A 72089-nucleotide genomic window follows, 5' to 3' on the forward strand; every position below is an offset into this window, starting at 1 on the left:
TACAGCCACTGAAGAAGACGACATAGTTGTAGTAGTAGCATTTGTAATTACCATACACTTAGGATGTAGGAGATCATGTTTCTTCTTGGTATCTTGATGTGTGAAGTTCTGTATTCCTGATTTTCTTTTCATGTTTGAAAATGGTGCAGTCTGATGAACAGGAGGAATGGTGATCCCCACAGTTGAAACACTTGGAAGAGGTTAAACCAAACAACCACAATCCCTACAGACAAGACTGGACTCCAGCATGAAGATGTGTCTAAATTGCATGCATTTATAGCACCAAATGGGAGTAGGGACATATGGCTTGCGATCACTGTGATACACCACCGCCATGTTCTTCTTAGTCAATGAGCAACCATCAAAGATAAAGTTGAAAGCGCCAAAATCCACTGTGTTGTCTTTTGGTTCCCACTGGACACCATGGAAAAATGCACATGTCATCACTCCTAATTAGCAAACAGCTCTTAAATCAGTATCTAAAATGTAATCTAGGTGGAATCCCTGTACCATGTTCAGACTTTTATGTGGGGTTAATACTGACAGAAAAATCCCCAAGCTTATCACAGGGCCTGTGACTGAGAAGATGTAGTTTTAAGCAGAATGGAGCCACTTTTAATTTTTGAAATCACTGCCACTTCCCCAAACCTGTCAAGATGTTCAATGAATAACAAAGGCTTTGTAGTCAAAAATTAATCATCGCCTGTCATAGAACAAACCAAGTTTTAACTGGGGAGTATTTCTTGTCTTGTCTCTGAGCCATAAGTTCCCCCCATGCTGTAATCAGGGAATGGAAAATTTCAGGGCGATACTTCTCTATATCGTATTGTCTTAGCTTCAAGAGAGACTACTGGGGTGATGCAACCACTAGCAGAAAGATGTTTGAGGAACTTCATGTGGGAGTCTTTTGTCATGGTACCACCCATTCACAGTGGGGACTTTGGCCACGGGTGCCACACAGCCACAGACACAGCAACAGTTACCTGGCCAGTAAATCATTGACCAAAACTCCTCTCCTCCCCCTCCCCAATAGAATTGTTAACATGCTGGGTTTTGGGGATAGTACCATTGCAGGAAATAAGGGTGCAAAGAGAGAGAGCTTACTTTTTAAGCCCAATCAAAAGAAGGAAAGGAGGAGGGTCCACAAAATATGCCATATAGGCAGCAGAGGTACTTAATCACAGATTATATGCACCACACTAAAGTGCTTCAGTGGATAAAAAGTGAAACACAATTGACCGCCTGTGCAATGTTTCCTAAAATGGCTGATAACAGCGACGTACATTTGAATGTAAGTGGTCCTACAAAGGGCACTGGGACAGGAAATGGCAAGCTGTCTCAGGTTGTTGACAATGTGTGTTTGTTGGTGATGTGTGTAAAGTGGTCAGGATCACCACAAATGGTGACAGCTAAACAGTAGGAGGGGAGTAATCACCACAAATGGCAATGGCTAAAGTGACAATGCACAATACGCAACCTAGCTAAAATGATCTCCTCATGTGAAGATGGCCGAGAGGAAGTTGGCCAAGCCATTGAGAGAGTTTTAATTTTCTGGAGCTTATTCCTGTGAAGAGAAAATGGGTGCTGAAGTCAAAAGTGACACCATCCACTGACAGATGGCAGCACAGAGAGTATCTGAAGGAATGGAAGTGCTGGCAGGGTAAGGTAGGAGGATGGCAGCCTAGGGAGCAGTTTCATTTCCTGTCAGACTGATGTGGCCAGGAACCCACATGAACATCATGGTGGCTCCCTGAACAGCAAGCAAGTCAAAGCTTTCTTGGACCCATTACACTAAGGGATGGACTGTTTATAGTACACACGGGTTCTGAAGGACACTGAGAGAATCAGACTATATGACACAATTAAAAAGCGTATGTTGCTGCATGTACTGGGTGGCATCATAGAGGGTGCAGAGTTCTGCTGTAAAAAGCATTCACTGTTCTGTAAACTGAATCTGAAAATCGTCAGTGCCAAAGACAAAGGCACATCCAACACCATGGTCATCTTATAACCATCTTAGACATAGAATTTTCATGTACAAAGTAGCATTTGAAGATCAAGAAACTCCCAGTAACAGATCAAACCCATAGAAGAGTCCTTGGGAAGCGAATAAAAATGAAAATGGGCCACTGTATGAAGCCAAGACAGTGAAGGATTCATACCCATTATGAACATGACAGAAAGGCTGAAGTTAATCTGCCATCAAGTGGAACTCCAGGAGGTAACAGAATATGGGCATGTCCCATATTGGTGGTCAAGGGAGTCATTTAAAAAGGAAACATAGGATGATGGCTGAGCATGGAAGAAACATCAGAAACACTTGGTTTAAGAATCATAAAAGAAGGTTGCGTACATGGAAGAGACTTGAAGATACCAGAAGTTTTCAGATTGGTTACGTAATGGTAATACAGAGATTTTGGAACCAGATTTTAAATTGTAAGATGTTTGTAGGGGCAGATATGTCTGACAACAACATATAGGTTATGTACTGTAAATTTAAGCTGCAGAAATGCAGGAAATTAAGGTGATGGGGCCTGGATAAATTGAAAGAACCAGAGGTGGCTGAAAGTTTTAGGGGAAGCATTAGGCAAGAGTTGACTAGAACAGGGGAAAAGAACATAGGAGATGAATGGGTAGCTTTGAAAGTTGAAATAGTCAAGGCAGCAGAGGATCAAGTACGTAAAAAGACCAAACCTAGTAGAAATCCATGGATAACAGAGGAGATACTGAATTGAACTGATGACAGGAAGAAATTTAAAAATGCAGCAAAAGGTGAAAGGGAACACAAATGTTTAATAAGTGAGATTGACAGGAAGTGGAAGTGAAAGATGGTTAAACAGCAAGGGCTACAAGAGAAATGTGAGGATATAGAAGCATATTCCACTGAGGGAAAAATAGATACCACCTACAGGAAAATTAAAGAGGTTTTTGGGGAAAAAAGAAGTAGTTGCATGAATATCAAGAGCTCAGATGGGGAACCAGTCCTAAGCAAAGAAGGGAAAGCTGAAAGGTGGAAGGAATATATAGAGTGTCCATACAAACTGGAAGTTAACATTATAGAAATGGAAGAGGCTGTAAATGGAAATCAGATGGGAGGTACAATACTGTGAGAGGAGTCTGACAGAGGACTAAAAGATCTTAGTCAAAACAAGGCCCCAGGGATAGAAGACATTCCATCAGTACTACTGATAGCCTTGGGAGGGTCAGAAAAGACAAAACTATTCCATCTGGTGAGCAAGACATATGAGATAGGTGATAAATCTTCAGACTTTAAGAAGGATGTAGTAATCGCAATTCCAAAGAGAGCAGATTCTGACACTTGTGAAAATTACCAAACTATCAGTTTAATAAATCATGGTTGCAAAATACTAACTGGAATTATTTACAGAAGAATGGACAAACTGGTAGAAGCCAACCTCAGGGAATATCAGTTTGGATTTCAGAGAAATACAGGTACATGCAAAGTGTTACTGTCTATATGGCTTACTTTACAGGATAATTTAAGGAAAGATAAACCTATGTTTATACCATTTGTAAATTTTGTTGAAACTTTGCTCTGTGTTGACTGGAATTTTCTCTTTGAAATGCTGAACGTAGCAGTGGTAAAATACAGGTAGAAAAAGGCTGTGCAGAAACGAGTTGAGGCACAGGAAAGGGAAGCTGTGGTTTAGAATGTAGTGAGACAAGTTTGTTGCCTGTTCCAGATATTACTCAGTCTTTTACACTGTGTAAACAGTAAAGGAAACCAAAAAAACTTTCAAGTATCAATTAAAGTTTAAGGAGAAGAAATAAAAACACAGATTTAAAGTTTCACTGGCAAACCTCAATCAGAGACAGGAAGAGCAGTTGAACAGAATTGACTGCATCTTGAAAGGAGGATATAAGATGAACATCAACAAAAGCAAGACAGGGATAATGGAATATAGTCTAACTCCTCAGCATCACCTGATTTAATTTGATTCATAGATGAGACCCTTACAATGTTAGATGAAACTTGCTGTGTGAGAAGCAAAATAACTAAGGATGGCTGAAGGAAAGTGGATATAAAACATAGATTGACAATGGCAAGAAAAGCATTTCCGAAGAAGAGAAAATTATTAACACTGAATATAGATTTAAGAGTTACACAAAGTCTTTTTGAAAGTAATTGTCTGCAGTGTACCTATGCACTGAAGTGAATCATTCACAAAGATTTTAGACAAGAAGAGAATATAAGGTTTTGAAAGATTGTGCTGCAGAAGAATGCTGAAGATCAGGTGGATAGATCAAATTAATAATGAAGAGGTACTGGGTAGAATTTTTTGGCATAACCACACTGGAAGAAGGGATTGGATGATAGGATGGGTTCAGAGACATTCAGGGGTAATGAATTTAGTATTACAGGGAACTGTGAGGAGTAAAAGTCATAGAGGGAGATGAATACAGTAAACAAATTCAGAAGGATGTAAATTGCAGTAGTTATTTGGAGATGAAGAGGCTTCCACAGGATAGAGTGGTTTGATGCAGCTGTCCATGCCAGTTTTCACACTAAACACCACAAGAAAAAAAAAGACAGCACAGTGTGTATTGTGCATTTCTCAGAGTTCAGCTTTGGAGCTACGTCAAAGTGCAATACGTCATATCTTAGCACATATTATGCAAAAGTATGAGTGTACAGGTAATTGTCAAGAGCATTGAATTTGATGTGTTTTTTGTTCTAATATCATCTACATAAAGTATTGTTGTGTGTTTGTGAATTCTAAGACATGCTGGAATGTTCATAAAAACTAAGACACTTCAGCAGAGACAGTTCATGTAATTCTTTTAGTATGTGGCATTCAAGCAAATTGCTAAATTTTGTTACCGAGGATGCAAACTCTAGGAACACAATACAAGTGTTGAGAAGCAGTAGTAAATATTTTGAGCTGGCTACATTGCTTGCAATAGGAGGTTTGTGGACTCAAACTATTTTCAGTGCTTAGTTGGGAGATTAGAGCCATATATAGAGTAAGAGAAGAGTTCAGCAAAGAGATTACATTGACCTCCATCTGTCCAATGCCCAGCTTCACACATCCGTCCACATCAAACCCACTAACAAGCAACAGTACCTCCATTATGACAGCTGCCACCCATTCCATATCAAACGGTCCCTTCCCTACAGCTTAGGTCTTTGCAGAAAACGAATCTGCTCCAGTCCTGAATCTCTGAACCATTACACGAATAACCTGAAAACAGCTTTCACATCCCACAACTACCCTCCCAACCTGGTACAGAACCAAATAGCTAGAGCCACTTTCTCATCCCCTCAAACCCAGAACCTCCCACAGAAGAACCACAAAAGTGCCCCACTTGTGGCAGGATACTTTCCGGGACTGGATCAGACTCTGAATGTGGCTCTCCAGCAGGAATAAGACTTCCTCAAATCCTGCCCTGAAGTGATATACATCCTTCATGAAACCCTCCCCACTCCACCAAGAGTATCCTTCCGCTGTCCACCTAACCTTCGTAACCTCTTGGTTCATCCCTATGAAATCCCGAAACCACCTTCCTACCCTCTGGCTCCTACCCTTGTAACCACCCCTGGTGTAAAACCTGTCCCGTGCACTCTCCCACCACCACCTACTCCAGTCCTGTAACCCGGAAGGTGTACATGATCAAAGGCAGAGCCACATGTGAAAGCACCCACGTGATTTACCAATTGACATGCCTACACTGTGAAGCCTTCTATGTGGGAATGACCAGCAACAAACTGTTCATTCACATGAACGGACACAGGCAGACAGTGTTTGTTGGTAATGAGGATCACCCTGTGGCTAAACACGCCTAGGTGCATGGCCAGCACATCTTGGCACAGTGTTACACTGTCCGGGTAATCTGGATACTTCCCACTGACACCAACCTATCAGAACTCCGGAGATGGGAACTTCTCTTCGATATATTCTCTCTTCCCGTTACTCCCCAGGCTTCAACCTCCACTAATTTCAAGTTGCTACCACTCGTACCTCACCTGTCATTCAACAACATCTTTGCCTCTGTACTTCCGCCTCAACTGACATCTCTGCCCAACCTCTTTACATATGTCTGCCTGTGTCTGTATATGTGTGGATGGATGTGTGAGTGTGCGAGTGTATACCTTTCCTTTTTTCCCCCTAAGTTAAGTCTTTCTGCTCCTTGGATTGGAATTACTCCTTACCCTCTCCCTTAAAACCCACATCCTTTTGTCTTTCCCTCTTCTTCCCTTTTTCCTGATGAAGCAACCATGGGTTGCGAAAGCTTGAATATTTGTGTGTGTGTTTGTGTGTTTTTTATTTTATTGTGTCTATCAACATACCAGCGCTTTCTCGTTTGGTAAGTTAAAGACTCTTTGTTTTTTATATATGTACTACACTAGAATACACACAACACTGTAATGTATTCATCTTGTTATTGCATTCCCACAGCTCCACAACTCACATCATTTCACTTTGTAGGTCAGTTCTCACAGTCACCAAGACTCTTTTTTTTTCCTGCACCTCTGAAAATCATAATGTGCAATCTTTGGGCACATCAGCAGTTCATTTTGTACAATGTGAATGTACCATCACTTAAAGTTGCGATGATGTCTCTCTTGCAGTGGTCATTCCCAGCAGGAAAAATGTCCCTTTAAACTCAATTGTACACTGCAAAAAATAAACTTTTGGACTATGGCTACCCATAAAATGCCCAGTATTGTGTAATACCCATCACCAACATCTGGCAATGTTGCTCAAAATTTCTTACTGCAACAGTGAAAGCAAACCATGTTGACCCCAATGGTGCCACATCATTGTCTCCTACTCCATGGATCCTATATTGTGTAGTCTTTGGCATTTACATAAGATGTCTACTCTAGCTACTGTCATGAGCACCTGTCTTCACCAAAAATTTATATTGTGTACCATTTACCATGACCTGCAAGTAGCATTCTACCTCTGCATATGTTTTCATGATACTCTATTTTATTGGGAACACTATATGATGGTTAAGGAGTTTCCTCTGGCATTTGATGCAGAGTTGTCTCAAAGCTGTCTGTTCTGTCTCATTACACAACTCTTGTGCATGATGCTCTACTCTCCATTTGTAATATGGAGTTTGATGGTGTTACTCCCTAACATGGCCCCATGTCCTCACTTATGACATTTCATATCAGAGGAAAATATATTTCAGTTCCTTTGTCATTGAGTGGCAGTATCCATTTCTTCAAGCTGGCCGGCAATCCTAAGCATGGTGACTAAATCTTGGGTTTTCCTAAGTGTCCTCCGTGACATATTTCCTGGAAACCCTCTTAAAAAAACCACACGTCCAGCATCTAGCCTCCTGCAGATTAACATAGGATTCTGTATCAGCCTTCAGTGTTATGTCTGAAAATGCTCCTACAAATTCATTTTATTTCTGTGCTGAACCATTAAGCTGTTCTCTAAAAACCCTTGCACTGTTCTGTCAAAAATCTTGTGCTGTTCTTTTTGCAATGCCATTCATAAAGCCCCTTCACAATCTGTATGAATGTCTGCGCTTTATTCTGGCCTGCATAGGACATGACATAAGGCTTCACATCACCAGTCAACTGCAACTTAGCCATATACAATCATGTCTCATCATGACAATTTGCTATCTTTGCAGCAGATTTGAAGTCACTTACAAATACTGACACATCTTTAGTTGTTGTTGTTGTTGTTGTTGTTGTTGTGGTCTTTAGTCCTGAGGCTCGTTTGATGCAGCTCTCCATGCCACTCTATCCTGTGCAAGCTTCTTCATCTCCCAGTACCTACTGCAGCCTACATCCTTCTGAATCTGCTTAGTGTATTCATCTCTTGGTCTCCCTCTATGATTTTTACCCTTTTAGTTAATTTATCTGAAAGAGGAGGTATAAAATTACCAGAAACAGGGTCTGTAGAAGGGATAGATATAGTCATTGAGGCTTTTACCTCTACCATCTCAGCTTGTCCTCTCAGTTGAGCTTCTTAAAAATATAACCATGCTACTTGCATCTACAAAAATTTAATCCCTTCATGTATCAGTGCTACTCTTGTTTACAACATACATGCACCCTCCATCTAATAATACAGAAAATATGATGAATCACCTCAATTAACATAAAACTAGGTACACAGTAAGATTAAACCTTCTTGTTTGACACTTGCGGAAATTTTATCCATGAAGTGCAGCAGTGTACTGAATCTTGTAGGGCCACAATACAGCATAACTGGCACTGCTGTTGTATATACCCAGATAGATTAAAGTATTGATATCCAACCTATCACAAATAGCATTGCTTACCATTGCTCCAAAATTGCGAAACATCTGCAGACTCCTGCAGCTTCAGCAAAGTCACTTTTAATTTATGGAGAACATCCTCCTGGCTAATTGTGGCTGTAACAGAAAACAAGAGAGGAGAGACTGGAGAGCCTACAGAATTTCTGGAATGTGTCACTGTTGCTGTGTTTGTAGGTAGATGAATATGACAGCTAACAGAGGCCTTCAGCCAGATAAACCTTGCAGCTCAGAAACACAGTGGAGGAGCTTTTGTCAGCAGGTAGGATTATAAGGTCAGGACCAGTTTTCATGTGGTGGATTGTTATTCTTTCTGCAGATGTAAGGTTAGTTTGCATGTTAATTTATTTTTGGAATGATGGTGAGTCAAGGTTCAAGGCTAAGAAATTCTGGAAAGTTAACATGTGGTGATTTGGATGCAGTGGGTGTTGGTCATGGATGGATGGAGGAATAAACTGAATCAGGCATTGTTCAAGATTGGTTGTGGGTTAAATGTGATATGCAGGTGTTAGGCAGCATTCAAGATTGGTTTTGGGTCAAGTCTGACAGGAAGGATTGATAGGGTAACATATATCCACTATAGTGAACAAGAATAGGAGACAAGGTCATTAACAAGTAAAGCTTGATTGAATATGGGATTGGAGCAAACCTGTCTACTAACTGCAATACCCCCACTTTGACAGCTGCCACCTATTCTGTACCAAGAAGTCCTATTCATATAGGCTAGTCACCTTGAGGGGTCCCTTTCAAAATGTTCTGACAGTATCACTGACGCCTTCTCAGAATAAAATTACACTCCAAACTTGTGCAGGAACAGATCTCTTATGCCTTATCTTTCCAGTCACCCATCACCTTCCAAAGTCCCACTGTGCAGCCACAAAGGAGCTTTCTCCTTGTGACTCACTACCATCCAGGACTGGTGGAACTGAATCATATTACCAGCCATAATTTGACTACCTCTCATTGTGCTTTGAAATGTGGGATATATTACCCACACCTTCCCACACCTTCCACAGTGGTATTCTGCTGTCCACCAAAACTACACATCCATGTTCATCCCTGCCCCGGCTCTGCTCCCTAGCCATTGCCTTATGGCTCATATCCTTATTACACACTGAGATGCAAGAATTGTCCCATACATTCTCCCACCATGACCTACTCCAGTCATTTCACAAGTACCACCTATATCATCAAAGGCAGGACTTCATGTGAAGCCAGTTACGTGATAGACAACCTAAGCTCCCACCACTGTGCCTCATAAACAGCTCGTTGATTGTCATGCCCATGTATATCTGACTGAATGAAAGACCACCAACAAGCTGTGCCCAAAAAAAAAACAGCTGCACCATACAGTTTCTGAGCACACTGCCCAAAACAATGTTATTTACTTCACTGACTGCTTCACAGCCTCTGCCTTCTGTATCCTTCCTACCAACACACACAGGTGGTAACTCTCCCTGCAATATATCATGTGTTCCTGTAAGCCCTGTGGCCTCAGTTACTGTTAGTCACTGTCCTTCATCCACCAATCCCTTTACTTGCTCCCACTCCAACACTATACAGCCTTTTGTTCCACCTATGCACATGAGTCTTTTTACTTCTCTCCTTTTCCAGTGTCCTTGTCTCCCTTCCCTCCAACCACTATCTAATCTCACAACTGTACCTAGCTGTCCTATCTTGTTCTCACCACATACCGGCATGCTTCCACAAGTAACACTTTACTGTCTCCCACCTCTGCCCTGTTATCCCTCCCCCTCCCCACCCAGCCTCCACCACACCACTACCGCCCAGAGAGCTTCTCTCATCATCCTCAGCAGCCAGAGACAGTGGTCATGTGTGTGTGTGTGTGTGTGTGTGTGTGTGTGTGTGTGTGTGTGTGTGTGTGTGTGTGTGTGTGTGGTTTCTACTTTAGAAGAAGACTGTCTGGCTGAAAGCTTACTTTTATTGGAGACTTTTGTTGTGCCTGTCTGTAACTACATGTCTTCAGTAGCAATCTAACCTTTTCATAATATAATCTGTATTAAATACACACATAATTTAAATGCTACCATCTCCTAGTAAATATAGTGACATTAACATCTTGAATATTAATGAAATTTGCATCCCAAGGTCTGGCATCCTAACTAGAGCAGTACGAACAAAGCAGAGATTACTGCTAGCATTCACTCACAAAATTTGCTCTGATACAAATGAAATGAATTAATTTGACAGTCCTACACTTCATGTGGATCAGTTCTATATAGTACCTTGAGGAAATTAAACCTAATGCCTTATTATTGTAGCTTTTTGCTAATAAGATTTCAGAGCTTGCCAAAAGCATTAGACATCCACTAACTCACAGGGAGCAGTGTCACTTCCAGTCTGTTCCTTAGTGTTCTATAAACAACTGCAGGACCAATGACCATCGCAGTCTGGTCCCTTTAATCCCACAAACCACCACAAACCTTACAGGGTAGAGGAAGGAAGAGCATTGCCACTACATGCCTTTTACATGAGGGTAGATGAACATTGCTCACTGCAGGTGACCTCACTGTGTCTTACACTTCATGTGGATCAGTTCTATATAGTACCTTGAGGAAATTAAACCTAATGCCTTATTATTGTAGCTTTTTGCTAATAAGATTTCAGAGCTTGCCAAAAGCATTAGACAGCCACTAACTCACAGGGAGCAGTGTCACTTCCAGTCTGTTCCTTAGTGTTCTATAAACCTTACAGGGTAGGGGAAGGAAGAGCATTGCCACTACATGCCTTTTACATGAGGGTAGATGAACATTGCTCATTGCAGGTGACCTCTCTGTGTCTTACACTTCATGTGGATCAGTTCTATATAGTACCTTGAGGAAATTAAACCTAATGCCTTATTATTGTAGCTTTTTGCTAATAAGATTTCAGAGCTTGCCAAAAGCATTAGACATCCACTAACTCACAGGGAGCAGTGTCACTTCCAGTCTGTTCCTTAGTGTTCTATAAACCTTACAGGGTAGGGGAAGGAAGAGCATTGCCACTACATGCCTTTTACATGAGGGTAGATGAACATTGCTCACTGCAGGTGACCTCTCTGTGTCTTACACTTCATGTGGATCAGTTCTATATAGTACCTTGAGGAAATTAAACCTAATGCCTTATTATTGTAGCTTTTTGCTAATAAGATTTCAGAGCTTGCCAAAAGCATTAGACAGCCACTAACTCACAGGGAGCAGTGTCACTTCCAGTCTGTTCCTTAGTGTTCTATAAACCTTACAGGGTAGAGGAAGGAAGGAAGAGCATTGCCACTACATGCCTTTTACATGAGGGTAGATGAACATTGCTCACTGCAGGTGACCTCTCTGTGTCTGCTTTAAGACTGGGAGAAGTTAATTTGGTACTCCAAGCCGACACCACTAGACTACCCTCTGGCTCTAATGGAGCATGTTTGAAAGGAATCTGCAAACCTGGTTATTTTTCCACACTCATACAGTATGAAATTGCAGTAGCAAAGAATTAATTATACATGAAAGCATTTTCCTTCAGCATTGGCTGTGTGGCAAACTTCCATTAGTACAAGAATTAAGTGCAGTTAGTTGCTCAAGTAATTGGGGTCCATATTGTACACAAATACCATGAACACCATGAAAGGACTTGACTGAGTTTCTAGAGGTGGTCAGCCGAGATGGCTCACCCCTCATAATGATGGAACAGTAACTGTATATTGCCAATGGGAACTGGAGACCCTCACAGTGGAAGGCAGTGGCAGTAACAATAGAGCCCTTCAATTGGTCCTCTGGTCAGAAACACCAGAGTATACGAGGGTTGAATTAAATGTAATGCATCCACCTTTGTTAATTGAGTTTGGATGGGAATATTTTAATAAATCAAACACATAAATAATCCTTAGAATGTGATCTTTAATTACCAATATTCACTTTTCCACATAATCATCAGCCAATTGGATACATTTCTGCCAATGATGAACAAGTTTTCTGAAGCCGTCATGGAAGAAGTCAACATTCTGTTTCCACAACAACAGTCTCACACTTTTTTCAATGTCTTCATTAGATGCCTAATGATGTTCTCGCAGATCATCTTTCATTATTGGGAACAGATGGAAGTCAGACGGTGGTAAATCTGGACTGTATGGAGGATGCTGTACGGTGATGAGATTCAGTCTCTTAAGTTCTGCTATGGTGGTACATGAAGCGTGTGATTTGGCATTGTCATGCTGCAGGAAAACATTTCCCTTTTCCTTTTGGGACCTTGTTAGCCATCATTACAGTGTTTGCAGAATTGTGATATAATGCTCTGAATTTATTGTTGTTTCACAGTCAAGGAAACTGACATGGATAACACCATCTGTGTCCCAGAACACTGTGGCCATGATTTTTCCAGCTGAGGGCTGCGTCTTGAATTTCTTTTTCTGGGATGAGTCTGTGTATCGACATTCCATAGATTGACATTTCGTCTCCAGAATGTAATGGTGAACCCATGTTTTGTCTCCTGTCACAGTTGAGTGGAGAAAGGTGTCACCTTCATTCTCATAACGCGCCAGGATATCCTGGCAAATTTCAAGTCTGTGCGCTTTCATTTCAGGAGTCAGCACCAGGGGGTACCCATAGTGCACAGATCTTACAATATCCAAGCAAAGCAATAATGTGACCCATATGTTCTTGTGAAGTGCTGATTGTGCCTGCAATTTCTCTGATAAATCTCCTTTGGGGTGACACCTTCTTCTGTCAAGACTTCAATGACAGCATGTTGCTTAAATCACATTGACTGACTGTTTGCACAGGGTTCCATACTTATCATTGAATGCTTGTGTTACAATGTAAAGGCTTCCTGCCAACTGGAGCTGTAGAGAAGAGGCTATGGAACAAGCCAGTACCTGCCATATACCAATGCTGACAACTGTTGAAGATTTACGAAAGTGGAGGTATTACTTTTCAGTCAACCTTCATAAAAGTCCCCAGAGTGAGACTTGCTGTTCTGTAGAACCTCATAGATAGCAAGATGAGTAATCAGAATGTGCTGTGGTGGTGATATTCCCGATCGATTCTCGATCATTGGGCCTTCGAGTGGTGTTTCTTGCTCCGTTGCGAGGCACCTCCTGGCGGCGTGTGGCGCCGTCTCTGCCCGGTGGCATGAGCGCAGGCAGTCAAGTTTGGTCGCGAGCGGCATGAGCATTGCCTTTTGCAACAGACGGTGAGTCCCTCCACACTGTCACTGGCTGGGGCTGTTGTTACTTGCTGCTCCTCAGGTCGGTGGTTGAGTCGTTGCCTGATTACCAGCTTTCCTGCCCTGTCTGACTGCTCTTTGCTAAGGTATGGTGATGATACTCGTGCTGGATCATTGTTCTCATGGTGATTTCCCTGGACCACACTTTGGCAGGAGCTTGTGGCTGTGCTGCTCCTGGATATAGTTTATAGGGGAGTACTTTTCCGTCCTTGGAAGTTTGGTGCTGTTTGTGTGTTTCAGCGTGCTATGTCTAAGAAGATTATCTACAATGTTATGATTGTGTTGGAAACGTGGCAAAACACCAGCGTTCGTGTTTCTCAGCGTTCTTTGGGGTGATGTACCTTACTTAGTGTGTTTTTCTTGGTGTCCTATTGTGCCGTTGCAAAACTTTGTTTAACCTTTTCCCTCCTTATTCTTGTGCAGAGTGCCGTTGGATCTTGTGGCCTGTAATTTCGCTTGTGCCAATTTCTGTGGTTTTGGGGGATAATTGATTAAATTATGTTTTGGTATTTATGGGATTCTGTGTGTTTGTTGGGGCTTTTTGCTGGCCTGTGCCCGTACAATTTACCGTTCCCTGACCCGGGCGTCATACGTAAAGTTTAAGGTGAGTGAATTTTGGTAGTTCCCATCCAGTGGTTCGGTGGGCCCCATGACGAATTGTTTTCTTTGCACCCTGCTGGTCCTATCTCCCTGGCTTAAGGTTGGCTCCACTCTGCCTGTGCATGAGTGTGTGTGTTGGCGATGGTGATTGTTTCCTGACTTGTTTACAGTTTCGTGCCGACTTATCTGCATAGACTGCTGAATCTGTTGTTTGGTCTATGCCATGTTACAGTTATTTCAAGTTTGTTCACACACTCACCTTGGTAATGACATCTGGGCACCTATGAGATTGAATAATGTGTTGAACTATTGTAAGCTGGTGGTTCTTGCCGTGTGTGTGTTAAATTTTAACTTGTATTTGAGTTTAGGTGTAATTGTATTTTGTTAACTGAGCTAATTTTATCTAGCCTACTGCTGTGATGTCAGAAATGTTACAATCTAGCCTTGGGCTCCTTGTGAATTTTTATGTTGATAACTGATTCAGCATTTTAGTGTAGTGATTTGTATTCTATGTTTTGGGGAAATTTTATCTTGGTAAATCCCTGGGGTTGAATTGTGCAACTTGTGTCTATGATGTATGGAAATGTTGGCGTGGACTGCACTTTCTTGTTAGGCCTATCACTTATTGTTTTACTAAAGGAATTAAGGGATATTTGTTGAAAGTGTTTTTTTTAAAAAAAATTTAACAATCATAAATTTAATCTTACCTGTGAAGCCATATTTGTGGAGAGTTGCTATATAAATTTCATTGTCTTCCCAGCTTGCCCTTTGCTACTGTATTAAAAATGTTTGTTGTTTTGATTACTCACAACTGCTTGCCTTAAAGAACTAAAGCTGATTTTGAAAGATTGAGAATTAGTGTAACTGTTCACTCCAATAAAGCCACCCTGTTAAAAGAAAAATTTTGGTGCTACCATTTGTTTCCCCCTTGTTCCCCTTCCACAGCTCAGAGCAGACTGACATAAGTCCCTCGTCCAGGTCAATGTGCTCCCATCTGATGTAGTTGCACTGGAAATGAGCAATATTTATTAGAGACTGGCCTGTCTTCATCATGATACTGTCGGGCAATAATCACACTAGTTGGCATGGCAGCATCAGGACACTGAATATTTGCCCTCGCATATGACTTACACTTTCTTATTTAAACATGTGTGGTCACCAGAATGGTGGCCCCTTCCACCTGCTTAGGCATCTGAGACTATGCTCCACTTAATGGTGTGTTCCAATCAGGTCGATAGTGTGGCCGTAATATCTGCATTAACAGTGGTGCCCACAAGTTGACACTTTACTCAGTTTCTGATGCTTGGTTTCCTTTCCTCTGCCTCCTGAGGTGCCAAGGAAGAAATCTGAACTTTTGCGTAGCTGCACCAGTATATTGTTTCACAGCACAAAAATTTGTATCAGAGTGCTATAAAATTCTAGTAGAAGGCTTACACTGATCTGCCAGAACATTATGACCAACTAACTAACAGCCGGTATGTCCACGTTTGGCACAGATAGCAGTAGCGACACATCATTGTGTGGAAGCAATAATGCCTTGGTAGGTTGCTGGAGTGAGTTCCCATGACATCTGCACTTACAAGTCACCTAATTCCTGTAAATTCTGGGGAGACAGGCCGATGACCTCTGGTGCTTAAGTTCAATCACGTTCCAGATGTGTTTGTTTCGGTTCAGATCTGGCAAGTTGGAGGGCCAGTGCATCAACTGGAACTATGCACTGTGTTCCTTGAACCACTTCATCTCACTCCTGGCCTTTTGGTATAACACATTATCTCATTGCAAAATGCCCCTGCTGCCGGGAAAGATGATCATCATGAATGGGTGTAAATAGTCTGCAAACAGCATATGATACTCCTTGGTCATCATGGTGCCTTGCAAGAGCTCCACTGGGCCCATTTATGCCCTCATGAATGTTCCCCAAAGCATAATTGAGCTGCCACCTGCTTGTCTCTGTCTCTCAGTACAGGTGTCAAGGAACTGTTGCTTGGGAAACAACAAATTGGCGGCCTCCCAGCAGCACAATGAATAAGGTGTCAAAATTCATCAGACTGTGTGATGCTCTGCTGCTGCACTAACATCCAGTGCCAATGTTCATGTGCCCATTTCAGTTGCAGTTGTCGATGTCATGGTGTTAACATTGTCACACGAATGAGAAATTGGCAGCAGAGGCCCATCATTAGTAGTGTTTGGTGCACTGTGTTTTCAGACACCCTTGTACTTTTCCCTGCATTAATTTCTGATGTTCTGCCACAGTTAATCACCTGTATTGTTTTACCAGTCTGCCCAGTCTACGATTCCTGGTGTCTGGACATGGTTTCACCATGTGTTGAAGAAACTCGCCACAGCACTCCTCAAACATCTGACAAGTCATGCAGGTTCTGAAATACTCGTGCTGAGCCTCTGGGCTATAACAATCTGCCCTCAGTCAAACTGAGAGAAAGTCTTCCCCATTCTGGACAGCACACTCACCAATACTACATGCACCATGCATGTATCTGACTAGCAGTCATTCCTTACCAGATGACATTGCTATCACCTTGGTGGGTTTGTACTGATAGTGGGTCAGTAGTTATAATGTTGTGGCTGATCAGTGTAAATGAATCGAGGGGCATACATTGGTCAGTCTCATCTCTGTGTTCAATACTTTTTCATTTGAGTGTTCAATATTTTTTTGTTAGAAGAGAATTTCTTATCAATTGTTAACCCACTAAACACCCGCTCTTCACATTTTCCACTGGGTGTTTCTCACATGTAGAAAAGTATCTTCTCCACTACATTCCCCTCATCACACATGGAAACATTTTGTATGTATACAGTTAGGGAGTGAGGTAGGCCATTAACCCTGAACTTGCTCCACCATTCATAATGAAGATGATTCACATGTTTTAAAAATAAGACTCTAATAATCCTGAAGAAGATTATCATTGACAGGTTATGTCTCATCACCGCATTAGAGACATTGATTCCCATTATTTGTATTGTGAAACACATCATCTCCTGTCTGCAAATGGGGCCAATGCAATATTAATACATAGACTGCATGGCAATCTGCAGAAGCAAGGCTACTATCTGACCTAAACTAAGTCTTGTAATTTTTACATCAGAATCAAGGTCAGTCAGCCCACTCATAAAATCAAAATGTGAAGGCAATCTATCTAGGTCTATGTATATAACCATTGAGCCCATGTAACTTACCATGACCCCATATTTTGTGTAAGTTTCTGGATTGAACCATGACTGAATTGTGTCCAACATGCAACATTGTGTTGCATAGATTTGTATATTCTAGCTAGAAACTAGACCCCAGTTTTTTTGCTTGTCGTATTTCCATACCGAGATGTTTATAGCAGCATTAATTGCAGGCCTCTCATAAACAGTGTTGATAAAATTATTTGAATACCCTGGAAGGTCAGGCATAACAAAGTTGTGGTACCTTGGTACCTGCCATCGATAGTGTTTACATATGCCAACTGATCAGCTGATGTAGCAGAGCAAAATATGAAAAGGAAATATGTTGGCAATGGTGAGGTGTCTAGTAGGAACAGGCTGCATCTCATTATACTCATGGGGAAGACCTGTATTTCAAATTGCATAGAGTTAAGAAGAAACATTTTTGAGATTTTATATTTATGTGTAATCAATCGTGATTTGATCGGTAAGTTAATCCTCAGATGACAGACATAGTATTTAGGCTTTGAAAAAGACCAAAGAAATATTTGTTGCCATAATTAAACCTGGTAAGAGATGCAAAAATTGGTCAACACTAATTATCATCATTTGAATATATTCAAGAATCTGTTTAATAGTATTCTTGTGAGTTGTAAGATTGATTCCAAATCCACTACACAATGGTGAACGTTTATCTTTTGGAGGTGGAGTTCAGTACGTCAGAAATATCATTAACAACTTGAGTAATGTCTTGTGTAGAAAGTACTTCAAGGGCTGTATTGTTAGTCATGAAAATGGGAATGATGCTATGCACACTGCCTTGCTTATCCAGTTACATTAAAGTGCAGTGTTAGCTGTTTGATACAGAAAATCTTTTATTTGTAAATTTTTCTACATCCATACCCTATGTGACAGGTACAGCACACATTGCAGAGTTTTGGACAGCCTTGATTAGCTACTAGTCATAACTGCATAGTAACTGTAACAAACTGGTTGATTATAGAACCCTCATATCAAGACAAATTAAACGTTGGAATGTGGACTGACTGCTGTGCCCTCCAACAATAAATGTAGGACATCTTCAAGGCTACCAGGGCTTCAGGTAAAGTCCTTAATACATTTGTGAAGTGTTTCCCCACACGGCAAAGGGATTTGTCACTTTTGCCACTAAGTGTAGGATTTTTGGAGTAGGGTTCTTGAAGTTAAAGTGTGGGCAGTGTCTTCTGAATTCCATGTTAGCCTCTGTTTCTGCGTAACAGATGACTCAGAAGTGTAGAAAGCATTGAGTGAAAATGTTTTATACCAGCACAGATATGACATGTGGTTTTATCTCTCATATAGGTTAACCTATTTGTCCCCCTGTAAGGATACAAGAGAGATTAATATTGCCTCTCACTGGCTGCACCACTGGTCTTTCACATAATAAATGAAAACATAAGTAGAGTAGATCTTTCAAAATGTTCACATGTAACCATTTTGCATGTTTATTTATGAAGTTTGATTCCTATCACTATGGACCAGGCCACATTACAGATCAAAAATGGTTGTGTAGGTCTCCTTGTACTCATATTTGACAGATAACTTTTTTATATTCTGCCAATAGGAAGAGAATCAGGAATTAATTGGCACACCAACAAATTGTTTACAAGGCACATGGAATGATGATAATAGTTTTGATGTATTTCATCTCGTTACATACACTATTCAGATCATGTGTTCTGTTGTACTGGAGACATGCCAACATATAATTTTAGGGATTTAGTTTACAGGATTAAAAATAATAACAAACAATTTTCTAGCAGTACAACACTTTTACATTTCTGTACAAAAAAATTGTTAATTACAGAGATGTTACTTGCCCTGTTTAAATTATCACCTATCATTCATAAACTTCTCCACTGAATAATAACATTCTCCACTAAGATTTCGTGTAATATTTTCTTTGGATGAGCAATTTCCATGCTCAGAATATCACAGCCATTTAATTTATTGTATAATTTCATGATAATGTATTGAGGAGTCAAAAAAATAGCTTTAATCGGTGTGGAGGGAGCATAAAATTTTGTTTTTGCCTAGTAGTCTAAGTGTGTTTGAAGTGAAATTCCTTGAAAAGTTCATGTTTACTGTACAGGAAAATAAGAATTTCAAAAATGTATAGTGATGCGACAAATAATATATTTACTTTTTTAAACAATAGGTGACCTGAGGTTCTTGGATGTGTGGCACACATCTTCCGAATGATTCTTTTTTAAAGATGCCATATGACTTGAATTACACAAAAAAATTATCCCATATCTGATGACAGATTTGAAGTAACTATAGTACACTATTTTTCAGCTGTCCATGTCTATTGCATCATGTAATATTCCCATTACAAAAGAAAGGCTATTTAATTTGTTAACTAAATATTCTGAGTGTGCCTGCCAGCTTAAGTTTTTGTCCAAGTTTAGTCCTAAGAATTTCACTGTGCTTGCTGGTTCTACCTTCTCATTTTTATATAAGACACAGATCTCAATTTGTTTAGATTGTTTTGTTTTGAACTGTGTGAGTTGTGTTTTTGAAATGTTTATTTTCAGACCATGTAATTGAACAGAAACTAGGCTTCCAGGGAATCCAAATTGTTTACAACACAGTCAGCGATTTCTGCAGAGCTATTTTTTTCAGTCAGCACTGAAGTGTCATCTGCAAATAGGGCTGACTTTGCATTGCTATTCAAGGGTAAATCATTTATATAAAACAGTAAGATAATTGGTCCCAAAACCGAGCCCTAGTGAACACCTAGAGAAATAACTTCCCATTTTGATGAGTAATTTTCAGAGTTAGATGTTATTATAACTCTTTGCTTCCTGTTCCTCAAATATGAGGTCAGCCACTGGAGGGCACTCCCACCGATCCCATATCTCTCTAATCTATAGTGTAGTATTGAGTGATTCATTGAATCGAATGCTTTGCTTACGTCGCAGAAGATACCTGCAACTTTGCTGCTGTTATCCAATGAGGTGCTAATTCTTTCAACAAATGTGTTTATTGCATCAAAGGTACTTTTTCGTTTTTGGAACCCAAATTGATTTTTATCAATGATATTGAATTTGGAGACAAAATTTAGTACTGTGTTGCAGCAAGCTTTTCAAATAACTTAAAGAAAACTGACAGGATAGAAACAGGTCTTCTTTTGGGCCTTTTTTGTGAACTGGTCATACTTCAGCATACTTCAGTAACTCTGCAAAGCATCCCTGCTCAAACAATTACACATCCTCTGAAAGCATTCCTGCTCAAACAATTACACATCCTCTGACAGAAATAATTAAACACCATTTTAATTACTTTAGTTGGTATACCATCAAATCCAGCAGAATTTTTATGTTTCAGAGACAATATAATATCTTCTACATCTTTTGGTGTAACATTTGTAAATGCAAAAAGCTGTTCAGAATTTTGAGTAAGGCCAAAGAAGTGCACATTATCCTTATAAGTAGCCACATTTACATTAGATTTAGCTGCATTTATCAAAATTTATCAATGTTACTTGTCAAGACTATCACTGAGTCTAATGGTCACTGAATTAATCTCAGGATTATTTGATGATATGAGCAAGTGACAACACTAGAGCACACATTGTACAGAGTACTGAAATGCTGGAGCTAGTTACATACTGACTGAGACTTAACTACAAGAAAAAATGGGAAGTGTAATTATGGTTGCCCACATTTCATCATTATATAGGTACATGCTAGAATATTACGTGCTTTTGGTTATTTGATTATTATTTGAAATTTCCCGAGATCAAATTATTTCTTTTTAAACAGATGTAATAGTATCAGACTTTCCTTATAAAATTACCTATATGAGCAGTAGCTATCAAAATACACAGAGCCAATTTATGCTTACACAATGGGAATTCCTGACTCTTAGGTATGGCATCCTTATTATTTTATTAAAATCTGGATATTAAAAATTATACAATTCCTCATTATGGCAATTATATATTTGTTATGGGTGTCTTTGGGTTCAGAAAATTTAGTTCATCAGTAGTATTTTAACATATTCTAGAAATTTGTGGTGATTTGGTCACAATAAACCTGAAAGTTCAGGCTAGTTGAAATATTATACAAATTATATCTCCTGAATTAATTAGGTCTGAGCTAAAATAAAGATGTCTTGGAAATGAGCAAAAATTGGTCTACAGTTTAGAGATAAACTACTTTACTGAATCTGTTTATTAGCTCACTAGATTTTTATGGATGCGTTCTAGATTGAAAACTTTGAAATATGTCATTCCCAGCAAAGCTAATCAATACAAAACTTTGAGGACAGTGAATTGCATAATCTAAGTAAATGGGTTTCACAGGAGTAATTAATTAACATTAGTTTTTAAATTCATGTAATGTGTGCTCAATTAATGGATTTGGGAAGAATAAGGGGGGAAAAACTAGTACAGATTGTAGCTAGGAGTGTAAAAGACTAATTAGGATGGCCAGTGCCAAACCTGCTTTGTCACATTCTTTAATGAAAGAATATTGCAAAGAGCATTGGTTTTGCTTATCAAGGATATTTCATTTCTTTTTAGTGCCACTAGTTTCTCTGGCTCCCTTCCCCATGAGGCTGATATTTCAAGATATCAACCAGTTATAATTTTTCTAAAAAGAAAGATGATGAGACTTACCAAACAAAAGCGCTGGCAGGTCGATAGACACACAAACAAACAAAAACACACACACAAAACTCAAGCCTTCGCAACAAACCGCCGCCCCACCAGGAAAGAGGGAAGGAGAGGGAAAGACGAAAGGATGCGGGTTTCAAGGGAGAGGACAAGGAGTCACTCCAATCCCGGGAGCGGAAAGACCCACCCTAGGGGGAAAAAAGGACAGGCATACACTCGCACACATGCACATATCCATCCACACATACAGACACAAGCAGACATATTTCAATTTTTCTGTACATTAACTTTACCAATATTGTGCTGAGTTGTTTCTAAGACATTAGAAGATTCATCAGGTTACCCTCTATTCCATTATTTTGATTTGTAAATAAAAGATTTCAGTTATCAGTCATTCAGCTATATTCCAAAGGACAACTGATAGCTGAAATCTCTCATTTACAAAACATTAAGAGACTTTATCATCACAACATGACATTCTGACCTCACCTCTACTCCGTCAAGGGATCCTAGCTCCTTTCATAATCTAGAAGGGGAGAGAAATCTCAGCCAATCAGTTCCAACATCTCTCAAAACACAATTTTGAAAACCTGTCTAGTGGTCTTCAGTCAGAAAACTGGTTTGATGCAGCTCTCCTTAACAACCCAGAAAAACCATTTACTGCTAACTCTACTTTTGCATCGAATTTCAGTAATTCTTGGTGTTCACTTAAATTATATGCCCTTAAAATTATGTATATGGTAAGAAGTACAACTAACAGAGAATTTGTTGCTAACTAATGCCATTACCATATGCATGTCCAGTTTAATGTGTGTTCAAACTTTTCTCCTCTGCACAATTTTTTTCTTAACTTTCATTAGTTCTTGTGGTTGTATTGGCAAGGTTCCCTCTCTCTCGTGGCCACTGCATGTGGTTTCACTAAAGAGCGAAACAGAACATCCATCATTAAGAACCACAAGACAAAAAAAACCTTGATTTTTTTAATACAGAAATACTTTATTTTTTATTTTTTTTGTTATCAGATGGTGAACCACAAAGGCTCAGTGTCTGTTATTTTGTTCCAACAACAATACCCTTATACCTTCAAGATGTACAAAATCTGCTCTCCTAGACTCTATCTCTTGCAGCAACTACCACTTCTTTTGTCACTGCTTTGAGGGACTGTAACTCATATGATTATTTCCTGATTCCACGAATGTAATGTGTAACATCTATGATCTTTATACTTCTCTGTGGCAAAAATATCTCTTGAGTTTGGGTGTTCCTTTTGAATTTACTGTTATTATTATTATTATTATTATTATTATGCATTTGTGAACTTGGAGAGTCCAGTCTCTGGCAATCAAGGAGTGTGAAGGATAAATTTCATAACTGAGTAAGACTCAGTTATTTACTCTGTATAGCTGAAGCCAGAACTTTATTAATCAGTTGTGCAGACGGCGTGGTGTGTCAGAAAGTATGCTTCATTTTGAACTTTGTATCCAAAGACATCAATCAGACTTACAAAAGTCACATTATTTGAAATTTCTGAGCATTACATGTTTTAGACGAGCTCGCATCAGTTGTGAACAAGAACATACGGCAGTAGGTGTGACACTTGGAAGCAAGAGGCCTAGATGTCTTCTGAAAATGCCTTGTGAAGACCAGCACATCAGCCTTGTGCTTGTGACCTATAGAGTGTGAGGAGCCAGTGAGTAACTGAACTGTCCTGCCCAAGTGCATGAGTGTGTACTCTTATCAGTTTTCTGAAACATTTGAAACATCCACTTCAGAAGGAAAGAGTCATGTGTTGTCTGACTTGCACATATCCCACACAACATAGTTGTGTTCCAGCTCCTCTAATCTCCTTTTCGTACAGTTATTTGTCTATAGACAGGGTGGTCCATTGTTAGTGACCAGGCCAAATATCTCACGAAATAAGCATTAAATGGAAAAACTACAAAGAACAAAACTCATCTAGCTTGAAGGGGGAAACCAGATGGCGCTATGGTTGGCCTGCAAGATGGCACTGCCATAGGACAAACAGATATCAACTGAATTTTTTAAAATAGGAACCCACATTTTTTACTACATATTCATGTAGTATGTAAATAAATATGAATGTTCTATTTGGACCACTTTTTTCACTTTGTGATAGATGGCGCTGTAATAGTCACAAACGTATAAGTACGTGGTATTACGTAACATTGCGCCAGTGCAGATGGTATTTGCTTTGTGATACATTACTTATGTTAAAATGGACCGTTTACCATTTGGAGAAAAGGTTGATATGGTGCTGATGTATGGCTATTGTGATGAAAATGCCCAACGGGCATGTGCTATGTATATTGCTCGGTATCTTGGATAACGACATCCAAGTGTCTGGACCATTAGCCAGATAGGTATGTTATTTAAAGAAACAGGAAGTGTTCAGCCACATGTGAAATGTCAGCCATGACCTACAACAAATTATGATGCCCATGTAGGTGTTTTAGCTGCTGTCTTGGCTAATCCGCACATCAGTAGCAGACAAATTGCGAGAGAATCGGGACTCTCAAAAACATCGATTGTACCCGTACCATATTTCTGTGCACCAGAAATTGCATGGTGATGACTTTGAATATCATGTCCATTTCTGTTACTGAGCACAAGAGAAATTATGAGATGAGGACAGATTTTTTACTCGAGTCCTATTTAGAGATGAAGCATCATTCACCAAAAGCAGTAACGTAAACTGGCATAATATGCATTATTGGGCACTGGAAAATCAATGATGGCTGGGAAAAATGGAACATCAGAGACCTTGGCAGGTTAATGAGTAGTGTTGCATTATGGGAGGAAGGATAATTGGCCCCCATTTTATCGATGGCAATGTAAATGGTGCAATGTATGCTGATTTCCTACATAATGTTCTACCAATTTTACTACAAGATGTTTCACTGCATGACAACGGTAATGTCAATCCAACATGATGGATGTCTGGCACATAGCTCACATGCAGTTGAAGCAGTATTGAATAGCATATCTCATGACAGGTGGATTAGTTGTCGAAGCACCATCAATTGCCTGCACGTTCACCAGATCTGACGTTCCTGGATTTCTTTCCATGAGAAAGTTGAAGGATATTTGCTATCATGATCCACTAACAACGCCTGACAACATGTGTCAGCGCATTGTCAATGCATGTGTGAACATTACGGAAGGCAAACTACTCATTGTTGAGAGGAATGTCATTACATGTATTGCCAAATGCATTGAGGTTGACGGACATCATTTTGAGCATTTATTGCATTAATGTGGTATTTACAGGTAATCATGCTGTAACAGCATGCGTTCTCAGAAATGATAAGTTCACAAAGGCACATGTATCTCATTGGAACAACCAAAATAAAGTGTTCAAACATACCTACATTCTGAATTTTTATTTAAAAATCCCACCTGTTACCAACTGTTCATCTAAAATTGTGAGCCATATGTTTGTGACAATTACAGTGCCATCTATCACAAAGCAAAAAAGTGGCCCAACTAAAACATTCATATTTCTTTATTTAGTACCCAAATATTTAATAAAATGGGGTTCCTATTTAAATAAACACAGTTGACACCTGTTTGACCTATGGCCGTGCCATCTAGTGGGCCAACCATAGTGACATCTGGTTTCCCTCTTCAAGGTAGACGAGTTTTGTTCTTTGTAGTTTTTTTGTGTATTTCATGAGATATTTGGCCCGGTCATGATTAATGGACCACCTTTTCTAACAGTACTTTTTCAGCTAGCTGTTGTGGTTTTGCATCTACCCATAAACGAGTTTACATCTCATCAACTTTGCACACTTTCAATTTACACTCTTAGTTCTATACACTGAATGGGGCACAGCAGCTCAACCAGAAGGTTGCCTACTTGCTCTATACGACAGTCTTTCTCAGGATTGATTGTTGACAGAACAGGCCAGTGTTTGTCGTACTACTCTCCACTTATGTATTGTACTGAAGGATATAGTCAGGCTTTTTCACAACACCTCTCTTGTTTTCTACCCTCTTCATCATAGGTGGATGTACAGTACAAACAATTTGCAACACCCACATACCCTTCTATCCATGTAAAACTACATCACCCTTCTGGCAGTACACACTTTCCCTTTCTTGGAATATTTCACCACAGTTGAAAGCTCAGATGGAAGTCGTGGTGGTCCACACTGCCCCAACAGAACCAAGTCTTAAGTGCAAGCAGGTTATCTCAATTGTCACACTGTATATTGGGACAACTATTATAGCAATTTCTATCAGGAGAACTACAATTACAGAGTGAGGCATTTAAAAGAGTTTATCAGAATACTTGGTAAAATACACATCAGATTAAAAACAACTGGTAATAAACATTGTTCACCTCGAAGAGGAGCATCCGTTAATGTAACACTCGGCCCTCGTGCACAACCCCCAGGCTTGGGAAGGGGGGTGACTTTGCAGTCTCAAATAGGGACCCCATTTTGTATAGCAGATATGGATTTTCTGTGAAAAGATATGTAACTTTTACACATAGCATTTCTTTCACTTTACGATGGATAGCACTATAATTGCACACATGAAAATGGCCTGACAATTGTTGTGAAATGATAATATCTTACAAAAATAGAAATATCACAAGGAAAATCAAAGTATGTTATTTGATATTTGAGAAAATGCTATCATGTGGCACTGTCTGCCCTCCCACAATGCATTCTTTGACTACGTTTAGTGTTACCCAGAAATGACAATGCAGACGTAGTAGTAACATGTTGCCTTCAGGATGCTCGGTTACTATGTTTCCCCTTGTCTCTCCTATCCCAGGTGCTCGATTACTCTGATTCTCCTTGCCTCTCACAAGTGTTTCAGTGCAGCAAATGTTCAAAATATTGTCCGTTGTTTCTAATGCACACTGCAACTCTGTGTCTGAATCACAATCTCTGGGCTAATGTTTGGAAATTGATTGTGAATTTGCTGCCATATATCTTTAGGGATTATTGGTACTTCTGTGTAAACTCTGTCTTTTAGCCATCCCCATACGAAAAAATTGTCAGAGGTCAAATTGTGTGAACGTCCGGGCCACATTTGAGGACCTCCCTCATGCAATCCAATGACTTGAATAGTTTCCATTCAAAACTTATCTAGGTAGTCGTAAATAATGCTCTGGACATCCACCATGTTGAAACTATGTATCTAGTGTTGCTTGGTGTGGAACATTGTCCATTAGTATCTGTAAAACATTATCCACAATGTTGCTGTACATTTGGCAGTCGGATTACCTTCTGTGAAGTATGGGCCAATTACCTGCATACCTAAAATACTGCACCTAATGGTGACACTCCAGGGAGAATTGATGTTCGATTTGCTACACTCAAGGGGGATTCTCCACTGACCAATAATGCTTATTATGTGTGTTCACTTGACCATGATTCATAAAATTTGATTCATCTGAGAAAAGTATCTGTAAAATGAAATTATCATTGACTGCCAGTTGTTCCCGTAGCCAGTTTCAGAAATATAGGAGGTTGTGAAATTCATCACCTTGCAGTTCTTGATGCAGTGATAAATGAAATGGATGCCATTTGTGCACATGCAGTATGTGTAGAACAGTTCTTTGCAACATTTCTGAACCTCACACAATTTACTGAGAACTAATTCAGCAGCTGCAACAAAAACATTCACTGTGTTATTTTCATTTGTCACAGGCCATGATGCGACTCCTTCTCTAGGTGTAACACTTCCTGTTTCAGTAAAAGATGCACAATACTGTGAAACATAATTGCAGATGGAACATTCCTATGAGGGAACAGAGTAGCATACCTTTGATGAGCTTCATCAACATTTCTCTGAGCCTGAAAATATGTAGCAATGATATCGATCCTCTCTGCAATCTTTAACATGGTGGAACAATTTCAACAAGATGTGTGCAGTCCAAATCATTGAAGTCACATGCATAGCTTTACCACAGATTGAGCGCATGATCACAGTCTGTGCTTCATTTGATTGTGGGAGGTGTCACACAATAGCATTATCAAAAATATCAAAAAAATACTTCAATTGTCCTAATCAGTTTGTTTTTTTATTTGAGATATTACCATTTTGCAACAATTGTCACCTCATTTCCATATCTGCCAATAACAGCACCATCTATCATGAGACGAAATGTAACCTGTTGTGGCCTCACATACCATTGGCACAAATAAGTTGTATTTCACCAGCTTTTCAGAATTGTAGATCATGAACCACCTGCACCCTCTCCAAGATATAATGGCCTCATCAAGTGTGGTTATATACAGTCTGAGAATGAGCCCAAAAATACTGAAAAACTGGTCTGTCCTTAATAAAGCCTGTCTGCTGGATCATCCTGTCTGATGATAGGAGTTCCTGTCAATGGATCTGTGTTCCAGCACTCCTGATAACTGTCCTTTATTACATGACTCATCACAAGTCTTGGGTGTTGCTTCATATTGTGAAAATTCTTCTGAGATATAAGTTAGATTGTCTTATGAAAATATCATTCAGTTCATCACTGAAAAAGCAAACTACAACATCTGCAATACTTCAGGGATTATGAACAACTATTTGGCCTGGCTGACATTCAAAAGGTTCCAAATGTATGACTGCATTGTCTTTAGTATAGCCATTACTTATATCCATTCCATGTAAACAAATGTCTGTTTCATCATCGCTACAAGCTTTGGGCCCTCTACATAAACTAAACTGCACAAATACCCATGTGTGTTGGTGAGTGACAGCAAACTCTCTGGCACTATAACTACTATTATCACTGATGCCATTGTGAATATTATTTGGAACATCTGATAATGAATCTGCATATTAATCATGAAACATTTCATTGTTGTACAAAGCACATTGCTAGTGGCTCAATGTCTTGTGCGTCAACTCCTGGTGCATAAGATTATTTTTGTATACCTACAGATTTCACTACTAACATAATCAAATGTACTGACACTAACGTCTACACTTCAAATACACTGATACTAATGTCTGCACTTGTCCTTCACCATGCCTTGTTAGCAAATAGTTCAAAATTTACCAAACAAAAAGCACAGCATTTCACAAATGACCCCCATGCAAGAAAACAAAAATTTTTGTGCCCTGACTGCTGCTGCTGGCCACTATAGTGCAGAGATCTCTGGGGACCATCATCTGTGTGTTAATACCTTACCCAACCGAGGAACAGTGACCAGAAGATGATGATACATGCTCTGCCTGTTCCCTACTGAACTATCTCACCTGACTGAGGTCCTTAGTCTAGAGAATCTGCATTCCTCACCATGATGCCAAATATAATTCTATTCAATTATTTAAATGTTCCAGATGTATGGAATATACAGGTTTGAACAGCAGTAATCGAACATCATTTCTTTTCAGTTACATATTGTTAAAATACTAACATAAAGCTACATTTTATATTTTGCATGAACTGATATGGTGACCACTACTCAACAGACAATCTTTTCTTGGGCTTGCCAGGTTTCTATTTTGTTCAGTTATTTTTCTAATAAATGTTAATCCATGAATTTCTTATTACATGAACATAAAAATAAAAACAGTATGGTAAATAATTGAGGTATTGTCAATGACCTGGTCAAACTAGTGGCACAAGTCAATATCATTCAGGTGGGATAAAACACTGGTAATTTTTCTAGGTTTCAAAATAAGAGAAGGAAATGGAGACCTAAAGTTCATATCTTTCATGTTCAATAATTAGGGTACCACACTTCCCAGGAGAATGGTAGAGCTATGTAGCTATGTAGGAAAAGGAGGGCACGGGGTTGGGGGGTGGTGATGATCGTCAATGCAGTTAACATACAATGTTCAACCATCTCAAGGAAGATCCTCATGCTCACGTCCTATATCAGTCTCAACAAATTGGGTTGTTTGTACAACGGGAAGACAGTGTCCCCATTTAAAGCACCATATACTTCAGTATTGAAATCATTTTTCTTTAATAATCTTCAGAATTTCAACCCGTCTGATACTACGCAAAGTTAAGTTTCATGTGCTTTTACCTGAGGTATACAACTTCAGTAGCTTTCTGTCCCTCTGATAATCATAAAGAAACATCTTGTATGATATTTTGCTGTAGTGATACATACTGAATTTCAAAATTTTACTTTCGAAATGCTAATGCCCAATGGGTTTGTTTGTCATGCGTTATTTGATAATTTTGTAAGAATGAAAGTGTCTTATGATCTGTGACAATGATAGTAAGTCTTCCCTGTAAGTAAAAGTGAAACCTTTGTGTGGAAGGGGGCAACCTTTTCTGTAACTGTGTACTATCTCTACTAGTGAATGAAAAAGTGACTCATGAATGCAACAGTACAGTGCTTGATGAGTCCATTAACCTTCATTAACTGATGCATATCTGCACAATGGATAAATTAGTGGAATCATTACCAAGGTATAAATTATTGCTTAAGTCAGGATGATGAAGTGCTGTCACTTCACACAGTTGGTTTTTAATGCATTCAAATGCTTTTTGATGTTCTTTGTTCTATTTGCAGACAGTTACCTTATTTAAAAATTCCATAAGCACAAGTGAAGACCATGCAATTTCTATCATTCTTTACATCCTGGAACTTGTCAAACTGTGAAAAGACTTCACTTGTCTACAGCAGTTTGTTGCTGGATAATTTCTCACTGCATCCATTTTCATTGTATCGGATTCAATTCCACATGAGGAAATTACATGACTCTGGAAAAAGTGACTCTGGAAAATTCTGATTTATTGTGGTTGATTGTGAACCCAGCTCCCCTGAACACTTCTATTGCTTGGCATATAGTTTCTAAATGTTCTCTCCCAAGGCAGTACTAATGAGAATATCATCTATAAGTGTTGTGTGTGTCAGTATTTCTTCTCTGTAAACTTCATGATGTTCTCTCATAAAGGCCACTGATGATGCTGACAGCCCGAAAGGCATTCTTTTAAACTGTTAGCATCTTCTGTTATTAAACTGGTAATATCCTCTGTTACGTAGAAAGGGCGTGTACTTCATCCTCCCTTCATCTGACAATAGCTACCAGTAACTACTTGTCAGGTTAAGACCTCTAAAGTACTTCACTTTTTTAAACTTTTCTGAAAGTCACCTAATTTTAGAGTTTGTCACTTTGTGAAGTGAACTACATAATTTTCCAGCATGTGATGATAACTTAACACATGCTGCCATTCCTTTTTGTTACATTGTGGACTGAATTATGACATCCATAATTTGAGTGTTCAGCTACCTGATTTTTCTATATTCTCTTACTTGCTTTATTAACTGCTTCCCTCTTGGCCAAAGGTATTGGACCTGATTTCCTACTGAATGTCTGATGATTCTACACTTCATCTTTATGAATGCATCCAATGATCACACGAGGTGTTTTGAAAATAGGTTGGTGTATCATCTTAATACTTCTACCAGTTCTTCTGGTTTAGCTTTGGGCATGGCCACTAGTGTTTTCATCTTGTTTTGAATTCTATTCTGATAATGATAAAGATGCTCTTTCTCCCGGAGACCAGCATCTTCCTCAGAGCTATTTAACATTGCAGTTCCCTCCTTTCATTGAAAACAAATCAACCTCATATTGACAAATGCAGCACCCTAATGACCTCCACACACAAATACTTACTATTTCCTCTTCTCTCCATTATTCAGATTTGATGCATTCACAAAGTGCTTCACAATCAAAGAACTAAACTGATATGAAATCCAACTATTAATACACTCTGCCTATATTCACCTTCTTGAATTCCGATATTTAATAGTGCCTGAACTCTAATGGGTCTACTTTGATTTGATGCATGCCACTAACAGGAAAAATTGAAAATGCAACTGGGTTATTCAGTAGTGAAAGTAGATTTTATTATTTAGTACTGAATTCACTAATGCACCCATAATAACACTGCATATTTCCAACCGAGCGAGGTGGCGCAGTGGTTAGCACACTGGACTCGCATTCGGGAGGACGACGGTTCAATCCCGTCTCCGGCCATCCTGATTTAGGTTTTCCGTGATTTCCCTAAATCGTTTCAGGCAAATGCCGGGATGGTTCCTTTGAAAGGGCACGGCTGATTTCCTTCCAAATCCTTCCCTAACCCGAGCTTGCGCTCCGTCTCTAATGACCTCGTTGTCGACGGGAAGTTAAACACTAACCACCACCACCGCATATTTCCATTTGTACAAAAGGCATCAAAATTTCTTTCTCTTTCTCTCCTTCCTCTCTGTACAACTCTCCTTCAATATCAATGACATGTTTACAACTGATAGTGTTTATTGTGACTTCTCACTCATTTCCAGCTTTAGCTTCAGAACTGGTCATTTCCAAACCTTCATTTACCTTATCAAATCAAAACTTTTCAGATTCAGCCATGGCTTCTTATACATTCTGGCAATAGCTTTTGCTCTCCATCTCTGGCATTGGGTGAGATATTTTATTCTTTATCCATAGTTTTCCCAAGACCAAAATTTATTTAAAGATGTGGCTTCAAATTCTTTATTTTCGGAAATCTTTTGGATACCAAATACCCAAAACATGTGCTTCACATTGAATTTAGTTAATGCAAGAATATTATTTTATCCTGTTCTATTTAATATCTCAGAAATATGTGTTGGGACTGTTTTATTAAGAGCATGACATGGAAACCATGTTTAGGTTCAAAATCTCGGAAAATTCTATGCACTCATTCCATTAGCATTGTTAACCAACTCAAATGATTGTAGCTATCATCAAATTCAGCATTTTGTGGAGTAATCTCATCCAGTAAAAGCTCTTTACTTATTCCATCTATGACTGTCCAGCAGATTTCATCTGACTGAGTGCCCAACTCATTGCACTGCATATGTACACCACCAATTATTTTAAAAAGTGACTCTTTGTTAACACTCGAGGTGTTCTTGACTTCATAATTTTGCACCAAAATTTTATTCTGAATCTTTCTAGCTACCATTTTGTTTGCCCTCACTCTTCATTAAGGTGTGTGACAAATTCATTAATTTCAGTTTAAATACCTCGTGCCTGGTGTGGCACTTATTTTGGAGTTTATAATCCTTTTGATAAAGTGTATTAGTAAGATTCACTTGCACATCACCTGGGCCTCCAATAACTTACTGTAGTTGGCTTTCATTTTTTTCCAGAATTTTTGTATTCTTTGACTAATTTTTACGCAGCTGCTGTCCTTCCACCATGACTTTCTCCTCCGAAAATTCTAATGCTTTGGATGACTTAAAGTAGTGAAGTATGTGTGTAAACTCCCACTTCTTTAACAATACGACTTACTTGAGATTGTCAGCCAACTTTCCCTGCTGGTTACTGGCTGCTGCAACCTCCTTACTCTTCTTCTCCCAAGTATATTTGCTAGGAACAGGAATTTTGCAAGAGTCTTTGTAAGCAGATGTACGCAGTTTCTTTTGCTTCACTTAACAACTTATATTTGAACATCAAACTTTTACAAATTTCAGTCTCCACATAAACAAATACTATCAAGTAAATCTCTTCACATCTCCAAAGGTTAGAAACAAAGTAGGTTTACGTGTAAGGTAAGGTTGGCTTGATAACCTTGTCCTCTCTCAGTATGAGTCGGAATACTCATCTTATCCTCTCCATGTCCATAACAAACAACAATTAATAATATCTCAACTGTTCTTCTTTTTCTATTACAATAATCAAAGTTATAAAATATCATGGAATAATACAGAAGTTCCTTGAGTCCGTCATGCTCTTTCATTACAGCTTCCTTGGTGCGACAACCAAACACTTGTCGGCACCACTGTGTCTGTGGTCTTCTTATTACACACTTCAAACCTGCACACACAGACAGGTGATGCACAATAAACAGGCTCCCTCACACTTATATTTAAAATATTGTGTGTTCGAGATGGTAGAAGGCTGACTGGTGCTAGAAATTATGCACAAATTCTTGAAGCACTACGAAATGCCATTTGTCTGCTATATGTGGCCACGTATTCTATGCCTCCTTCTTCGATGACTCATTTGATCACCAGAATAGGACATGTCCCTTTTCTCTGTTACCTCCTTGAGTTTGTTTTGACTCTTGCTCTGGCAGTTTAACTTTAAGCTACCTGCAACTTCCCCAGTGGGTGTAAACCCTTCTCACCTTGGCTCATGTGGCAGTCCATGTTCACCTTGACCTTCATTTGTTTCTTAAGGACACTACTCCAGCCTTGATCTACCACCTTCAGTTTCACGACCTTCGCATGGCACTTCGTGGTAGTACCATTGTGTACACTGATGGCAGGAAATAAGCTGCTGCCCAGGCTGCAGCCCTCATACCTCAGCCCAACAGTTCCTATATTCCCTCCAATGATCTGTGTGTTGCTGTCTGTCAGGAGGTGGTGTCACTTTGGCATCAACATTGGACCTCCCTTCATTGGAATAAGCTCCAGATTATTAAGCCTCTTCCCGTGGTTTGGAAGACCTCCTGTCGGACTTCTTATCGGGAGGATGTCATCTTAACTATGTTGCGTATTGGGCACTGCCTTTTTAGCCATCTCCATTTGTTATGTGGTGCTCCCCCGCCACTTTGTGCTCATTATGCCCAAGTTCTTAACTGTCTGCAATTTCCTGATGGAATGTCCATTTTTTAACTGTTTATGATCCCGCTTTGGTTTGCTGCTAGAGTTATCGACCATTTTAGTAAACAACGTGTGGCCTGTCCACCGCATTTTACTTTTTGTCCCTAATAGCAATATGTGGAAGGCCATTTAATTTTTATTTCCGGACCTCTATTCCTGTTTACAGCTGTCTTCTGTTATTCAGCAGTAACCAAAAATACACTGGTCGAAATTGAAGCCAAAGAACCAACATCCTTGTCAGTTTGATAGACCTGTGCTGTTTTTGTTTCATAAAATGTATGTCTCATGAATTTGTGTTGTTCAAAAGTTATTAATTAAGATATGATTTCAAGACAACCAATTTTGGACTGTCTTGTTTTTAAAATCTCTGTTGATGAAGTTGCAGCATAAAATTTTCTGAATGTGGTGATATTCTTACTTCAAATATTTTGCATTTGGACAGATTTATTCAAAGTTTAAACTTTTTTAAAATAAATTGTAAATTGTGACAATGGGAAACCAGAGCAGTTTTGAAGAAATTAAAGTTTTGATATCAACACAGATACAAATGATTTGGCACAATAAATAATTAGTCCTAAAATCCTGGTCTGTTTTCCTTTATGATATTCTAGTTTCCTATTATAGATTAATGCATCATTTTCTTGTTAGTTTTACATAAATCAAAGAGTTACAGTTTGGCATTTAATGGAGAGGTACAAACAGTCAGGTTCGACACCAGATGAGGCTGATGGGAAGAGTATTCAGGAGAGCATGATCTGTGTTAGTCAGAGGGGTGAAATCCTATATTCAAATTTTGAAGTGCATGCTGTAGAATAGCTGTACAAGTCATCCAGAACTGTCAATGGAAAGAAAGTTCGGGGTGAGCAGTTAAGTACTGACCCATCGCCACTGTATGTGTATGTAACAGAGCAGAGTGTGAAGCACAAATGTGTGTACTATATCTTCAACACTGTTTGCAAATTATATCTGGCATTATTCATATTATATGTTGTGGGAGTAAACTAACCACGAATAGCAACTCTGTGAATGAGTGATTTTAGTGGAGACAAACACACACACACACACACACACACACACACACACACAAACACACACACACACACACACACACACAGTGCTACAAGTGAAACATTTTCTAATGTCAGTAAACGACATCATATTCATTTGTAAATCAGTTTTAATATAAATACTTCAGTTTAAAGTTCCTGGCATATTAAAACTGTGTGCCAGATTAAGACTCAAGCTCAGAATCTTTGCCTTTCTCAGGAAAGAGCTCTACCAAATGAGGTACCAAAGCAAAAATCATGACCTGGCCTCACAGCTTCAATTCTGCCAGTACTCTTGTCTCCTACCTTCCAAACTTCACAGAAGCTCTCCTGCAGAACTTGCAGAACTAGCACACCTGGAGGAAAGGATACTGTGAAGACATGGCTTAGGATGGGGGATATTTTCAGAATCAAATTTTCACTCTTCAGTGGAGTGTGCAGTGATATGAAACTTCCTGGCAGATAAGAAACGAAAAGGTCCCAAGTTCGAGTCTTGATGTGCACACAATTATAAGTGTAACAAGGGCATGGCATGGATACCTTTTTCAGGTTTTGAACCTGAAAATTCCATGCACACATTCCACTACCTACAATTAATTGAGGTGTGTTAACAATGTTGTTTTCTTAATGGAGCATTTTTTGGTGTAATCTCATCCAGAAAAATCTCTTTCCATATTCAGTCTATGACTTTCCAACAGATTTCATCTCCTTGAGTGTCCAACAATTTACAGTGCATATGTACACCACCAATTAATTTAAAAAGTGACTCTTTGTTAAGATTGCAGGTAATCTTGATTTTAAGTGTTTCATCATTTTGCACCCGAATTTTACCATGAACCTCTGTACCTAACATTTTTGTTTGCTTGCATCTTTCATTAAACTGTGTGCTAAATTCATGAATTTTAGTTTAGAATTCCTCAGGTCTGGTGTGGCACTTATTTTGGAGTTCTAAATAGTGTTTTGATTAAATGTATTAGTAAGATTCTTTTGCAAATTACCTATGCTTCCAATAACTTGCTGTAGTTGGCCTTCATTTTCTTCCAGAAGTTTCTATTTATTGATTAATTTTTACACTTTCTTGATGAAAATTGTCTTTTCCTTGACAAGATTTTCAATATTCTGACAAGATTTTTCAGTTTTATTTTGCAATATCTGCAACAGTAAATAATAGTTGACAATAACCAACCTGTTTCATGAGTAGCTGCTGGTGTCAAACTATGCGTTGTTGGTTGTAAACTGCCAAGCGCATTGTTGTCTGTTGCATTAATTGTGGTATCCTCAGGTCCAAAATGTTTTTCTACATTAACTGAGCCACAATGTTGTCCCTCCTCATTAATGTTGGCACTACCATTTTTTCCTGTGTCTCCCACATTAAATTGTCTGCAATAATTGCTGTTATATACACTTTCTGATGCCTATACATTATTTAAATTTGCAAATAGAATTTTAATATTTTTTTTAACACTGAGCTCATTAGCTTTTGCACCAAGAATGAAAAGGACTGTGAACAATCTCTTCTCCGTTTGATGCATGTTATGTTCTCAGTGTATCTTGAAGTCTTGAGTGAGTGCCCAGAGTGTTGGTGCTGTTGGCTCTCCTGACTCCTGGTTGTTGAGAGTCACTGAGTATTCCTCTGGATTTTTGTGACTTTTTCTAAACTGCAAAAAATGTATGTTTCTTAGTTTGGCAGGAAGGGTGTTAACAGTCAACAAGTTGAAGACTTTGGGTAAAATGTTAATGTTGACTGTGTTTGACAGATATTCTGTTACTATGCTGGTGTCATCAGCAAGCATTGTAAATTTGCTCTCCACACTGTAAATCGATGCAGGCAGATAATAAGCATGCAAACAAAAAGGACCCAGGAGGACAGATAGTATTTTTCCCCAAATTCTATGTACTATTTTCCCCAAACACTATTTCATCTGTATCATTAAATGTCTAACTTGGTTCATCACACACAGTACCTGATGCATGTAGCCTATAACTTCTTCCTTTTATTTTCAATATTTCATATAAATATGAAGTGAATTTAAATTGGTGTCATAAATTATACCTCTTAATGAGTAAATCTTATATCAGAGATTAAGAAAGTAAGACAACTATTACAGTCAGAAGCTTTGTATTTGTCATCTGGCAGCATAGCTTCACGAGACTGTTTTCACCCATGTTTTGTAATGTGACCACTCTGTGACTTCCCACAAACTTTAACGGTTTAGAAAAGATTTAAAATTAAGTTCGATGTCAGATGTTTAATACATTAACTCATTTACAAAACAGTCACAAGTTTGAAGCTGTTTTATACACTGGAGATTGATTCTTTAAAGAGACTGTAGACAACTGATGTAGGGAATGTTTTTGTGCATCATCTATTATACAATTCATGTTTATATTGTGTGTACCATAATTTGAGAATATTTTTAAGATGTTGTTCCTCATCACTTGTGCCTGAAATTATCTTATCCATAATTACCTAATACATACCCTGTAACTTTTCCGGAATTATATTATTGTACTTTCAGTAAGATGTTACCCTTGTAATTGTACTTCATAGGTAAGTAACTGGTTGTTGTTAAGTGGTTGTGGTGGTTTCTAAAATGTCTCTGTGCCATCACCCTAGTAATCTGAATTTCAATTGTGTATGTTAAAATATTACATGCGTTATAACTTGCACAAGCAATGGAAATCACATTGTCTCATTATATATAAATATTGTTCACTTTTCTGTAATTGGGTTTGTACATTGTGACAGTGTATTTTAGAATGTAATATTTAAGTAACAGTAATTGGCATGCCAGTAAACATTGTAATATGCACTAGCATATAGTATCAGGAGACATGTGCAGTATCAGAAGTCTTGTGCAGTATAGGAAGAATAGTGCAGTATTGGAAGGCTTGTGCAGTATCCGAACACTTGTATAGTGTATTTTAGTATTTCTCCAGCAGGAGTTAGAGGAGCTGACTAGAATTTCATTCTGTATGTTGATGCTACTAGTAGATTAGTTGTGGTTTTCACATGATACAGTGTGGGCCCACAGTGAAAGAAGAGAATCTTTGCAAGAGATCCATTTCTAGTACATTTAACTGGTCTTTCCTTTGTATTCAGTAAGAAGATACTGTTATTCATGAGTGGCTTTACATGAGGATTGGTAGCTGGATTTGTATGTCCCATTCCATGTGACATAGTATACGTTGTGCATATTGTCAATGTATTTTTAAGTGCACCCTACAACAGATAATGTCTCTTATACAAAATGCTAATATACACTCCTGGAAATGGAAAAAAGAACACATTGACACCGGTGTGTCAGACCCACCATACTTGCTCCGGACACTGCGAGAGGGCTGTACAAGCAATGACCACACGCACGGCACAGCGGACACACCAGGAACCGCGGTGTTGGCCGTCGAATGGCGCTAGCTGCGCAGCATTTGTGCACCGCCGCCGTCAGTGTCAGCCAGTTTGCCGTGGCATACGGAGCTCCATCGCAGTCTTTAACACTGGTAGCATGCCGCGACAGCGTGGACGGGAACCGTATGTGCAGTTGACGGACTTTGAGCGAGGGCGTATAGTGGGCATGCGGGAGGCCGCGTGGACGTACCGCCGAATTGCTCAACACGTGGGGCGTGAGGTCTCCACAGTACATCGATGTTGTCGCCAGTGGTCGGCGGAAGGTGCACGTGCCCGTCGACCTGGGACCGGACCGCAGCGACGCACGGATGCACGCCAAGACCGTAGGATCCTACGCAGTGCCGTAGGGGACCGCACCGCCACTTCCCAGCAAATTAGGGACACTGTTGCTCCTGGGGTATCGGCGAGGACCATTCGCAACCGTCTCCATGAAGCTGGGCTACGGTCCCGCACACCGTTAGGCCATCTTCCGCTCATGCCCCAACATCGTGCAGCCCGCCTCCAGTGGTGTCGCGACAGGCGTGAATGGAGGGACGAATGGAGACGTGTCGTCTTCAGCGATGAGAGTCGCTTCTGCCTTGGTGCCAATGATGGTCGTATGCGTGTTTGGCGCCGTGCAGGTGAGCGCCACAATCAGGACTGCATACGACCGAGGCACACAGGGCCAACACCCGGCATCATGGTGTGGGGAGCGATCTCCTACACTGGCCGTACACCACTGGTTATCGTCGAGGGGACACTGAATAGTGCACGGTACATCCAAACCGTCATCGAACCCATCGTTCTACCATTCCTAGACCGACAAGGGAACTTGCTGTTCCAACAGGACAAAGCATGTCCGCATGTATCCCATGCCACCCAACGTGCTCTAGAAGATGTAAGTCAACTACCCTGGCCAGCAAGATCTCCGGATCTGTCCCCCATTGAGAATGTTTGGGACTGGATGAAGCGTCGTCTCACGCGGTCTGCACGTCCAGCACGAACGCTGGTCCAACTGAGGCGCCAGGTGGAAATGGCATGGCAAGCCGTTCCACAGGACTACATCCAGCATCTCTACGATCGTCTCCATGGGAGAATAGCAGCCTGCATTGCTGCGAAAGGTGGATATACAATGTACTAGTGCCGACATTGTGCATGCTCTGTTGCCTGTGTCTATGTGCCTGTGGTTCTGTCAGTGTGATCATGTGATGTATCTGACCCCAGGAATGTGTCAATAAAGCTTCCCCTTCCTGGGACAATGAATTCACGGTGTTCTTATTTCAATTTCCAGGAGTGTACATGTCCACAAGCTCCAGATAAGATGATCAGACTTTGTGAATCACAGAAACAGATTATTGTGCAAGATGGTGTAGCTACACTTAGGAATTTGTCTATGACTTTGTACAAATACGATTTTCATTATGTTTAAAATTTTATTTCTGTATAAAAATCCTACTTTTTCTGTTAGATCTCCAAAATATCTGTTCTAAAGTACTAAGTCAGTATTTTTGATTGATTGATTGATATCTTCATTAATCCATGTAACAATTTACATTGTGTGGGTTTTGTCAGCAAAATCATATACAATACAATATACCGACAATTTATACACATAAAATTAATAATTACACACGTTTTTAAAGTATCTTACATCAGTTTTATATCCTTATGAACCCCCCCCCCACCCCCCCAGAACTATGGACCTTGCCGTTGGTGGGGAAGCTTACGTGCCTCAGCGATACAGATAGCCGTACTGTAGGTGTAACCACAACGGAGGGGTATCTGTTGAGAGGCCAGACAAACGCGTGGTTCCTGAAGAGGGGCAGCAGCCTTTTCAATAGTTGCAGGGGCAACAGTCTGGATGATTGATTGATCTGGCCTTGTAACACTAAGCAAAACAGCTTTGCTGTGCTGCTACTGCGAATGGTTGAAAGCAAGGTGAAACTACAGCTGTAATTTTTCCCGAGGGCATGCAGCTTTACTGTATGGTTAATGATGATGGCATCCTTTTGGGTAAAATATTCTGGAGGTAAAATAGTCCCCCATTTTGATCTCCACGCGGAGAATACTCAAGACGACGTCATTATCAGGAAAAAGAAATCTGGCATTCTACGGGTCGGAGCGTGGAATGTCAGATCCCTTAATCGGGGAGGTAGGTTAGAAAATTTAAAAAGGGAAATGGATGGGTTAATGTTAGATATAGTGGGAATTAGTGAAGTTCGGGGGCAGGAGGAACAAGACTTTTGGCCAGGCGAATACAGGGTTGCAAATACAAAGTCAAATAGGGGTAATGCAGGAGCAGGTTTAATAATGAATAAAAAAAAAATAGGAAAGCGGGTAAGCTACTACAAACAACATAGTGAACGCATTATTGTGGCCAAGATAGACAGGGAGCTCATGCCTACTACTGTAGTACAAGATTATATGCCAACTAGCTCTGCATATGACGAAGAAATTGAATAATTTCTTTTATTTCATCATACATATCTTCAGATGGTGAAGGGAGACGAAAATTTAATAGTCATGGGTGACTGGAATTCGGTAGTAGGAAAAGGGAGAGAAGGAAAAGTAGTAGGTGAATATGGATTGGGGGTAATAAACGAAAGAGGAAGTTGCCTGGTAGAATTTTGCACAGAGCACAACTTAATCATAGCTAACACTTGGTTCAAGAATCATAAAAGAAGGTTGTATACATGGAAGAAGCCTGGAGATACTAAAAGGTATCAGATACATTATACAATGGTAAGACAGAGATTTAGGAACTAGGTTTTAAATTGTAAGACATTTCCAGGGGCAGATGTGGACTCTGACCACAATCTATTGGTTATGACCTGTAGATTAAAACTGAAGAAACTGCAAAAAGGTGGGAATTTAAGGAGATGGGACCTGGATAAACTGACTAAAGCAGAGGTTGTACAGAGTTTCAGGGAGAGCATAAGGGAACAATTGACAGGAATGAGGGAAATAAATACAGTAGAAGAAGAATGGGTAGCTTTGAGGGATGAAGTAGTGAAGGCAGCAGAGGATCAAGCAGTTAAAAAGACGAGGGCTAGTAGAAATCCTTGGGTAACAGAAGAAATATTGAATTTAATTGATGAAAGGAGAAAATATAAAAATGCAGTAAATGAAGCAGGCAAAAAGGAATACAAACGTCTCAAAAATGAGATTGACAGGAAGTGCAAAATGGCTAAGCAGGGATGGCTAGATGATAAATGTAAGGATGTAGAGGCTTATCTCACTAGGGGTAAGATAGATACTGCCTACAGGAAAATTAAAGAGACCTTTGGAGAAAAGAGAACCACTTGTATGAATATCAAGAGCTCATATGGAAACCCAGTTCTAAGCAAAGAAGGGAAAGCAGAAAGGTGGAAGGAGTATTTAGAGGGTCTATACAAGGGCGATGTACTTGAGGACAATATTATGGAAATGGAAGAGGATGTAGTTGAAAATGAAATGGGAGATATGATACTGCGTGAAGAGTTTGACAGAGCACTGAAAGACCAGAGTCGAAACAAGACCCCAGGAGTAGACAACATTCCATTGGAACTACTGACGGCCTTGGGAGGGCCAGTCCTGACAAAACTCTACCATCTGGTGAGCAAGATGTATTAGACTGACGAAATACCCTCAAACTTCAAGAAGAATGTAATAATTCCAATCCCTAAGAAAGCAGGTGTTGACATATGTGAAAATTATTGAACTATCTGTTTAATAAGTCACGGTTGCAAAATACTAATGCAAATTCTTTACAGATGAATGGAAATACTAGTAGAAGCCAACCTTGGGGAAGATCAGTTTGGATTCCATAGTAATATTGGAACACATGAGGTAACACTGACTCTACAACTTATATTAGAAACGTAGGTTTGCCTTTCCTTATTCTTTCTTGTATCATTTGTAGACTTAGAGAAAGTTTTGACAATGTTGAGTGGTATACTCTCTTTCAAATTCTGAAGGTGGCAGGGGTAAAATACAGGGAGTGAAAGGCTATTTACAATTTGTACAGAAACCAGATGGAAGATATAAGAGTCGAGGGACGTGAAAGGGAAGCAGTGGTTGGGAAGGGAGTGAGACAGGGCTGTAGCCTGTCCCTGATTTTATTCAATCTGTATATTGAGCAAGCAGTAAAGGAAACAAAAGAAAAATTAGGAGTAGTAATTAAAATCGGTGGAGAAGAAATAAAAACTTTGAGGTTTGCCAATGACATTGTAATTCTGTCAGAGACAGCAAAAGACTTGAAAGAGCAGTTGAACGGATGGACAGTGTCTTCAAAGGAGGATATAAGATGAACATCAACAAAAGCAAAACGAGGATAATGGAATGTAGTCTAATCAAGAAGGGTGATGTTGAGTGTATTAGATTTGGAAATGAGACACTTAAATTTGTAAAGGAGTTTTGCTATTTGGGGAGCAAAATAACTGATGCTGGTCGAAGTAGAGAGGATATAAAATGTAGACTGGCAATGAGAAGGAAAGTGTTTCTCAAGAAGAGAAATTTGCTAACACAAGTATAGATGTAAGTGTCAGGAAGTCGTTACTGAAAGTATTTGTAAGGAGTGTAGCCATGTACGGAAGTGAAACATGGACAATAAATAGTTTAGATAAGAAGAGAATAGAAGCTTTCAAAATGTGGTGCTACAGAAGAATGCTGAACTTTAGATGGGTAGATCACATAACTAATGAGGAGGTGTTGAATAGGATTGGGGAGAAGAGAAGTTTGTGGCACAACTTGACTAGAAGAAGGGATCGGTTGGTAGGACATGTTCTGAGGCATCAAGGGATCACCAATTTCCTATTGGAGGGCAGCGTGGAGGGTAAAAATCGTAGAGGGAGACCAAGAGATGAATACACCAAGCAGATTCAGAAGGATGCAGGTAGCAATAGGTACTGGGAGATGAAGAAGCTTGCACAGGATAGAGTAGCATGGAGAGCTGCATCAAACCAGTCTCGGGACTGAAGACCACAACAACAATATTCTTATGTAATTTTGGTATAGTACTGTACAATTCTGGATTTCATATTATAATTATTTCCTCATGTATTACAATGCAGGCTACTTTAATTACACTCCATGTTTTGATTCAGGTAGTTCATTACTGTGTAAGAAGTTTTATTTAATACAATTTTTTTAGTTTTGTTTTGAACTGTCCAATTGTGTCAATATCTTTTATATTTTGGGGTAATTTATTATAGAATTCAACAGCATTGTACAACAAGTTCTGCTTAGTTTTAACTTTATTTTTCCCCTCTAGATGCAGATTGTATTGGTTTCTAGTTTCATTGCTGTGTAGTAAAGAATTTTTAACATAGCAGTCAATATTTTTTTACATATATAATATTTTGAAAAATGTATTCACAGGGGACAGTTAAGATTACCAGCTTTTGGAAATGTTCAAGGCAGTGAGCCCTACTGCCACTCTTGGTTATTATACGAATTGCTCTTTTCTGTAATTTGAAAACTATTTGACTATTTTTGTTGTTGACTCCCCAAAATATTATTCCATAGGTAATAACAGAGTGGATATAAGGGAAATATACAGATCTGACACATGTAGTATCAAACACTTCAGTCAGAATTCTAAGAGCATAGCATGCTGTAGCAATTCTGTTACTACATATTTTAATATGTTCTTCCCACTTTAACTGACTGTCAACATGCATACCAAGAAATTTTATGTAGTCTACACATTCTATAGTTTCATCATTTAACTTAAAGTTGTTATAGTGTGGTTTTTTGCAGACACAGAAGTTAACAGCATTTTTTTTTTTTTTTTTTTTTTTTTTTTTTTTAATTTAGTGTTAGTTTATTATTGGATGCCCAGGCATGTACACTGTTTAGTGTTTGTTCGGCTTTTTCTTTCAGTGCATCTGGCGCTTTGTCACTGATTAGAACATTTGAGTCATCTGTAAACAAAATTGTTTGTCCATGCTTGATGCTCTGTGGGAAGTCATTTATGTAAACGAGGAATAGTATTGGGCCAAGTAAACTACCCTGTGGGACACGTATATTTACATAATTTGGGTCTTAAGTATACTTTACAATATAGTTTGAGCAACTTGAAATATGTGAGATTTCAGTTATCTGTCTTCTATTTTCTAGAAATGACTGGAAACACTTTTTTACAAGTCCCCTTATTCCCAGTTCATCTAACTCATTTAACAATATGTTGTGGTCTACTGTATTATACGCTTTAGTCAGATCAACAAATATATGTGTTGTGTAGTTCCCTTTATCTAATGCTTCTAGTATGTGTTTTGTGAGGTGTGCTGTGTGCTTTTGCTGATTCTGTGCTTTTCCCTGATCGAAATCCAAACTGGTCAACAGACAGTAAGTTGTATTTATTTAAATAATTCATTAGAATATTGTTCATAATAGTTTCCAATATTTTTGAAAAGCATGAGAGTAGAGAAATTGGCCTATAATTTTCAGTTTTTCCTGCATCAACTTTTTTGAAGAGAGGTAGTAATTTAGCATATTTTAAATAGTCTGGAAAGTAGCCCTGCTTGAAAGATTGATTTATAATATCAACTAAATGTGGAAGTAGGCTCTTGATACAATCCTTAATTATAAAAATGGGGACTTCATCCAGACCAGCTGAGTTTTTGTTTTTCAGTTTGCTGACTGCTTTGTAGACTTCTTCCTGTGTTGTAGGGAATAACACCATTGAGTGTGATACACCATTATTTGGCTTTTTTGACCTGAGAAGCTGTTAAGAATAAAATTGAAGGAAAATTTTCTATGCTACTAAAATAATCATTTATATAGTTTGCCAAATATATTGGGTCTTGGGTCCTCTTTGATTTTCAAGTTTGCAGAATCATTTTCCTGGTACCAGTTTACTGCTTTACAATCTTCCATACTGTCTTATTTTTGTTTTCAGCAAAGAGCACCATTTTGGAGTTATGAGCACTCTGTGCTGCAAGCAATATTTTCCTATACCTTTTATAAAAGAGTGAGAAAGCAGGATTAGTTTTGCTGTATTTAATGGAGCTTTGGTAATTTAGTGTTTCAGACGATTTTTTGATGGCTTTTGTGGCCCACTTGTTTTGTCCTGCTGTTGATAATGGACATAACACTTTAGGAAATGTTTCTTCAAAATTTAATTTAAACAATGTCATGAAATTTTTAAATTTTTCATTTGCATCTACATCTGAGTATACTGATTCCCATGTTTGTCCTGCTATCTGTTTGGAAAACTCATATCTATATTGTCTGGAAAAAAATTCGTCTGTCAATATGCATATTCTTTGTTTCCTCTGGAGCCACTTTTACATTAATGATTTGACCTGAGTGATCAGATAATCCTAGCTTTGCTACCACCACCTCACAGTTTCCTTCTGTCTTTGAGTATTTTGTTATTCTTGTTGTACTGTTAACCATTGTAACTAGATTGAAACTTTGAGCAAGGCTTAGTAATGAGTCCCATTCCACAAAAAAATCTGAATGGACAAACCTTAAAGTGAAATCCTGTAAAAGTGTCAACAGTCAAGTTTCCATGGCAAAGTCAGTTGACATCTTATAACTTGTCTTAACTACTCATAATAATGGGGTTGTTCATAATTACCATGATACCAACAAACCAAAAACAAGAATTAACAGCTCAAATACAAAAAAACCAATAAATTCCAAAGACAATCCAATTAAAGTGAATCAGTACCATGTGACAGATGTGGTTGTGTTGGCAATATTACAAGTGTCATTCATTACTAATGGTAACATGCTCATTAGAAAACAATCCATTTCATATATGCCACACCTCCATGACCTCACATTTGAAAATAAGCACCCCAAAGTTATAAATAAGATCACTGCTTGTTTCACTCAGAACTATTTAAGTTGTGCAGTTAGTAGCTGGCTAACCTAGCCCTCAACAAAGTGCCACATTACATAAACAGTCAAATAATTGTAAGAAACATTATAACTAAATCACTATATGCAACACTTTAAATTGTGATATTAAATTTTGGGCTAAGCTTATCCTTGCATGTCATGTCAGATGTGGAAGGAAACAGGCAAATATTTGTGAGAACAGGAATCTAAATATCACTTCTGCTATATAGTTTCCTAGCAAGAATTTAAGCTGTGCTCTCTGGTTCCATCCTGGCAACACCCTCATAAGTCACAATGTCTTTGGAATAAAGAGCATAGTAACTGGTGTAACTATGTAAACTAAGACAACCACAGAAAACATACAACAGGCCACTTAAATCCTGCTCATCATAAACTCATGACCCCACACAAGATGTCACAGGTCAAGGGAGACGGGTGGAATTTGATCTTCCTCTCTGCACTCAGTGAGCAAACTGATGACATTCAAATGAATAATGTAGTGATGAACTACACCTTTGATTTCTGTTGCTTTCAATAAAATACAAGTGGAGACGTAGAGTCATAAGCAGATTTACCAAAATCTTTATTAGCAATTTCAAACATATGGTAGGTACGATAGGTAATTATATTTCTATCATTAAAGCTTTCAAGTCCTGGTACACTAGACACTCCACTACCACCTGTCACAATAGCAACAGTGAACCATCCATTTCCATGTTAGAATGTGTCATTTATGTCCAAACTAAAATTAAGTGAACATCCAAGAAATACACAAGGTCCATTGACAAGGGCATGGGCTGTGACACTCTTGACTTGAATGCAGTTTTTCTTGTCTCCGGATGTTGTAGTAAGTTCTGTGTTTTCTATATTTTTGTAAACTGTTGTGCAACGGCGACGGTGATATCTCCTGTACGGCATGTTGGTGGCATTCAATGCAGTTGCCTGTGCAGCAGCAAGACACAGAATGAGTGTAGCGCAAGAGCGCGCTCGCTTATATACTGTGCGTGGACTTAGCGTTTTCACAGTGGCCAGTGGGAGTGTTATCCCGGATGCGCTCGCTGGGTGTTCTAGAGAGTGCGCGCCTGCTGGGGCACCGCCAACGCCGAGCCAGACGGCTTGCATAACCACCGAGGAGTCACTGTTCCTGGCTTATTGAATGCAAATGTCGCTGTTGATCACACACCAGTTATTGAGACTTCCTGATTGTGGTACATTGTTTGCTCTGAGTTTCACAAATATTAGATCTTTCTACACTTTTGACAATTCAAACAACTTTCACACAACTCAGGCCCACATGTGAAATCCAACACACAACCTGGTAACAATCACTAAGAAGTTCAAAGAAGGAAACGACACATTTTGTGAAAACTTATAACAACCTATGCATGTTGCTCACTCACTTGGTTGATATTATTTCATGTTCTTTATGTTGTTTATCTATCTATGGATCATTTCTTACAATGATATTGGACACTTCATGTTTACACAAAGCTCACATATACATAGTGAAAAAATACAGTGGTATATATCAATTTGTGTATGACTGCATTTATAGTCTGACTAACATATATTTGCTAGTTACAAAAAGATAGTAAATATACATATATTTTAAAGAATTTTAAAAAAATTCATTAAAAGTACATTATAGAAGGCACCAATGATAATATAGTTGATTTTTCTGTAAGTCTTTGGTCTTCACTCAGCACGGCCAAGAAAAAAGAGATAAAGTAGATGAAAATAGCAGTGGTGTTTTGACACAAAATATTATTTCGTACATCAGACATACTTGAAGTGATTCTGTTTTACATTTGTTGCAGTTTCCCTTTGCAATGTATACTGACACACTATTTAATTTTTTATTTCAAGATATTCCTTTACACTGTAAGGACAAATATTGATTAGATGGCTTTTTCATTTTCCTTTAAAAAGAGAGAAGTTTCTGTCATCTTCATGCATTGTGGTAAACTGTTGTACAGTATGCATCCAGAATTTACACGTTCTTTGTCTGTTAATTTTAGCCTACTTCCTTCTATATGATAGTCATTTTTTATTCTTGTATTACGTTCCTGATAGTCTCCATTTAGCAATGCAGTGCTGTTAGTTTTTAAGTAGATAATTGTTTAATTATAATAACTCTCTATATATGAAGGTTAAACTTTCACGCCACTGTAGAAATAACACCACTAGTCAGAATGACATCAAATTGAAATGGAATATTATTGGAAAAGGGGGAAAAGATATGGCAGAAGAAAAAATAAATAGTTATAAAATGTAGCAATAGATGGCCCTATAAGCATTATAATTGAATAGTGGTCAACTGCAAATGACAAATGAATCATACAACAATGCCTAAAGTGTACATCTGACACTAAACAAACTGTACTGATCAGTGTGCATGGGTGTATTGGTATGATTGTGTTAGTTACGTAAGCCCATCCACCACTGCAATGTCATATCACATCCGATGGTAAAAACTGGATTTAATTGTTCTGAGGCCAAAAACTGCATAAAAAGCACCAGCCAAAATCAAATTGATCATTAATTTCCATGTGGCTGGCACAAAAGGTGCTCAATATGCTGTCCACCATTTTCTGCAGTAAGTTGAAATCAAGGAACAGCATGTTCCACAACTGGTCGAAGTGTTTCTGGGGTCACATTCAGAATGTGTTGCACAATGTGTACGATCAATGCAGCTAAGTTTATGACCTTTGGCTGTGGGTCTATCTGAAAGATGTTGTATTCAGTGTACTGACTGCAAAGATTAAGATCAGGTGATAGGGAAATGGCAGCTGATAATTCTAGCATTTCCAAAATCGTGTTTCAGCAGCTGCTTAACTAGATTTACAATGTGCGGAGGTGCAACATCTTGCATAAAAATTAGCCCATCCACACTGTTGGGGAGCTGGAATGACATGGTTGTGCAAAAGAGACTCATAGCACTTACCAGTGTGGTACAGCTAACAGGACTGGAAGCACCTGTCTCTTAAAGATTGGTTGTGAAAGATTTTTTTGGACAGCTGAAGCCCACTTCCATCTGACAGCATATGTCAATACACAGAATTGTTGAATATGGGCAATGGAAAATCCACACGCATATCAACCAATCCACTTCACCCTGAAATGGTCACTGTGTGGTGCTGGTTTATGGCATCATTTGTCCTTGGCCATATTTCTTTTTGTTTTAGAATTTCTTGCTCACATTTAAATGGACAGAGGTCTCTCTTACTGGCAGGTCGACAGGAAGCAACTCATGCACATGGGTTATTTTGAATGGACAGCAAAGAAGGATGTTTCATAGGATTTTATGCACCATGCTCATGGGTATGTCCAATGTTCAAGCGATTCTCCGTACACTAAACATTTGTGCACCACCAGTCATCTCCTGCATTACTGTGGCCACTGTTTCCACTGATGTCAAATCAATGTGTCTCCTCCCTCTACCAGGTTTCACACTAAAAGAACCTGTCTTTTTGAATTTCCAAGTCATTTTCTCCACACCCATGGCAGTCATCAGTCCAACGCCTTTTTTCAAACCCTTCAGTTTTGGGAACTTCTGCAGAGCAATATGTGCACAGTTATCATTCTTGTAATACAGCTCTACAAGCAGAGTGTGATACTGCATTGAGACAGTCGTGGCGAATGTCAAAGATGTGATGGAGGAAAGGCCATCTACCCAGTGTGTTTATACCAACTTCAGTGGGTCATGCGCATGACACGTGTTTTCATTTACATATTCTGGCACATACAGCACCATTTATTGATGAATTTTCACACTTTATTTTCTTGTGCCATATGTTTTCCCCCTTCATTGATAATATTCCATTGCAATTTGATGGCATTCTCACCAGTGATGTTATTTCTACAGCGTTTTGAAAGTTTAACTTTAATTATAATCACCCTGTATATACTGATGCTACTGTTAAAATTTTTAGCTCCCTTAATTTATTACTGCAGGACTCTCTAGGTGATACTTTTGCAATGCATCGTACTGCTCTCTTTTGTAATCTTAATGCCCTTTGTGTGTCCATATTTGCAGCAATTCTTGAAGTGAGGATGCCGCATGAGAAATGCAAATGGGGTAGTCCACAGTACATTGCTTGAAGAGTTTGTCTATTTACCGACTTTGACAGTTTTCTCATCAGAAATATGATTGAACCTATTTTGCTGCAAATGTTATTTATGTGATTCACCCGTTTCATATACCTATCCATTGTTACAACTAGAAATTTATTGCTGTCTGTCACCTTTAGTTCTAGATCTCCAAACCTGACAGTGTTGTTGTCCAAAGTATGTTTTTTGTTTGCATGTATCTGCATATATGTTGGTTTGTTTCCATTTATAAAGAAACTGTTTTCCCAGAAATAATTATTTCCACTTTTCATTATTAGCGAAGCCTTCTCTTGCAGGTCATCTGTTTTAGAAATGGTAATAACAAATGAATGTCACCTGCATACATGACTAAACTATCAGGTTCTGATTTGGTCATATCAATGACATACAGAATGAAAAGTAGTGGACCAAGGATGTATCCTTGAGGAATCCCATATTTCACAATTTCAAAATTTGATGAGACACTTGTAACTTTATTTTTACTTTTTGCTTTACTTCTAGACATTGATTTCTATTTTCCAAAAGTGATTTAATGCTTTCCCCCTTATACCATAACAATGTAGGTTTTCTTATAGGTTGTCATTGCGTACACAATCAGATACTTTTATAGGTCCAGGAACATACTGCAGACATTTTACTATTCACCAAATGCTTTAGTTACAGGTGTTACGAATTCAACTACTGCCGTTTTGCTAGATTTGCCCTTTTTGAATCCATGTTGTTCGTCATTAAGAATACTGCATGTTTGTATAAAATTTAATCTTCTGCCTTCTATTATGGTTTCTAGTATTTTAGATAGTACAAGTGTAATAGTGATAGGTCTGTAATGTCCTTGGTTGTTTGTGAATCCTCCTTTATATATAGGGATTACTTTACCCCTTTTCAGTCACATTGGAAATATTCCTTTTTCTATAGGTAAGTTTATCAGACAGGCTAATGGCTTTACTACCCACTGTAAACAGCATTTAATTAGTTTAGTGGATATACCACCTAGTCCCTCAGTGTCTGTTTGTTTTCAGATGGAGTATTATTTGTACTATTTCTGATTCATTAGTGGGGGTAAGGAAGAAGAATTTTGTCTCGTATGGAATGTTTATTGTGTTTATTTTGGAAGTATTATTTTGAGTCATTAATTTGTCCTCAATTTCAACATACAGTTTGTTTAAAGTGTTGCCGACATTTTGTGCATCCCTGAGTTACCTGCCATTTAACTCAAGAATTATGTTTTCCGTATTTTCCACGCCTACATCTTTCATCTCTTTCTTTATTATTTACTGTTGAGGTTGCTATCTTATTTTCATAATATTTTGATTTAGTGTCTTTATGTTTAGTGTCTTGTATGTTTTCTTCTTTTCCCTATATGGTTGGCCTTAACCAACAATTTTCATACATACTTTTCACCTCTTCCCTCTTCCTTTTTACCTCTACTGTCACCCAATTTTTATTTCCCTACATACAAATGGACATGCAGAATCTATTTAATGACAGTGATGGCCTTAACTAACAATTTTCATACATTCTTTTCACCTCTTCCTTTTAACCTCTACTGTGACCCAATTTTTATTTCCCTCCTACTAATGGACGTGCAATATCTATGTATTGGCAGTTTGTCTAAACTCTTTAAATATTTTTCCTGGCCTTCCTATGTTGCTGGATAATTCAACTAGAACCCCATACTGGTCTGCTGCTAATTTTTTCTAATATTGTTTTTTGCACAGAATTTGTTTAGTATAGTTGTTTCTATGCAGTCAAACCTCTGTGAAATATTCCCTCACTGAACTTGTTACTTCAATGAATGTAACATTATAGAAAATGCTACATGTCTTCCTGAATGTTATGTTTGTGTTGATGATTGCTGTGTTTACACATGAAGCTTCTGTCAGTTCATACCTGTATGGAATGCTTACAACATATCAGAATGTACAAGTTTTCCTAAAGATTGTCTTAGAGTCCTGGTTGCATTTACACTTTTGTTTTGTATGTGTCATTTCCTCCCCCTATAATAACACATTTGGGACCTTTTGTTACTGTTGTTATTGAACTTGAAATAAGCACACAGTTACAGTTTGAAAGTGAACATAAATGCTTTTATTAACATGCACAGAACGAATGTAACACAAGGGTATGCAAAACACAGCCATGTTAATAGGAACATCTATAAAAGCATCCGTAGCAGCTGCAGCAAAGATATATATGTAGCAGAGGCATCGATTCAAAATTCAAACGCCCCCCTACTAGAAGCAATGTCTCTCAGTACTTCATCTTGGAGTCCAAATTCTTACGTTAGTTGCTGATGTCTGGTTCTTGGCAGTGGCTTTGTCATCATATCTGCAAGGATTCCATTTGTGGAAATTTGCTCCACTGTGATTTCTCCTGTATCTATCCTTTCCCTGATGCAATGATGCCTGATACCAATGTGTTTATTGTGACCTTTGTATCCACTTGTCTTTGCCAGATCAATTGCACCTTTGTTGTCACAAAACAATCTTAATGGGCCCTCTTTTGGGAAAGGGGATATCTCTCTTTGCAGATGTTGTGGCCAAAGTACTTCCTGACATGCAGAAGTTAAAGCCATATATTCTGCTTCTGTCGTTGAGAGAACTACTGTTGATTGTTTTTTACTACTCCATGAAATTGCTGCACCTTGTTACATAAATAAAAAAGCGGTGGTTGATTTTCTGTCTCCTATGTCCCCAGCCCAGTCGGCATCAGTGTAACCTGTGATGTCATGATCTCCTTTGGAAAATTGTAGCTTGAAGTCTTTAGTTCCCTTTATATACCTTAGAATTTGCTTTAAAGCTTGCCAGTGGGATAATCCAGGGTTATTATTAAACCAACTCACAACTTCAATTGCATACACTAGATCTGGTCTAGTACCTAGTTGTGCACACATTAAGCTATGTATGGCTGCTTTATATGGGACTTTTTCATGGTATCTCTTGTTTTCTGTCTGTTTTTGGGCTCATTTGATGAGTTAATACTTGGTTATTGTCAAGCAGAGTGGATACTGGATTACAGTCTTCCATGTTTTACTCTTGTAAAATCTGATTTATATAATGAGTCTGATCCAACCATAAAAGTTCAAGCTTATGATCTCTTGTCGCTCGGATCCCTAGACAATTGGATACTTCTCCAAGGTCCTTTAGTTTAAGTTGTTCCTTTAGTTGTTCTTTAAATGCAATTTTCTGTTTCATATTGTTACAAAATATAAGCATGTCATCTACATAAACAGCTACAATCAATAGAGCACTTCCTTTGTTTCTGTGATAAACACATGGATCACTGTGGACCAGCTGAACTTTAAACTTAGTAGAACTTTGTCCAGTTTGATTTTTCAACAGTGACTTCCCTGTTTAAGTCCATACACTGCTTTCTTGAGTCTTTTAATACCTTCATATTTGGCTGAATTTGTTACATAGCCAACTGTGGGAATTTTAACATAAATTTCTTCTTTCAAATCATGTTGCAAATAAAGCTGTCACCACATCGCAATGATCAATGTCCAAGTCATATTTATCAGCTAGACTAAACAAATATCTGAATGAATTGTATCATATCACTGGTAATTACGTTTCTTCATAGTCTAAACCTTTAACTTGTGAACATCCCTTAACTACATGTCAAGCTTTATGGCGAATTATCTGTCCTTGTGAGTCTCTTTTTATCTTAAAGACACACCTATCATCAATCACTATTTTGCCTTGAGGCAGGATAAATGATTCCCAAGATTTATTTTCCACATGTGACTTCAATTCTTCTTCTATTGCTTGAAACCATAACTCTGAATTCTTGGGTTACAAAGCTTCTTCCAAAGTTGGTGGCTCTGATTCTTGTGAATTTTCTTTGGTGCAATAGGTCACATAATCATCCATCTTCTTCGGTATGGGTATTCTGGAAGATCTTCTGAGTACTTGTTGTTGAGGCAGTTCAGATTCTTCTTCTATTTTGACTGAGCCTGTTTCTTCTGAAATGCTATTATCTGATCTGTTGTCCCTTGAGTCATCTTTAATTGTAATGTTCTCCTCCTTATTTGTGAACAGAATAGATATCTGATTTGATCCCAGCAAATAATCACATGTTCCTGGCTTGTTATTATTCTCTTGAATTATTTCTTCTTCAAATATCACATATCTGGATTTAATGATTCTTTGTTGAACCGCATGGAACAACTGGTATGCGTTGCTGTTTTCACAGTATCCGACGAGTATGCACTGAACACATTTCTTGTCCCATATGCACCTAATGGTTTTTGGTATGTGGACAAATGCCTTACTGCCAAATAATCTTAGATGGTGGAGGTCAGGTTTCGTTGCTGAGAAAGCTTCCTCTGCTGTTATGTTGTTCAGAGCTTTTGTCAGTGATCTGTTGATGAGATAAACTGTGGTGGAGACTGCTGCTCCCCAAAAATTTGTAGGTAATTTTGCTTCAAATGACATACATCTAGCCTTTTCCACAATTGTTCTATTGTACCTTTCTGCAACACCATTTTGTTCTGGAGTGCAGGGAACAGTGGTTTCATGTTTAACTCCTTCTTCTGGGTCCATAACCTGTTGTTATTGAACTTGAAATAAACATGCTGTTATGGTTTGAAAGTGAACATAAATGCTTTTATTAATATGTACAAAATGAATGTAATGCAATGGTATGCAAAACACAACCATGTGAACAGTAACACCTATAAAAGTGTCCATAGCTACTGTGGCAAAGATAAATATGTACCAGAGGCATCAAATCTAAATTACAACAGTTACTGTTGTTACAACTTTATGTAGAGGTGCATCAGAATGGGTAAACCCAGTTACTTTTTGTGGGAAATCAAAGGAAAACAAGAAAAAATGTTTATTTTATCAATGTTCTAGCAGAAATGTATTCCAGATCCACCACACTAACCTAGTCAAAAGATAGCTTATGGTTTTTGACATAGCTACAAGCTTCATAATTTGAAGATTTGGGTATTTACCTTTTCTTCAGCAGACATTTTAACAATTATTTCAATGTGAAAGTCATACTGAAGTCATATTAAAGTCCACAAGGTGACAGCACTGAATTCAAAACTGAATTTAGTGCTGTACATCAGGTTGTCCAAGAATATGTAACAAATTACAAAAAAATATATAGAAAAGTAATTACAAAAGCAAAATTACTAAGTAATGATAAATTAATAAGAAAATCAGGCAATAAATCAAAAACCATTTGGGAAATTGTGAAAAGGGAAACAGGTAAGGGCCTCAAGGATCAGGAAATAGTACTAAAAAATAGTGAAAATATTGAATTAAAAGATGAAACTCTGGCAAATTACATTAATAATTACTTTTTAAGTGTACCAGTGTCATTAAGTAAAAACTTTACTAAACAGAAATTAACAGCCCCAAAAGTAGACAGTAGTATGTTGTTAACTCCCACAAATGATAATGAAATATTAAAGGTGCTAAAGAGTCTAAAATCAAAAATGTCTGCAGGTGTTGATGAAGTGCCTGTGTCAATAATAAAAAAAGTTGCCCAACAAATTATAAAGCCCCTGGTACATATTGCCAATTTGTCTTTCAGCGAAGGTGTGTTTCCTGAGAGGTTGAAAATCTCTAAGGTTAGACATCTGTTTAAAGAAGGAGATCCATACAAGGTAGAAAATTACAGACCAATATCCCTTCTCCAATCATTTTCAAAAATTCTAGAGAAATTAATGAAAACCAGACTCATAAATTACTTAGATGCTCACAAACTTCTAAACTGCAATCAACATGGCTTTCGCTCGGGCCACAGCACAGAATCAGCTATCCATGCCTATACCAAAGAGATTGTCAGAAGTCTCGACACTAAAAAATGTGTAGTGGGAATTAACTTAGATATATCTAAAGCTTTTGATACAGTAAATCACAAAATTCTGTTAAACAAGATGGATGCAATAGGTGTAAGGGGAGTTGTGAAGCAGTGGTTTGAATCTTACCTTCAAGATAGAACTCAGGTAGTAGAAATCATCGCAGAACATAAAAATCAGAAAATCAAGTGGGTCTCAGATGCAAAGAAATTGGAAATAGGTGTCCCACAGGGCAGTGTTCTTGGTCCCTTATTATTCTTGCTTTATATAAATGACATAAAAAAATCCTAATATTTCTACCAAAATAATGTTGTTCGCAGATGACACTAGCATAATTATAAGTGATGATAAGAAATCATTAACCACCACAACTGATATAGTCCTGAAATATATTCAACATTGGTTTAATGCTAATGAGTTAACACTTAATCTAAATAAAACAAATTATATACAGTATGGCAAAGCAACTCAAGATATGGACCTCCAGTTAAAACTAATGGATAAGAAGATAGAGAGTGTACAATCCACAAAGTTTTTGGGTATGCACATTGATCAAAACTTAAGCTGGAAAGACCATCTCAAGTACTTATCCCAAAGGCTCAATTCGGCATGTTTTGCATTGAGGATATTATCTAGAGTATGCAACACAGACTGTACTAGATTAGTGTATTTTGCTTACTTTCAGTCCATCGTGTCTTACGGCATAGTGTTCTGGGGTAAAACTAAATCAAGCTTAACAGATATCTTCAAATTTCAGAAAAGAGCTATACGAATCATAACACATAACTCTCCAAGAACTCATTGTAGGCCCCTTTTCAAAGAATTGCAAATACTCACAATACCATCACTGTATATTTTTAAAAGCATTCTGTGTACAAGAGCACATATGAAAAATCTACGTACAAATGAGGACTGGCATAATTATAATACTAGAACTTGTAAGAATTTGTATGTAGAAAGGGTAAGGACGACACAAACCCAAAAGCATGTAAGTTATTTTGGAATAAAACTCTACAATGCTCTGCCAGTGTACATGAAGGCAATAACAGATGAAGTAAAATTTAAGACTGAGCTTAAAAATTACCTTTTAAGCAAAACTTTCTATGATGTAGATGAGTACTTTGATTGTGTGTAAATTTATTGCCAAAAATTTTAATTTATATGTCTAAATTTGTACTTTTAAAAAATGCCTTGAAAGTGATGTTCCATTATTATGTCTGTAGTACTTTTACCAATATGATAACTTTTGTTGTGACAATTCCTACATCATGTAAATGATATACAGGAAGATAATAAAACGAAATGAAATGAAAGGAAATATGGTGTGGATTTAGTCACTTTTTGTATTTTATTTTAAAGATATTGAGTCCAAAACATTCTCAGTTAGATCAGATCAGCATTTTCATCTTAAACATAAATCACTACTTGCAAACTACCTCAAAAGTCTGTGGACCCATCAAGTGTGATGGAAAATGCAGTGCAGTCCTGCAGTTTACATATTAATTGCTTATAATTGAAGTACAGTCTGCCAAGAAGAACTGATTATTCCAAACCAATTTGCATTCAGTAGACACAGAACATCTGCAGTATAATTAATGCATTCTTCTATCAACACGGCATTAGAAAATGATTTTCCAGCTCTTGCTGTGTCAGGTGCAACCTTTTAACTTGCAAGTACCACTGGGCTGTCACTGCTGTCATTCAGAAAAGCTGAAATATGTGCTCCTAAAGTACTACATCACTTAGATGAGAGACGTACTAAAAGAAAACTGTAAACCTCTTATGATGCTAGCAATACACCAGATTCATGAGGTGTCATCTGACTGCTCCTTTGACTCAATTAATTTTGCCACCCATTCAGAGTTCAGAAGTAAGCAGTACTCATCCATGAGTAATGTGTTCCAATTTCCTTCTGTATCAAACTTTGTTACTGTGCACAAAGAAATACTGGCACTCCTGTTACTTTTTAACTGTTGTCACATTTCCAGTTGTCTATTACTTTGATTGGCAAAAGTAAGAAACTGAGATTGTGCCTAGCCTCTGATCAGAGAGAGAGAGAGAGAGAGAGAGAGAGGTAGAGAGAGAGAGAGGTAGAGAGGTAGAGAGGTAGAGAGGTAGAGAGGTAGAGAGGTAGAGAGAGAGAGAGAGAGAGAGAGAGAGAGAGAGAGAGAGAGAGAGAGAGAGAGAGAGAGAACTCGGGTATGCACTGGTGGGGGGGGACTGAGAGGTTCTACTGATTAAGGGTCATGGGAATCGAGTAGAATGAAGTCAAGGCAGGGGCAAGCTAGAAGGTCTGTGGCTACTACTGAGAACATAAGAAGCCATTTTGTTCAGAATATCAGGATACAGATTTGAAAACAGCTCACGGCACATATTTATGTGTTCGAGCATCAGTCTGCTTGGAACATTTCTCGAAAGTTGTCTTCACTGGATAGCCTGAAGATATTGTCTTCTTGAAGTACCATAAGCCTTCTAGCATATATCTATTCCAGTTCCTTTTTTAGATAGATAAATTTCAGAGCTCAGTGTTGAAAACAATGAAGATAATATGTAACTTTAAACTAAACAAATTTCTTTATTGCTTTAAACAATATAGTAAGCAGCCACACATACTTAAATCATACGTTGGCACATCATTACAGAAATTGACTTCAATTTGGGTGCTGCAGCTGCCCTATTCAAAATAACAAATTTCTTTATCTATTATATTTCGAGAGCTGTATGTGTACAGTATATTACTCTTTATATGAACTTACTTTCTGTTCTGCATACTGTTGCTTCAAATTTCTCTACTAAAAGTATGGCGCAACAAATTTTATTTGTATGCTGCACAAACACAGGAGGATTTTCCATGTTGCCAACTGATACACGTGACAATAGATATGCAGTAGTCACCAGAAAGATCGCGGGAGGTGCACATCAGCAAGGCACATCACGGATGGTAGCTGCCGCAAGTATAGTCCCGTCCACCATAGGGCACGCGAGAATTCAGCCGTGACCTCTGCCAGTGGAACAACAACAACAACAACTCAGGCAGCACTGGCCGTGCCCAGTCAGTTCACATTGGGAATGCATAGCACACAGTTTCCCCGTCTACGCTAAGTGAAGTGCGACGGAAAACGTGAACTGTGTTGCTACACAATTGGCGACGAGTAGGGTCGTTCTTTCGCATGTTGCATCGTCGTTCCAGTTTCTCAGCTTATCCAAGGCATGGAGGATTTAGTGTGGGTTTTTGTTGAGCAGCAGACGGAGCTCATGGCAACCACGAAACAAGTGCTTCCGGCGTTGCTCTCCACGCAGTCTGCACCAGCGCCGTTCCCTCCTCCCTTTCCACCGTATGACGAGACGGTGGAGGATTGGGACACATATGAACATCGCCTTCAGCAGCATTTCCAGGCGTTTCATGTTGCCGGTGTGGAGGTCTGTCATGCTCTTTTCTTGCCTTGGATATCTCCCTCGCTGTATCAAGTTTTGAAGCAGCTAGCGCCGTTGCAGAAACCCTCGTCCTTGTCGTTTGACGCATTGTATTCATTGCTGTCTTCATATAATCGCCACCGCATGCATGTTGTGGCAGCTAGGGTCTGTATTGATTGTTACCTATCTCGTTTCTTCACAACTGAACAACTGTGGAATCTTACGCGGTATAAAGTGGTAGGACCACACTCTCACCACGTGTCTTTGAATGACAATAATACAAGCATTTCCAGCACAATTTCAGAAAGGCTTATTTATTAGTAGCTGCTGAAAGATTACACACTGCAGATCTCGTTTGTCTAGGGGTTTTCGAAGCTTTTGTCTGCAAAATAATTACTCCAAAAACCATGGCCTGTGTTTTCTTCTTGTTTGAAATAAACACTACTGGATCTGAAATACTTTCAGCTAAAAATTATATTTATTCGTACTTTTAGTTTAGTAACTACAACATTTTCACTATGAACATTGATACTCTAAATGCATTATCCTGTACTGGTCACATAAACATGTCCATATCCCTCCAATACCGACAAAGAAGAGGCGGGCAAACCAACATGTGCCTGGAAGTTGCAGAGACTCCTGCATTCTAGATCCTTTGGTCTACTGACCTTAATAAAATCTGAAGATACATATAAATAAATACAAATAAATATACAGCATTTAACATCTTAAACGAATTCATTATTTAACGTAAATGAAAATATGCATAGTTAAATAAATTAAACACATTTTCTGGCAACATAATGAAATTACCTCAACTCTTCACTGTGTGCATCGTACTTTTTGCATGAGAAACTAAACAGTAAATTACATTACAATAGCCCACCAGGACTTATAAGTGTACCCTGGTCCACTTGTCAGTCCGATACAGAAATTGCATCATTGTCTTGGCCTGTATAAAACTTTTTATCACAACTGTAGTAAACTGTTTATTCTTTCATCAACCATTGACTTCCTCCTTTGTCTCACAACTTAAATTACATAAATACATATATCAATTTGTTGCCCAGAAATTTACTATAAAATAATACTAAAGTTAAAACATTTTCTCATATTACAACAAACATAGTACTAACTCCTATATCATCGGTGAGGTTTCAAAAGTATTTCAATTCAACAAGACTATTCTCTCATGAGCCTTGTAGATTATGTGATATCAAAATCAAGAGGCAAAATAAGCCAACATAAAGTATCTGTGTTGTGTTATCAACACAGCTGAGCAAAAACAGTTATAATGGTGAGCATGATGTAAAAAAAATGTGCACTTGCATATACAAGAAAATATAGTCTATTAACTCTAGAACATTTTTTTATAAGCATTATGGTCTATTTAAGTGAATGAACAAGATTTCAAAAATTATGATATTTTCTATTTTCAAACTGTGGTGGCGGTGGGGGAAGGGGAGGGGGGGGGGGGGTTGTGACATGTCTTGTCTCCTAGCATCATCAGTAAAATAAAATCCCTCATTTATCAAGTTTAGATATTTTGCAATTAATTAAATACTGTGCAATTACTTAAACACGCACATACGAATCATGAAATCTAATCTTATAATAGCATTAAGTGACAATCAGTCTGGATACAACATAATTTTGTATGAGATAGGTTACATGGGTTAGTATGGTGATTGCAATTTGTTCCTGTGACTTTATCTCACAGCATTTAGTAGGTTTTTTTTTCCAGTAAAATTCTTTCCAGATAAAGGAATGTTTGTAGGCTCAATTTGTTTATTTCTCAATATATGGCTTCAAAGAAACAACATTCCTAAGGCCAAACAGCTTTCTCAACTTGGGAGATACTAATCAGTATGCATTTGGATGGGGGTTCTCAATAATCTCAAATGGCTCAATGTAAATATCAAAGAACTTCTTGAATTCTGGTGTTAGTAACTTTGATCGTTCATGGGATTTCACAAAGACATGGTCACCTACTCTGAATGTGGTAGCCTTTATTTTCCTATCATGTCTGTTTTTCCTAGCATCATCTAGTTTCTTCATGGTTTTCTTTACAATCTCTTCACGTTCTTTCATTGATATGAAGCTACATTGTGGAAAGTCTATTAATTCAGAAATAAGATTCACTGGTCTGAGATGAGACATAATTTCATTCGGTGAAAACCCAGTAGTGCTATTCTGCAAGCTGTTCATGATATCCTCGAAGTTGTTTACATGGTTGGACCAACTAGGGTGGTTGTGACTACAATACATCCTACAAAGTCTCCCAATTTCTTTCATGTACCTCCGTGCTGGGTTTGAAGATGGGTTGTACATGGATATCAAGATGTGTTTTGTGTTAGTTTTTTCCGTGAATGCTTTCCAGTTTTTTGAAACAAATTGTGAACCATTATCAGATAGTATAGTTTTATGTTTACCTACACTCTTGAAGTAATCTCTCTCAATCTTTGTAATGATCTCCTTACTTGTAGCTTTTTGAACAGAATAAAGTTTAATTAGTTTGGAAAATACATCAACCATGACGAATATAAAACAATGGCCACCTTTGCCTCTAGGTAAAGGACCATAGAAGTCTACAGCTACTAAATCTAATGTCTTACCTGGAATAATGTTTTGCATTTCTCCCTGACATGTTCTGTTGCTTACTTTTACTCTTTGACATTTGTCACATGTTGATATTTCGTTCCTCACCTTCTTTACTATGTTATAAAAGTAGATATTTTCTTGTAACTTTTTTACACATTTCTGTATTCCACAGTAACCATAACTCTCATGGGTGTACTTTATTAACTTGTCTGCCTCACACTCTGGCCAACATAGCTTCCAATTGTCAGAGTCCACATCTGTTCTTCTAAAGAGTGTTCCCTTAAAGATCTTATAGTATTTGTCAAATTTATCATACCCTCTTTTGCCTAAACAGTCCTTAACTAATTTCCGATTAGGATCGTTATTCTGTCCCCTCCTGATGTTATTGCAAAGTGTTTTTATGAGCTTTTCATCTTGGATTCCCTTCATGTATCTTATTTTAAATTCCTTTTCTTCCTCTTGATCAAACATTTCCTGATCTCCTCCTCCTGGTAACCTGGATAAAGCATCAGAACTACATTTTCTGACCCCTTAATATACACAATTTTGTAGTCAAACTGTTGCATGGACATTGCCCACCTGGTTAATCTACTGTGATATAGTCTACACTCCTGCAAGTAACTTAAAGCTTTGTGGTCAGAATACACTTTTATCTTGTGTCCTAACAGGTATGTTTTAAACTTTGTAAATTCCCAGTGTACTGAGAGTAATTCTTTTTCTGTGACTGTGTAAGTTCTCTCATGTTTAAGTAACATTCTGCTGGCAAATTCAATACTACAATGAAGATTTTTTCCATTCACAACTTTCTCCTGAAATAGTTCTTCTCCTAGTCCATAATCACTACTGTCAGTGTGAACAAAATGGCAAACTAAAATCTGGTCTGTGTAAAAGACTGTTCTTACAAAGTTCATTCTTAATTTTATCGAATGATTTCTGACACTCTTCAGACCAATTCCATGTAGCATTTTTTCTAAGTAAGTTGCTTCAACATGTTACATTAAGGCATTGTCCATTTATATATTTTCGAAAGAATCCATAGAGTCTGTAGAAAGATTTCAATTGTTTTCGGTTTCTAGGAGATGGAAAGTTTATGATGGATTTTATTTTCGCAGAGTCTGCACTTATACCTTCCTTAGTAATGACATGACCTAAAAATTTGAGTTCTGACACACCAAATTTACATTTTTTCAGTTTTAATGTCATACCACCTCTTCTGAGTTTCTCACACACCTTTTTCAATAACTTCAAATGATCCTCCCAACTTTGATTTGACACTAATATATCATCTACATAAATTGTTAATTCTGACACAACTTCTTGGCCAAGTACATAGTCTAGTGCCCTTATAAATTCCGTGACGGCACTACACAATACCAGTAACATCTCCCATTGTATAAGAAAGCAGTGTACTTTCTAGAACTAATTGCAAGAGGTACTCGATGAAAACCTGATGCTAGGTCAAGGTTTGACATAATTTGGATATTTTTAAATTTGTATAACAACACATCGATGTTCTCTGGGTGATCAGTTTCTCTGTATAAACATTTGTTTAACTGTCTGGAATCTAGTACTAATCTGACTTGCCCATTAGGTTTATTCACAATGACTAAGGGATTATTATAAGGGCTTATACTCCTCTCAATGATTTCACACTTCCATCTTTTGTAATTCTTTCTTCACTGCTACCCTTTTCGAGATTGGAAAGGTTTATGTGGCTTCAACTGTAAAGTACATTGGTATCCAATTACTTTAGCTGGTGTATTGCCAAATACATCACTATATTCCCACAATAATAATTTCAGATCTTGTTTTTGGTTCTCAGTTAGCAGCTTTGGCTACTTTTTCATTTACCAACTTTTCAAATTCTATCTCATCTGTATCAAAATCTGTGACATGGCTTTCAATGTACTTACCTTCTTTTGTAAATTCAATACTGTTCACAGTCTTATTCATACAAAACACATTTGATGTAAGAAGTTTCGTAGTGATGACTTCACCACTTGGTAGAGTCATCATCAATTTCTGTCCTGCCCAATCAAATGCTGCACTTACTTTTGTTATCCAAGACATGCCTAGGATAAAATCCTCTGTGAGATCAGGAATGATGCGAAACCCATGTGACCATGATACTCCTTCAATTTCAAAAGTAATAAAAGCCTGACTCCTTATTGATTTACTGGGCTTCCCGGTAGCACCTCTGATTTTAATTCCTACTACAGGTAACTCAACATAATCCTTATTAGATTTCAGTTTTTTACTTAATGATTCTGATATTCCAGATACTTGACTTCCTGTGTCCACTAAACACTTCCCAGATAGCACAGTAAGCTGGTTTTAAACTTGTTTCCAGATGTAAAGTTCAAGTATATAAGATTGATCAAAGCTGGAGTATTCAGGCCTGTTAGTTGGATTCAAGCTTGAAACAAACATCAAAGTTGGCAGAGTTCAAGCTATATTTCAAGCTTGACTCATCAAGTTTGGCTGCAGCTGTATCTACACATGTGGAATTCAGCCTGTTATTTACAGCTTGTTTTAAGCTACATAATTATTAATCTGAATTTATTGAACCTAATTAATTAAATAAATATCAGAATGGAAATGGTGTGAGAAAAAAATTATCAAGACATGTATGTTTAAATTTTTCTATTTTAAAAGTGTTTAAAATTGTTTTATTTTAAAATTTAATTATTATGAAGCCCCACCGGCCCCAGCACACAGACCAGAGCAGGATCAAATATCACTGACTTCTGCCGGTATAATGATCCTGTAACAGGTAAAAGAAAATGTTAGCCATACGTAAACATAAAAAATGTAAAAAGTTTAAACTGATCAACCTAAATATAATTTATGCCCCAGATTAGCAAAATAACATCAAACTCACTGATGTAGTAAGAATCATTAACTAGTATAAATGTCACTGAGTAAGCAGCTGCTTCTGGTGACTTCATTCCAAAGAGTTTAAAAGTAATTTGAAATAACTTTTTGCTTGAAATTTTTAAAGTAAAGATGACATTTGGATAATTTTGCGATGACTTCATGAAGAAGCCACACATCACTATTTCTAACAGTTTCAGGGCCATTCAATCTGAATTATAAAGAAACTACTGTTTAGAAAAATGTAGACTTTTATTCTATCCACAATTATCTTTTGGTGAGTAAACCTGAATCAAAATGAAATAAAAGATGAAATCAAAATGAATTTAAGAAATTACCAGTTCAGTGGATCTGAAATGTAAAAGAACAAAAAAAGGCGAGATTTTAAAAAGGTAAAATAACCTTAAGTTTTAATTTATTGGTGCCACATACTAGAGAGCTAGTTTAAAATGACCTCTTTTTGCTGAACAACTTATAATATGTATTCTTAGCTGGTAATCCATTTCACTTTCATCCAGGCTCAATTTTTCTATGTAAAAGAATATGATATTTCTTTACGTTACGTAATAATATTTAACATTTGTAATATAAGCGTACCACTAGAGAAAAATGCACCAATTTACAAGTAATACACTAATATCCTCTTCAGACCTGGTGTAGCAGTAAGGCAGGAGACGCCACACACTTACCGAACTATTTTCCAGTTTAAAACAAACTCCACAACAGTCAACAATCATTAACGCGCGTCACAAAGGCAAAATGGCCGTAAACCTAGCAAAGTCAGTGCAAGGCTTATAAATGCTTGTGGCGCTTCCTGTGGACGTCTATGGAAGCTATGCTGTGTGCGCATCTGCTGTACAGCCTTCCAGGGAAATTACAGTTTATTTCAAGCTTGGGAAAATTATTTTAATTTAAGCTAAATTTTTACAGCTTGATGTAAACTGTGTAAACTCAATATCCACCTTGAAATAAGGTGTGTAACAGGTTGATTTTTCAATCTTGAATTTTCAACTGAACCTAAACTCAATATCCACCTTGAAATAAGCTTGAGTGCTAGCTGGGTTCCCTTTCCATGATCCTATCTGCACATCAATAAACGGACTGCTTACATCAAAGTCAATTTTTTTGTTTATATTCTCATGTAATAAGTGATCTTCAATTTCACTGAATCCATATCCCTTTCCAGTGTCCTTACCTGTACCATTGCTACCAGAGTTATAAGCTGTTATTACCCTAATTGCATTTTCTTTGGCCTGATTACTATTCCTGAATATTTCATTAATCCAACTACATTCATTTGTGCTATTGTGTGTCTCTCCCTTATATTTATCACTTAACATTTGTGCAATGCGATACTTAATTCTATGCCACCATTCTGGATACAAAGTTTCACACATATCAAGTGTTACCTTTTTGAAATTCTCATCATCCTTAATGCCACTACTGTTAACCCATAAGTTAAACAAAAATTGCTCACTATCTGACATTTCATCATCTACTCCCCTAATGCTGTTAAGATTACCTGCTGTCAGTTCCTTCTCATTTTTTTCACATGTATCAAGATCAAATAACTCACTAACTAAAATTCTGGCATCCTTATCATTAAAATTGTCAACTGTGTTCATGTGTACCTCATTAAGTTCATAACTATCCTCTTTTATATTAGTAATCCCTAAAGCTTCCAACTCCTCACTTACACCAATAAAACATTTTTCTTCACTACTATCCTCAATCTCCTTTTCTTCCCAATCAACGTCACAAAAATTATCCTCTTGATCCTCTGCACTCTTACCTTCAGTATGCAGATACACATTTAAATCATCTTTACTAGGTGCTGTTTTCATTCCTAGCCCACCAGACTCTTCCATAAGTCCTCTAATCCCTAATACACTTTGATCATTTGAACAACTATTTTCCAGCAAGGTGCCCCTCTCAGCCCTATCATAGAATGAATCTAAGTTTAATTCTTCACAGTTTTCTAAGCAATCAGTGTCTTTAAATAACTTACCTTTTGTTTCTGGTTTATTTGTATGATATATATTATTTGTAACAGATACTACGTTAATGGGATAACATAAAGAAATTACTCATTATGTCACTGGTACCTTTCTGTTTAGTTTGACAGTTTGGGTTGGCCCTTTCCATTTGTGTATAAGTAGCTCCTACCTTGCGGACCACCAATGGAGCCCAATTCAGTTTTTTAACTCCTGTTCAGTTCTCCCCATACCATTACGACTATTCCACTCCTTTGGTTTATTTCCAAAGTGTCTGTTACCAAACTGATTATGACTATTTCCATACTGACCCTTGTAATGGAAATTCTGCCCTTCTGATCCCTTGAAGTTGTACTGGTGATTTCTCTGATGAGAATCACTACTTCAAAAATTGTGTGGTTCCTTTTTATCGTGTTGTGTGTTTCCCCAATTTGTATGCCCTGTCTTTTGAAAATGATTTTGACTGTGGCGTGGTGGTTTACCCGTTTTCTCAATAATTCTGTCTAGTTTATCAACATACTTCAAAAACTGATCTATTGTGTCATCTGGACCATAAGCTAACTCCCACCTTTTAAGTGCGTCAATTTGAGTGAGATCATCAAAAGGTTTGCTCAGGTGAGTGAGTTTCCTTAACTGATTTCTGCAAAATTGCTTCATGCTACCAAATTCATGTTTATAAACAGGTCCATTCAAGAATTTGCTTTTTATTCTTGCTTGTTCAGGCTCTGACCAGAATTTACTTAAGAACCTCTCCTCAAACTCAGCAAAGGCCATTCCCTCCGTACAATAATGATTAGTCCATGACAATGCTTCACCTTCTAGAAATCTTTTCACGAATTTAATTTTCAAATTATCATTCATATTTGGGACAAAGTTATCTTTGAAATGCTGCAGGAAATCCACCGGATGCATACTGCTCTCATCTGAAAAGTTTTTTACTGGAATTTTGCACCACAAAGTGCCAATTTTGTTCGGCAAACTATTGGTGACCATATTGCTACTAACATTTTCAAGTTTCTTAGTGATGTCATTAATACTACATTCTAAACACTTGACTTCATTTTTGCTTATCTGGATGTATACATATACTTTTTCAGTAATAATTCCTATCTTTTGTTCAAGTTTGCTTTCTACTTTAACAATTTTATCGTCTACAATAGAAATACTATCAGATACTGTTTCTTCTACATGTTTGATATCTGAATGCACAACTTTAAACGCATTATGGATTTTCTCTCTACCTGTGCTAATGTCAGTTTTCAGATTTTTTACTTTTGCATCTACATTTTTAACTTTTCTCCCAACATAATTGACCTTACCTGTGATCTTAACCATACTACGGCTCAAACTGGAAATTTTTGCTTCTACTTTTTGAAAGTGATCATCATTTTTCTTTTCATATTCTTTGAACTGTTTTTCAAATCTATCACTCATGAGCTCAAGAGTCTGGTCTAACTGAGCAGAGTTGTTTTGCTCCATTTGATCCAAACGAATCTCATTAGCATAAAGTCTGTCTTTAATGTTTCCTAACTACTGTCCATTTTGTCAGGTAGTGTCTTCAATTGCCTTAAATTTTCCCTTCATATAATTCATTATTGTTCATAACATGTCTTTAACTTCATCCTGTCTTTCTGTACGACTTTCAACTTTGCAACAGTAATAGTCCAAAGCCTGTAGACATTCACTTTCGTATGATAAATTAACATCGGTACTAACGTTGGCGACACCATCGTCAATACTTTCCTCTTTTACAATAGTCATCTTTTTACGCAGGAATAAATAAAATACAATAAATTTATCATTTCTAAAGGATACTAAATTATCTTACTCACAGTTTACTGATTTTCTTATCTTATAACATCTTCTTTGTTGATTGGTGCGTGATGGAATTCACAACACTGAAACACTACACTTATATGAATATTGCTTTTTGTAGCACAACACTTTACACTTTTTTCTTCTTTCTTGACTTATTGCGCTGTTATTCTTGTTCCAGTAACTGCATTCAGTTGTCTTGAAGCTATCAGCATACTACTTCCTTTGTCTTGAAGGTATCAGCATACGACTTCCGTGAACATTTGCATCCAGGATGTATGAATTCTGTCGTTTTCTTCGCAATCTCGGTGGTAATTTATTTCGGTGACGTTTACAATAATCCCGGACAACGCCACCATATTGTACTGGTTGTTACCTATCTTGTTTTTTCACAACTGAACAATTGTGGAATCTTACGCGGTATATTTTGGTAGGACCACACTCTCACCACGTGTCTTTGAATGACAATAATACGATTAGTTCCAGCACAATTTCAGCAAGACTTATTTATTAGTAGCTGCTGAAAGATTACACACTGCAGATCTCATTTGTCTAGGGGTTTTCGAAGTTTTTGTCTGCAAAATAATTACTCCAACAACCATGGCCTGGGTTTTCTTCTTGTTTGAAATAAACACTACTGGATCTGAAATACTTTCAGCTAAAAATTATATTTATTCGTACTTTTTGTTTAGTAACAACAACATTTTCACTATGAACATTGCTACTCTAAATGCATAATCCAGTACTGGTCACATAAACACGTCCATCTCCCTCCAATACTGACAAAGAAGAGGTGGGCAAACCAACATGTGCCCGGAAGTTGCAGAGATTCCTGCATTCTAGATTCTTTGGTTTACCGACCTTTATAAAATCCAAAGATACATATAAATAAATACATATAAATTTACAGCATTTAACATCTTAAACGAATCCATTATTTAACATAAACGAAAATATGCATAGTTAAATAAATTAAACACATTTTCTGGCAACATAATGAAATTACCTCAACTCTTTACTGTGGGCATCGTACTTTTCGCATGAGAAACTTTATCTCAGACAGTTACTTACATGACAGGTCAAGTTTTATCAATGCAAGAAACAGCCCCATCAGTCTTACCAGGCGTGGGCCGCTACCCTGCACGGTCTTAGTCGCAAGTGTCACTTTGTCACGGAGCACTCGCGAGAGTCGTATACCCACATTATGGTGTGCGACTTCATTGTTCGTTCGGCCCCTGATAGGGAGGTCCGGCAATGGGCCTTGCAGTTAGAAGACCCTTCCCTTGAGGAAGTTCTGTCCATTGCTCAATCGTATGAAGTCTCTCATGCTGCAGGTCAACAGCTGGATGCGTTGTGCGACGTCGCGGCGGTTCAGGGCGGCGCGGGCGCGTCCACTGTGTCCGGGCTGGATGACGTGCGAGCGGTACAATCCAGCCACTACGGCCGCTCCTGCACAGTGTGTAAACAGAGTTCTGCCTGCAGGCTCTATACTTTGCAGAAGGGGGACCGGGTGGTACGTCGTCACCAAAATCATCTACGTCCACGTTTGGACACCAACCCTCCGACCCCTCGGGCACCGGCTTCCCCATTGCCGGCACCTGTGTTGGTTTCTCAGGGGACGCTACCACCCCTCCCCCCTGTGATTACGCTGCACTGCGATGGCTCTCAGCCTTGGCAGCCTCCAGTAGCTCCAGCAGCAGCATCGCCATCATTAGCGATTCCCCAGCGAGAGCCACCCCCCTCGCAGGCCCGGTTTCTCAGGAGGCTGGTACACCTGTGGTCGTCCCTTCCCCATCATTCCCACCACTGGGTCTTGCCCCTCCTGGGGTGGACCAGGATCCAGAGTTCGATGGCATGTCTCCTGTTCTGTACCGGGCTCCGGTAGTGGGACGACGGGGGCCTCTTCGTGTGGGTCACTTCCAGCCGTATTCGAAGGTTCCGGCTCGAGGGTTGGCAGATCCCCTCAGCACCAGCCTTCCGATGGGCGTGGAGGTCATCGCCCCTGTACGATGCTCCACCTTCCGATGCAGTGGATCACAGTGGCTTCACCCCCCGAAGGAGGAGGAGTGCAGTAGCCACCAGAAAGATCGTGGGAAGCGCACATCGGCACGGCGCGTCACGGACGGTAGTTGCCGCAAGTAGAGTCCCGTCCACCAGAGGGAACGCGAGAATTGGACCGCGACCTCTGCCAGTGGAACAACAACAACAACAACTCAGGCAGCACGGGCCGTACCCAATCAGTTCACATCGGGCATGCCTGGCACACAGTTTCCCGGTCTACGCTAAGTGAAATGCGATGGAAAACATGAACCGTGTTACTACAAGATATAATTTTTTGGTGTAAACAAAGTACACCTTCCTAATACATACTGAAATTACTGCTCCTGTCTTATGGCTTATATATTAAATATATTTAGATTTTAAATTAAACTTAGAAATGGTATGTAAAATATATGGCCTGCTGGAGTGATGTTTGTAATGAATTAAGACAGGGAAACTGATTGGATGAGATATGTAGTATTTTGTTCATTATCAGTATTTGGGCTGTGCTTGTATAAGTAAATTATGGAAGTTTCATGGAAACATTCTAAATGACCATAGTTATCCAACAAAATGTCTTTTGAGGATGCATGTTTGTGAGATTAGATTCAAATTTCTTAGAGTAGGTTCATTATTTCACCTTTATTGGTCAGTTGAAGTATTAGTAGGTTATGTGG

Source organism: Schistocerca nitens, chromosome 2 (assembly GCF_023898315.1).
Source record: "Schistocerca nitens isolate TAMUIC-IGC-003100 chromosome 2, iqSchNite1.1, whole genome shotgun sequence".
Classification (NCBI taxonomy): domain Eukaryota; kingdom Metazoa; phylum Arthropoda; class Insecta; order Orthoptera; family Acrididae; genus Schistocerca; species Schistocerca nitens.